The 72,089-nt window shown below is 40.3% G+C and overlaps 1 protein-coding gene and 3 long non-coding RNA genes across 7 annotated transcripts in view; all 4 read left to right on the top strand.

Annotated features, from left to right (window-relative positions):
• Positions 1-8,099: 8,099 nt before the first annotated feature.
• LOC121104011 lies at positions 8,100-17,294 on the top strand. Its single transcript, XR_005836384.1, has 4 exons — positions 8,100-8,131; positions 10,665-10,997; positions 13,942-14,002; positions 15,176-17,294. It is a non-coding gene; the product is annotated as an uncharacterized LOC121104011 (long non-coding RNA).
• Positions 17,295-19,111: 1,817 nt separating this feature from the next.
• On the top strand, positions 19,112-22,606 carry LOC121103692. Its single transcript, XR_005835880.1, has 3 exons — positions 19,112-20,044; positions 20,163-20,287; positions 20,787-22,606. It is a non-coding gene; the product is annotated as an uncharacterized LOC121103692 (long non-coding RNA).
• A 1,236-nt stretch (positions 22,607-23,842) lies between these two features.
• LOC103668689 lies at positions 23,843-52,402 on the top strand. Of its 4 annotated transcripts, none has more exons than XR_005836380.1 (8): positions 23,843-24,258; positions 28,180-28,284; positions 28,387-28,452; positions 28,929-29,276; positions 29,578-29,776; positions 31,020-31,111; positions 47,907-48,050; positions 51,697-52,402. It is a non-coding gene; the product is annotated as an uncharacterized LOC103668689 (long non-coding RNA). The 4 variants fall into 4 exon arrangements; XR_005836381.1 differs by lacking the exons at positions 47,907-48,050; positions 51,697-52,402 and adding exons at positions 38,219-38,256; positions 41,654-42,309; XR_005836382.1 differs by lacking the exon at positions 47,907-48,050.
• An 11,156-nt stretch (positions 52,403-63,558) lies between these two features.
• The window catches only part of HMCN1 (hemicentin 1), a 469,289-nt gene continuing 460,758 nt past the window's right edge, over positions 63,559-72,089 (top strand). The window contains exon 1 of the mRNA XM_008696988.2: positions 63,559-64,187. Within this exon, the coding sequence (XP_008695210.2) occupies positions 63,920-64,187 (268 nt within the window). The 5' untranslated portion in view covers positions 63,559-63,919. The remainder of the gene's footprint in view (positions 64,188-72,089) is intronic.

Raw genomic sequence — 72,089 nt, 5'->3', positions numbered from 1 at the left:
GGCTAGGTATTATGGAGGAAGATACAAAAGAAATAAAACTGCATCAACATCATCTGGCAACTGGTTAGAAATGCAGATTTTCAGGGTTCCCCTGAAGAATCAGACTCTGCATCTTAGCAGGTACCCCAGGCTGCAACAAAGATCAAACCCCATGCAGGGCAGGTTTTCTTAAACTCTTTGCATGTTAGAATCACCTGGGGGTCTTTGAGAAAATCCCAATGCTCAGGAAGCACCCCATGCAAATTAAACAGAAATTTCTGGGACTAGGATCTAGGCAACAGCATTAAAAACCCAAACAAGCAGATGGGATTCCAGTGTACGGCCATCACATTGCTTCTCAAACTTTCATGCACATACGAATCACCTGGAGCTCTTGCTAAAATGCAGTTTCTGATTCCTTAGGTCTGGGGTAGAGCCTGAGAATCTGCATTTCCAACAAATTCCCAGATGGTAGTGGTGCAATTTTATGTCTCTCATTTCCTGAGCGGTGCTTAGCTCCAGGTACAAATGTATGCTAATTAAATTAATTAAATCATTTTTAAAGGCAAAGCTATCTAATTACAGAATTAATAAATATTTCAGATATGAAGGAAGAAATAGTCTCTAGCAATGTTTAATTTGTAAGTACTTCAAAGAGATTTTTTTCCCCCTTCAGACTTGAAGAAGGCAAAAACACTTCAAACAAGATGTCTTTTGTTTTCTCAGGATTCTCTAGGAGAAAATAGACTCAATAAAAGATAACAGCCTAGGTTGTTTTCCTGTTCCTCGTACACAGTTGCTTTAAGTTTCTTTATTAGGTTCCCTGGGTACAACACTCGGGGATCGTTCCCAGAGTGTATTAAGTTCCTGTGGAGTGATTATTTCATTACGACCCATGTACACAGACCAATGGTTTGATAAACAATAGATCACCTCAAACTCATTATTAAGGTTCATGGCACTAATGCACTGTTTTCTGTTTCATTGGAAATGCACCCCAAATTTGTGTGAGAAATGCTATTTGGGGTAAGAGCTATATGATTTCTCAGTCCCTGATCAAAGTTTAAAGCATTTGCATTGATTAAAAACAATACTTCTTTAAAACAAAATCCATTGCAGACAATCACAGACTTTGGTGATGTATATTTGTTTTTAAGCATTCTAGAAGTGAGGGCACAAAACTATAAAACTCTCTGTGGCTGTGATTCATTCTTACTTCCCTCACTCTCACTGCTCCTAACCTTCATGTCTCTTCCTGTTTCTTTTTTCCCCCCGTTTTATTTTTTTTTTAATTTTAACTTTTAAAATTTTATTTATTTATTTGCCAGAGAAAGAGCACAAGCAGGGGGAGCGGCAGGCAGAGGAAGAAGGAGGCTCCCGGCTGGGCAGGGAACCCGATACAGAACTCAGTCCCAGGATCATGACCTGAGCTGAAGGCAGACACTTTACCGACTGAGCCACCCAGGCGCCCTTTTCCCCTCATTTTAAAGGTACTTCTGCCTTAAATCTGCCTTAAATCTAGGATTGTGTGATTCATATAGGTTTATAAAAGATCCAAACGTGATCTAATAATAATCTACTCAGCCCTGTATGTTCAAATACAGCCCATGCTTTGTACTCTGTTAGTTCTCCCCTTTCCTCTATTTCTCCCTCCATCCCTCAAGGCATTCCTCCACATTATTCTGTTTGTCCAGGTACTGACACCTAGTATTCTATCTGTTCTAGATACTGAGCACAGAGCTTAAGAACACTGTGATGAATAAAACACACCATTCCCTGACACCTTTCTGAGTTTTCTTTTTTACTGAACTCCACATGTACTTTTTAGTGAGTACAATGTCATTTAGGATTCAATTGCTCTTTAATTTTTTTCTGTGAGTTATTTTCGAATTGCTAAGTAGATCAAAGGCTTGTTGAAGATTTTGCATTGATGATATTCACACAGAAAATGCATCCCTGGACTGCTGAAGAGGCTCTGGAAAATGACAGGGGGGTACCTGTCCTAGCTTTTAGGGTCATGGAAGGCTCTTTGGAGAAGATAGCATCTAAGGGAGTAGGATGAGTGGGAGGTAGTCAGGTGAAGAATGGAAGGGGGGAAACATGGCAGAGTGTCAAGTCCTATTTCATGTTCAAGAAGAGGTATCTGCAAAGAGACGAGAACGTATGGCCTGTCCCCAAGGTTGCACAAATAGTTCAGAATCACCAGACATTAACTGTAAGAGGGTAGAAATGAAAAAGGAGGTATGTCATAAGGAACATACAGGGGAAAATGCAAACAGAGCTTGAATATCAAATTGCGCTATAAACACAAAATTCTATAGAAGTAAAAGTAAAAGTTTGCTGGGTTTTCCAGCAACTTTACCCAGCTAACAAAATGCCATGAGATAGACCAGAGACCAGGGCGAGTCAGGGTGGTGGTCACAGCCGAGGTTGAACTGTGGGCTGATTTAGGTAGCCAGAGAGGAGAGCGACAGCACTTTTGGCCAGGAAGACAGCCTGAACAAAGGCCAGGGTTTTGTAGTCATGTGGGCCTGCCTGGTACATGCATTTCTGCTCAAAGGTGAATGACATGCAGATTTGCCTAATGATACATTGTCATGGCTGAAGCAGGAACACCAAAGCAGTGGCTGTCCATTCAACTACCCATTTCCTAGAAGACAAAATTATTTGTTATGCCTGGACGTCCATTTTCTTGAGTCACTGAATACCTTTTCTTCGCCTTTTCATTATTTTTCATTAACAATCATATAGCGCTGACACCGTTTATATCCAGGTTTGCAGCTACGTAGACCAAATACATTTTACCGAGAACAGTGAGTTATCGACTGAAATAACAATGATCCTTCTTCGTCTATGTCATCATCTGTTTGGGTCTCAGAAATATCATTATGATCATTATTCTTTCTCCTATGATTTCTTTTAGATATTATTTTTAAAGTTCTTTTTACGTTCAAAGCCCTGTGGTAAGCGCTTTATAAGTTGTAAGAGACACAAAGCATTTCTGTATGTCTAACATCCCTTCCTTCTTCATCCGTCTCTTTTCTTGTGTTTATGTATGTGTGTGTGCGTGTGTGTGTTTGTGTGTTTGGGGGACCAGCCCTTCTTCATTTTAACTCCATGCAGTCCATGCTATACACCCACACCACTGCCCTTCTTTCCCCATAGGATTTGTGGTGATGGTAGCCATGACCTGGATGAATCCACAGGTGGGCCCATATCCCCAAATGAACTGAACCATGCCAGGGCCTAGACTCTTGCTGGAGTGTTTGGAAAAGATGTGCTCTCCTTTTGGTGGGGTCCTTGGGTGTGAGAGCCATTGAAATCTGAAGCCGACCGGACCAACTGGCTCCTATAAGAAGAAGACCTACCTAACAGTGAAGTCAACACGTAGGGAAGCAGAACCAAGAGAAGGAGAGGGAGCAACAGCATTCTCAAGACATTAAATTCTGAAGCCAGCCATTTCTGAAGGGAGCATTCTGCTGGGCCTTTAGTTACACGGCTCAAGAAATTCCTGTTGAGTTAGGCTTTTGTTCCTGGTAACGGAAATAGTCACGGACTTCTTTTCTTTTCTTTTCACTAAAAAGCTCCTGTTTTTAACCACCAATATTTCCAAGGATGTGTGCTGGTGAAATGATGTGAGTAAATTTAAAATAGAATCACTCTCCACCTGCCCCCTCCTTCTGCCAGAATTCTTCCAGGACTCACAGGGTTGATCAGGGGTTGAGGCACTCTCTCAATCCAAACCCCAACCAACACAGCATCCTGGCTCTTTTCATTTGAAACTGGTGAGCAAACACTTTCCACCACCAGGTGGGAAGCCTGCTGGTACCAAAAACAGTTTTGCTCAAGTCTATTCAGGGCTGAAATTGATGAAACGGCCCCCTCCGGTGGTGAGAGCAGCTGCTATGTTCTCCTTGAAGAAGCTTCTTTAGGTAGGAGACCTAAAATGAACCTAGTGGCCTCAGAGTCCACGGTCTCCTAATTCTTACTATGTTGATAAAAATTGTACAGTTAGAAGGCAGTGACAATGGTAGGACTCAGGGGGCACCATGCAAGAAATCCCCAGTTTGAATGACTTCCAAGTAGGAGGACGGAGTCCCTTATATCCTGGGAGTATTAGTTTCGTCCTGCTTCACAAGGGGAAGCTCATGAAGTAAGCTTTTCAGGAGTATACATGAAACAAAACAACCTCACACAGTAGACTAGCTAACTCTGGCCAGTCTCTGTCCTGCAGAAAGGCAAACTTAAAATGGAGGTACTATATCAGAAGAGCAAAAAAATGCAGGCTCCTTGAAGTCTCTACACATTTGGCCGAAATGCTTCCTGGCTTGTTTTTCAATCAGCTGATGTGAATGACAAGTTATAAATAATCGGGTGACCAGCGTGCCTTGCACTAGAGAGAGATGACCTTTATGTTCCCTGTACATCTATTCTAGTGGTCTCTAGGGAAGCTACCTGGAATTAGAAGAGAGTTTACCGTGGATGTTAAAAATAACTCTCCTTTTCCCTCTTAAAGGTAATGGCACTTAATGATGCTACAGTTCTTGAGAGTTTTTTAAAATATTTTCAGAAATAATATTAACTTTTTGTTTTGTTGTCAGATTGGCAGGGCCCAACTCCTAAAAAATTACTTATTTCGTTTGAAAACGTGACTTCGTAGATGTCACTGCAGTGTGAGTTCTTGATCTTTTAATCCCCATCGGGTTCTAAAATTTTGATGGACATGTATTGTTAATGGGAGAGATACAATTCACACCAAGTAAGTACCATTCATCCTTCTCTTTTGGAAACGGTCCTCTGGCTTTGAGGTATCTGATTTTCCTGATATTTCTGACTGCCCCCTGCTGGTCCTTCATCTTCAGCAAGCAGCTTAAACATCCCTCACCCCACTCCTCAATACACACCCTCCCCCTGGGTGATTCCATTCAACCTCACAGCTCTACTTAACCATTCATCCTGAGTCCTGACTTCCAGACCCACCCATAAAACTGACTTCCAAACGTCTACCTGAATGTCCCATGGAGACTCTAATATAGTAAAACTGAAATTAGTATATTTCTTCCTACAACCTAGTTCTAGTTCATTTCATGTTATCAAGACCTGGGAAACAGACCAGAATTCCCCCTTCTTCCTCAACTAGCCAGTCACTGTATGCTATGTTACCCACTCCTCCGATGTGTCTGGTATTTGTCTTCTTACCATCCTCACTGACGTTGCCCTCATTCAGGCATTTGTCATCTCTTACTTGAACTACTGCAAGAAATTCCACTTAGAACTCAACCTACGTGTTGTAGCCAGAGTGACTTTTCCAAAATGCAAATCAAATCATGTTCTCCTCTTAACACAAGGGGTTGTTCCATTTCATACACATACATTTAAATTCCTTGGTGTATTATACAAGACCCTTCCCATCTGGCTAACGACCATCTCTCTGGGTTAGTTGTCCGTTACCACAATAACACTGTGTAACAAACAACCACAAAATCTCAGAGACATACTTAGGAAACATTTATTGCTCTCTTGTCTGGAGTGGTCTGCTGGGTCAGCTTCTTTATCTTGGCTGGCCTTGGCTGGTCTAGGGCATACTTAGCTGGAATAACTGGCTATGCTCCCTGTGTCCCTTGTCCTCCAGCAGGCTAGCCTGGGCATGATTTATGGAGATGACAGAGGGGCAAGAGAGAGCACAAGCAGAAACATGCAAGGTTTCTGGAGGCCTAAGCTCAGATTTGGCACACGATCATGTCTGCTGAATTTTATTTGGCAATGAATGTTATGAGACTGGCCCAGATTCAGTGTTCAGAACACAGATTCTGCATATTTAATGGGAGGAACTGAGGGTGGGGGTAGGGAACTGGAGCCTTCATTCTACTCCTCATCTTTGTCTTCACTATTCTCTACCTCTATTCTGGCCGTACAGAATGGATAGGAGTCTCCTGAAAACATCCAGCTCTTTGTACTTCTCCATTATTTAGCTCCTGCTATATCATCTGCTCAGGACCCCCTCCTCCAGTCCCCAGGACTGGCCCCAGTGCACACCAGCTTGTCCCTCATGATCTGGCTCTTTCCTGATCTCACTCTGCCTCCTTTGTGAATTCTGTTTAGTCCTTACTAAGGTCTACATAAGACCTTAACAGCTTTTTTTGTCCTTAATTTTTTATATGCTTGTTTCCCCTAGAGACTACAAATCTATTCAAAGCAGAGACCTTTCTTAATTACTTTTTTACCCTTGTCAGATATTAAACACTTTATAACTCTTGGTTGATTAGAAGTTTGGAAGTGTAGCAAGGAGGTGAGTTACAGGGCGCCTGGGTGGCTCAGTTGGTTAAGCGTCCAACTCTTGATTTTGGCTCAGGTCATGATCTCAGGGTCCTGAGATAGAGCTCCGAGTAGGGCTCCACATGGGACATGGAGCCTGCTTAAGATTCTCTTTCTCTCTGTCCCTCTGTCCCTTCCTCCTGTGTGTATGCACTCTCTCTCTCTCCCAAAAAATAAATATGAGTTACAAAATCTATTCACTGTGTTTGGATCCACCGAATTGCTAAAACGAAGTAGCTCATGAAAGTGATTGGTTTGGGAAACAACTTCTGGGTAAACATTTAAGAGAAAACTTTTGGGGGGGAATAGTTTATTTTTTAAGCAGAGGGGTGAAAATGAGAGGGCCAAGACATTTCTAGCCCCTCTTCTCTAAAAATTCACCCCAAATAAGGAAAATAAGAAATTTTTGATGAAATGGGGTCATCTTTATGACCCCAGAGACAGATAGTGGCCATGACAACTCATCCAGGGGAGGAAGGTGAACCTAAGTGCCCAGTACATGTGCGTAAGTACCCAAGTCATTACAGGAATTACAGGCTCCAAGATAGCGTGGAAGGAAAGGGCTGGAAGATGAAAACAAGATTGTTGGAAACTCTGGACAAGGAATTGTAAGGACTCCCAGCTTCCCGTGCTCACCCATCGCAGTCTGATGACTATGGATCTCCCACTCCCTCAGGAGAGGTTTGTCATCTGGAGAAACTGAGCCAGAGAGGTTTAGGACTTAGGGCCCCGGAAGAAGAAGAGTGGAATGCCAAACTGAAAACAGGAGAGTGTTGAATGTCTGCATGAGGAATGGTGAGCCTCAACCCCTTTCCCCCCTATGTACAGTTCCAGAATGCCAGTCAGGCTCAGTCATCTTTAGACAGGCTGAGGATCCTTCACTGGAGAACCTAAACTTCCCCAGAGAAAATATCTTCAAATATTGACCTTTGGGGCCTTTGACACACGACTGAGTCCCCTACGACTCTCCCACACTCTGCACCTCTCCCAGCCCCCCTCACGCCCACGGAGCTTCCAACAAGGTGATGCTAGGGAAAGCCCAGAGTAGAAAACCTGAGGAAGCACTTCTTCTACTCATAATGAGCACAGCCCCTGCACTGCACATGTGCAATTCTGAGTATATGTGCGCCCCTTACATTTTGTGTCCCGGGCATCTTACTTGCCTTACTAACTCCTGGCTCTGGCTTCCAGTCAGCTTTATAATGCCCCAATGCTATACGTGCACAGACAACCAAGGATTGCCAGATATTTAAAGAAAGTTTCTAGTATCAAGAGAGACCCCACGATGAAGATTTTAAAAACTCAGGAAATGGAGATAATGTGAGGAGAATGAAAAAGCTTCATAGGAACTATAACTTTAACAACCTTGGAGAGAGAGGAAAAGTTGCATCGATTTAAAAGAAAAAGAAAGTGGCACAGTGAAAAAAGAAAAATGAAGAGAATATAAACACGATCTTGGAAATTAAAAATATGATAGCAAAATAAAAATTACCGCAAAAGCTGGAAGGTAAAATTGAAACCTATCCTGAAAAGGAGAACAAAAAGACAGAAAGAAAAAAAGGGACTATAGGGAAGAAACAATAAGAAAATCAGAGTCAACCCAGAATATTCGATATCTGATTAATAAGGGTTCCAAATAAGGAAAGGAAATGATCAAAAGTATAAGAAAATGTAGGTGCCCAGGGTTTATCAAGAGTTCTGATTCAGAAGGTCAGAAGGTTGAGTTAATGGATTAATTTTGTATCTTTCTTCCAGCATCTTTAGAGCGCAGAGTATGAAACACAGACGAAGCAGAATTCCAGAACCGATGAACCGATATTTGATTTGAAATGCAGAGGTTGGTTGTGGAAAGAGGGTATAAGGATGGGAATAGCTATGTTTTAAACTTATTTTGAAAGTGGAAAACAGCTCCACGTTAGTGTTCATGATTACAGGAAGTGGAGACAATGCAGCTGCTAAATGAGTCCCTTAAATATTGACATGACTGATTCTAGTGTGGCTTGTTTAGTAGGAAGTGGGAGAGAAAGCAAAAATAGACCAAAGCAAACATGTGCTCAAGATAAATGAAAAGAAATACATCCTCTCCGTGCTCCTCCCCTATGAAAACATGGCCAGAAGCTCCTGACAAGTTTGTTTTCCTCACATTTCTTTGTTATGGCCGCGGTTATAACTTAGCACGTTCTAACAATTTTTATTTGCGTTTATCTGTCTGACTAAATGCTAGGTAAATGTTTTACGCTGACATTGTCACAGCTTTTCACGGATGAAGGTTAGTGCCCTCCTTCATCAGGGACTGGAAAGAAGCGTTCAGCAGTAGAGTCTCATTAAGATTATTTTCAAAAGGCAGTCTCAAGCGAGAGCTTGCGTTCTAAAGGTTATGGAACTATATAGAGATTACTACAAAGCTCGTGGGAGAAATTGAGGCAACCATTTAGGTGATTAAAAAAGATGTCATTTTCCTGAAGTTTTAGATAATTGAGGCAAAAGTCAGTCAAGTCTGAGGTAGTTGGATGACTGCTTCCTTCTCTACTGTGCGTTATATGTGTAATGTGGGCAGCTGGGAGTTTAAAATCTCTGTGGAGAAATCTTGAAACAGAGGAATGGAGAGCACATGAAAGAAGTTTCTTTTGTCTCCCTTTTTATAAGTGAGCAAAATGTGCCATAACAATGAATTCACTCAAGATATATGGAATGTTAGGTAAAAGATTTTTCTCTGTCAAGTAACATAATTCATGATATCCCATCTCTACTGACTGAGAAAATATTTCTAGAGACACGTTAGGTAGAATTGTTGCAAGCACATTGAGAAAGGTCTACTCTTATGTATTTGTCTATTTGTCATTGTGGTGCATAGATATATTTAGAATTAGATTGAATTTTTTTAAAAAATCAAAATTATAGGCATTCACTCAGTGAAACGATAAAAATTCATATTCTCTATTTGACTTTCTATTTCATTTTTATTTAGACTACACTTTCCTTTAAGTTTATGTACCTAAACATGAATAATGTATTGGTGCTGTTGTTAATATTTCTATCGAAGTGCACAGTGGTAAGCAGAAATATTCTGTAACAAATACATTCAGTCATAAATTCTGAGAATACATTGGAAGTACTGTCCTAATATGAAATCATGAAACTTAAGCAAACTTTCAAGCGAGCAATAGCTGCAAGTAAAACAAAATATTACAGTTAGCCCTTAAACAGGGGGGTTAAGGGAGTAGTCGACCCCATGCAGTCAAAAATCCATGTATATCTTGTCTATAAATCCCCAAAACTTAACTACTGATAGCCTATTGTTGACCAGAAGGCTTACCTATAACAGAAGCAGTTGGTCAACACATATTTTGTATGTTGTATGTATTATATCCTACATTCTTACAATAAAGTAAGCTAGAGGATAATGTTATTAAGAAAATCTTAAGGAAGAGAAAATACATTTACAGTATTGTACTGTATTTCTCAAAATAAATCCACATGTAAATGGACCTGCACAGTTCAAGCAGGTGTTGTTCAGGGTTAACTGTAATTGCCCATGTCATAAAGTCCAGCTCTGGGGCGTCTGAAAACTTCCCGTAGGTTTATTCAGCCACATCCTACCACAGCTATTCAAATGTGAAAGAATTTGTTATGCTTTTCCGAAGATTCCCCTCATGTTTATTAACAATGACAGATGTGTGAATCAAGCCTGGACTAATAATACGCCAATTACAGAAGGAGACCATCAGTAGAATCCAGCAAGAACTCTGCTGCTCAAGAGTACTTTAATGCTTGTTTTATTTTTTTTAGAGCCTATTTAAAATTTTTTTTCAGTATGTGGTGAATACTGATTAACTTTGGCAAATTATAAGCCACCATTCCTTTCTAAATATATTTAATATGATACTATTAGGCAATAAACTGGAGCAAAGCAGAGAGGAATAATTCTCTGGAATAACCAGAGACTAGTATATATATATTCACTGGATCTTTTTGGAAATCATCAAAGATAGGGTAACATTTCTCCCTAATCCTTAACTTCTTTCTCTAGGATATCTGGCACAAAAAGTAAAATAAATGATTTTTTATTCTGTGTAGATTTTAAGAATTGTGGTGTTTTTTTTTAAGGGTCTATGTTCTTCCTATCATTGCTGTATTTCCTTGCCTTTTCCCTTTGCTTTACTATTGTCCAAAATTGCAATGAAAAAAACCCATCTCAATGAAAAATACCATCTCATGTATTGGAAGCCATGTGGCAAAAGCAGAGAGGGACTGAGGTTTATTAACATATTAACAAACATACTGTCTATATATAGTTAGGCACTTTAAAAACATTGATTTAATCTTCAAAATCAACCTGTGAAGTAACAATTAATTCCTCCATTTTACAGATGAGAAAACTGAGACTCGAAGAGTTTACATAAATTTCCCCAAGATACATAGCAAGTAAACAACAGAATTGTCACGGGGACCCCGGACTGCATGATTCCAAAGTCCACGTTCTTTCTATTTTATCACCTAGACCTCGGGATCGTGAGGAAAGAATGCCTGCCTGCGGGGATTGGAGCAGTGCTGCGCAAGGTCGTCCCTTTGCGAACTGTTTGTGACCATCCGCAGGGACAGAGAGTTTGCACGAGTGTAATTCTTCACACTACTTTCTTTATTGAGAGGCTCTTGCCTTAAAAACAAATGTCAGCTGCACTCAAAATAGCGTGCTTTGTGAGGTAATTGATTTCCCTTCTGGAACAAGCCCCCTATCACAGACTCATTACAATAGTTTGGGGAATGGCAGGGGTCCTCGGACCACACTTTGAGCAGCACTGGACTCAAAGCAGAGGCATAACTGCAGTGAACTAGGGGGGTCACCGTTAGCCAACGAACGGTGCTGAGCCTCTTTGGAACTAGAATGCGTCCATTGTATCCCTTGCCCCTGCCTCGTTTGTGGCATCGTTAGGCATTGCGGAAATCAAAGCGCCTACTCTAAGGAAGCTCCGTATTTCCCGCATCAGGCGAGAGGAATGGTTCTGAAATACAGACAGAATCCTGGCTTAACTCCTGGCACTTTGTGGAGCTGTGGCATGAAAGAAAAAGCAGGGTTTCTGGGAGAACTGTGAGAGCTTTGGTAATTAGGATGGGCTGTGGAAGGAGTGTCACGACGAGGTTAATAGAAGAGGCCTGAAACCTAGACCGCTCCGGTTTGAATGATAAAAGGCTCTACCTTGAGGGCTGTTGTGAATGACGCCCAGTGCTTAGCACAGCCTGGCACACGGAGCTCGGAGCTCGATCGATGGCACCTCTATTATTAGGATCAGCTTTACAAGGAAGCAGATCCGTATGTGAAGGCGCTGGATGTGAACTGGTAGAGCATCTATTCACAGTACATGAAATGCCACCTTACATGAGGATTTCTTCACATCTTACAGCCTTCACAATCTTTCAAAAGCCAATTTTAAAAATGCAGATCCTCTGGATATCTTCTTACCTTTGGCTAGTATAAATAGAGATCAGTTTCATTTTCTACTGTGTCATTTGCAAGTTTTCAAAGTAATCGCTTCATTCGTAATTATAAAAGAAGTATCCACATTTCTGGAAAAGACACATCTGAGCTCAGCTCATTAGGAATTAGCTTCTGTCACAGTGTTTCCCAAATTATGTTTCACATTATCGCAGTGCCTGTGACATATGCTCTGTTTAAAAAAAGGAAAGAAATCATATCAAATAAAGTTGGGATATACACATCCTAAGATTCATGAAGCACATCAACATATTAAAGACCCGAAACAATCTTACAGAAAAGAAACCGTTGTTTATCTTCGAATTTCCCAAACCAATTTGATCAGAGAGCACTTTTGTTAGGCAGCACTTTTGTTCATAGTGTGATTTAAGACCACCCTCTGCCTTAAGAGATTATTTTCCAGAGTTAATAGTTAGCTCTGTTGGGACGGCACATAGATTAGGCATTTGGAACAAGGGGATATGAAGAGAGGATCTTAAAAGGAGAGGCACGGGGATGATCCTGAACTCTGTCCTGCGTGAAAAGAACGGAGAAGAGAGACTCGTGACCTTCTGCCCATTTCCAGTTTATTCACATACTGGCCACAGACCTGCGTTTGCCGCTACATCACTTAACCTCGCTAGATCTCAGGTTTTCCCCTCTATCAAAGCGGGGGGGCAATGCAAGATACTTTTTAGGGTCTCATCTAGATCAGCTATCCTGGTCTTCAGTTTAATTTTGTTTTGGAAAAGAATGCATGCAAGATATTTTTTACATTGCTAGAAGTAGTGGTGGTATAAATTTGTTTTACCTCTTGAGAGGTTTTAATTTTCTTCCAAGGATTCTAGGCTGTCCCAAAGGTTATTAAAAATGTTTGATAGAAGGCATTTTAGTAATTTTTTGTAATTTAAAGATTGTTACTTGTTAGAGCTCAAAGTCTCTATCTAGATTGTGACTTTTTAAATAATATTAAGGTTTTTTTTTTAAAATAATAGGAGTTATTTTAGTGGCTAGATTAACTCATGATTTCATTGCCTCGTCTTTTATGTCTATTCAGCTTACTGACAAATTGAATGAATCTTTACACAATGGGAGAACTAGAAGATGCCTCATGCTCAGTGGCTAACTGGAATAACTCCATAAACTAGCAATTGTATTTCACTAATGTGTTCACTGTTGACTCAGGTTATCACGGTCTTAGGGTGGGATTAATGTATTTTCACAAAACCAGGCCTGCATGTCAGGTGGTCAACTTTTGTTATGAGATGAGCTGGAGAGGATTCAGAAGCTTTATGGACTTAATAGCCATGAAGTGAGTTGGCTGACAAAGGTAGAGAATAAAAAGAGAGATCTACAGGGCATTACTAGCCTCTGAATAATAGGTATGCGAATCCCTGGATTTTTTGAAGTAGCAGGTGGTCATGAGTCACTGTTTTTAAACTTGATCACTTTTCAGTTACATAAGGGAGGTATTTTGGCAAAATACATGATTATATTGCAAAATAATTATTCATCCATTATAGCAATGCCAATGACCTTGCTCTCTTTGGACATAAAGTATATATCAATATAGCCCATAGCTAAATTTAATACTGATATTACAACAACGGTTTTTGCCCTCAACAACTTAGATTCCCCCCCCCCTTTTAATTCCTGGGGGAGAAAAACACTTCCTGTCAAATCAAAGTGTTTTTTTTTTTTATTCTTATGACAGCGTGATTATATAGAACATGAAGTCTCTTCTTTTACCAAGTAGGAAGTACTTTGAACTTGTTGGATAATGACATGTCAGTGGTTATTTTTGATGAACTTCTCAAGAATACTAAATAGATTCGAATTAAAATTCTTTACTAATTTTCATTTAATATTCATTCTTTAGAACTGCAGTCAGCCTGGAGAAATAAAGTCTTCACTCTAATAATGTTTCATCTTTCTAATTTAACTGATGTATATCTGCTATCTTCAGATCTCTATGGGGATGACCATACCTGACCTTGGACAAAGGATACTGGGATTTGATACCTTGATGGTAGAGTTTAGAGAAGGTGGTGGTTATTATTCAGTGCTAACAGCTGTAGAGCTCACAGAGAATTCATTTCCCTACAATTTTCTAAGAAATACTGCTCAATTTAGCAAAATTGTCATTTTCTCAATTGTACCTCTTTTCTTGTTAGGTGTTCAATTGTATTTGGACTTTTATGGCTAAACAAGACAAGGATTTCTAGTGGCAAGGAGGTAAGTGGTGAACACACTTTTTTAGTTAAATGAAAATAAAGGAGTTCAAAAAGCGAAAATCAAACTAGCTAAGATAAAATAAGGTCTGAGGAAGCTCTATGGTCTAAGACACAAAGGAAATCTCCATCTTTAAAAAAATTCCAAAGACTTACTTTTATGCTAAGCTTTTGAGTTAAGAATAAAGTCTCAATGCAATGCTGAAAAAACTGAAAAAAAGGAACCCGTTTGGAAATGTTTAAGGAGATACGTGGAGACATAGCCCTCAATCTTAATAGTAGTTTGGAATTTTAATACGAAACGTGTATTCCTGAATGTGCACCTTGGGAAGGGAGAATGTGCAGTGGACTAGAATTTTCTGTAGCACAGCCTTGGACTTTGAGGAATAGAAGACCTGTACTGTGCCGTTTCTCCACCCATGAGTTTTGCCACCATGTACAAATCATGTCATGTGAGTGGCCTTAGTTTCCCTCATCTGCAAAGTGATGGGACTGTAGCGATTGTTTCCTTGATCTTTCAGGCCATTTTCACCCTATTATTTAAAAGCTTTATGATTTTTATGGCCGGTTTTTCTTTAGACACTATTTTTCTGATCATAGCTCATTTGAGATCTAATATTTTTGTGCTTAATATATGGCATCCTTTCAAGTGTCTGAAGAAATCCATAAAGGTTTACTGCAACTTTAGAAAGGCTCATTTTTAATATCCTCAAAATTTTCCTCCTCAAAAATTTGAGGAATTGAATATTACTAGACACAGGCTACATCATGAAGTCAGACAGTTTTATCTCGAAAGACTTTCTGTGAGGGTTTCAGACAACAGGGTTAAAATCCTTAGAGCATAAGGATTTTCAGAGAACTTCAAACCGCCGCCATCAATCCTGAGAAACACCTTACCCTTCCAGAAATTCTCACAAACTGTTTCGTAGAGACAGGCCTTGATCTCATCATCATTCCAGGAAAAAACAAACGAAACGTGCGTGTGTCTGAAATAGGTTCGCGACTTCACCACGACTCCTGAGATGGTGCTTACGTTAAGGAAGCTCGAGTGTGAAAGACAATGAGGATTTCCTTTTATTTGGCAGGACAAATCAGTTTATAGAGTAAATCCATTGATGAGGAAGAGAAAACAAGCCTCCTTGACCCTGACTGAACTTCCTCCTGCTCTTCCCCCCAGGGGTGGGCAGAATCTAGCCCACAGATTCCCAGCAGCACAGCCAAGGACGCGGAGCGACAGCTCCAGGAGCCGGGTGGCAGCAGCTCCGGGAAGGACCACGTGCGCGCACACACCCACGCCGGCGGCGCAATGAGTGGGAAGACAGTACGTGCGCCGAAGCATCCAGTGGCCTTGCTGTCCCCGTAGGCTTCTTCCTCTGTTACATAACATCCTAACCAGGCTTCAGCAAGAACCCGAATAGCATTTCTTTAGCTGTGAACTGTAAGCCACTTGGGCGCTTTCTCTACGGGTACAATGAAATGGGGGTTCGTGAATTTTTTGTCGTGCCCCCCGGAACCAGACTGAACGATTCCGTAGCCAAGGGAAAATCACCAACAGTGACAGTTTCTGCATCAAGTCTTTTGCTATCACTTCCCCGAAAGTATCTGACTTGATGGCTCAGTTTCCTCTCCTTTCTGTTCTTTGGTTTCTAAGATTCAAAAAGCTCTTTATGTTCAGGGAGAGTCAGGAGGAACAGGAGGGAAAATAAGGTAGTGGGAAGAAGAAAAGGCACTAGATTATCTATCAACTGGGCAATTGGGGCGGAAATTTACCAGAATGATTGGCATAAGAAAGCTCTTCATGGATCAGACTAATCAAATCAGTTTTAAAAGCAGGACAGTCGTATTAAGTTACTCCACAAATCTTTTTGACTGCTGCGTGCTTACTACAGCCTAAAGGGGAATCTGAGACCCCTTCCCTCATTTCTGAACAGGTTCAGCACCTCACCGGCCCTCCCCTTGGGTTCAGCTATCGCAACGAACCCCACCCCCAACTCCCATCCCATAGGCTGCTACGTCTGCTCATCTCCCCAGGCTGCTGTCCTGAACTCCCCTGGCAATTCTTATTACTTCACAGGCTCTTTGCTTCTGACCCTGGTTTGGGTCCCATTCTTGTCTTCTACCATTTCCTTAAACTTGATGACTAGATTACCAACCCCTGAAATATGTTCTCCTTTAAAACCCTGTTTTTCCCTTCTGTCACATTCTGTCACTTATACTTGGAAAGGATCTGCTCCACCATAAATGTCAAAGCACTATGGCTGCTATGGACCTTGTGTCCCCCAAAATTAATATGTTGAAGCCCTAACTCCCAATGGGTTGGTAGCTGGAGATGGCAGCTTTGGCAGATAAATGGGTTTAGATGAGATCATGAAGGTGGGGCCCTCAAGGTGGAATTAGTGCCCACATAGAAAGAGGTACCAGAGAGCTTGCTCTGGCTCTCTCCCCCTGCACACACTGAAGAGAGGCCCTGTGGAGGTCCAGTGAGAAGATGCACATCTGCAACCCAAAGGATGGAGCTCTGGCCAGACGCCACCCTGTTGGCACTTTAATCTTGCACTTCTGGTCTCCAGGACTGGAAGAAATAAAGACCTGACCGTCTGTGGTATTTTGCTAGGGCAGCTTGGGCTGACTAAGACACTGGCACAGCACTTGGCCCACGTTAGGGACTTAATACATATTTATTGAAAAAACGAATGAGAACTTGGGAGCCCATTTGGCTCCTTCCACCCTTTTCTTGGGTCTTGAGCCATAGATTCAGTTACCCTTTACTCTCACCCCACAGCAACCAGCTCACCTACAGACTCTCTCGTATCTTCCAGCTTTGGAATCCCAGCTGAACCAAAGCCCTAGTTTCTACTTACCTGGGAGAAGAGCTCAGGCTACTGCACTCCCAATAGCTTAATATTCATTTGGTGCATAAACAGAACATTCCCGATGATTGCCTTGTCTTGGTTCTGTTAAACAGCTTAATATTTCCCATGTACCATAACTCTCTCAGGTAAATGACCCACCCATATTTGTGGCAATCTTTCTGGACCCTCTTCCTTTTACTAACTTGCTCTCATTTCTATTCTCTCTTCCATTTCCTACATCTTAGCTTTGTCTTCTAGTACCATTTTAACCTAATCCCTTGATTCCCGGGCTGGTTTCTGATCTCTGATTCCTGATTTATGGCTCCCTCTTGTGGATGTTGGTTTGCCCCATCAGTCCTACCTAGGCTGAACTGGCTCTGATCCACCCCCCCTTTCCTTCTTTCTTCCCTCCCTTCCTTCTTTTTCCTTTTTCCTTTTTCTTTTTTCTTTTCCTTTTCTTTCTTTCTTTCTTTCTTTCTTTCTTTCTTTCTTTCTTTCTCTCTCTCTCTCTTTCTTTCTTTCTTTCTTTCTCTTTCTTTCCTTCTTTCAAGATTTTATTTATTTATTTAAGGGAGAGGGTGCAAGCTGGGGAGAGAGGCAGAGGGAGAGAGAGAAGCAGACTCCCTGCTGGTCAGGGATCCTGACTCAGGGCTTGATCCCAGGACACTTAACCAACTGAGCCACCCAGGTGCCCTCTTATCCACCCCATTCTTAAGGGAGGATGGGTTCAAATAATGAAAATATAAGAATATACTATACTAGAAATATGATTTAGTTATATCTGAGATGTTAGGAAGATCTAAGGCTGCTTGGCAGAGTCAGGTATGGCTACACAGAATCGTGAATTGTAAAGGAAGGTGGGAATTTCTCAGGCAGGCAAGAGGAAAGTTAGATCATAGAGAAAATGCATTTTGGTAATCAGGCAGATGAGGCTAGGGGAAAGGGAGAATCCAAAATAGAGTTCAAGCCAGGTTTCTGGTGTCAGCAACGGGGTGCTGTCCCCCATACTAGAAACATTGAAAGTCAGGAATAAGTAGTACTTCTCTTGATTTAATAAAATATTTCTTTGTAGATGAAACTTACTACTATAAATTAATATATGTAAATAATTTAAGCACATACTTGAATATTTAAAAATATTATTTATATTCAGATAATTGGTCAAAATAATATTTTGGTTATTATTAAAGGAATTTCTCTAAAATCTTTTATCAAGATATAATTTTTGGATTTAGTATATTCTTAGAATAATAACTCTATGTGTGTGTTCTTTTGTAACATAGATCTTTAATATTTGACCTTGCTTCTTTAGTCCAAACTTATGAAATTCGTTCACTTGTTCATTTACTTAAAATGTGGTCAGCTTCTTTGAGGTGCATGTCCTGTGTGATCCTAGGATGGTGTAGATCATGGTAAGTTGGCCCTACTTACTACAGGTATATTAGAGAATTTGCAACCGTGATCCTGGTTTCTGTTTTGTAACACTCTGTGCACCATTAATAGCTTTTGCAAAGTATATTTTATCTTAGAATTAATGGAATTAATTGTATTAAGAAAATCTCTGGGGGCACCTGGGTGGCTCAGTCAGTTAAGCCACTGACTCTTGACTTGGGCTGAGGTCATAATCTCAGGGTTGTGAAATTGAGTCCCCCACCCTGGCTCCATGCTAGGCATGGAGCCTGCTTAAGATTCTCTCTCTTCCTCTCCATTTGATCCTCCCTCCCCTCCCCTCCTCTCCTACTTTCTTTCTCTAAAAAAAAATAAATAAAATAAAAAAAAAATTTTTTTTAAACTTTTAAAAATTAAAAAAAAAAAGAATATCCCTGGCTGTCAGACCGTGCCATCATTGAGCAAGATTATCACAGGTTTTGAAATGTTGACACACCTCAGGCACTAACCAAGTTAAGTACAAAGATACGGTAAAAGAGTAAAGCGGGTTAGTTAAATGTATATTCTTTGAAAGTATTTGATGTGAATTTTTCTTGGCAGATAATGTAGTTTACTCAAATCGAGGCAAGTAGTCTCCCTAGAAGAGAGGAACATCTCAAAACTAGAGTGTATTATCCATCTTACCTTATCAGGACACTGATTTTATTATTTGTACTTAATTTGGAACTGGGAGAGGTTGGGTATCAGAGACTCTTAACCCTCCCTACATACTGAAACCTGTAGGACTTAGCAAGTTTCATATTATTAGTAGAATAAATAATTTGCATATATATTTTGTCTTTTAATTTTTTAGGAAGAAAATAAGTCTCAGAGGAAAAACTGAAGTTGTTTTTATTTTCAGCTTAGTTTTTAATTGAAGAGGGCTAGCACCATTTTAAATGACAAAGAATCATATGTTGCTTATCAGAACAGTACAGAAAACAATCAGAGATGCTGGATACTGCTACAGGGATGCTAACTTTTTTGTTTGTTTGTTTGTTTGCTTCAACTAGATCCTGAAGGGACCAACAATGAGAAAATAACTAATTGTGTGTGTGTGCACATGTGCCTGGGCATGCCTGCCTCTCCCTCCAGTCTTTCATGGATATTCCAAAGGAAAAAGACAGTTGTTAACAGGGAGTATATGGTCCCCAGCCGCAGTATCTTTCACACATTGGGGGGACGCTAAAAATATATGTTGAGTGAATGGAATCACATTTGCCAAATCATTTTCTGTAGTACGGAAGACAGCTACCACGTTTCTGTTCCCTTGAAACCAGTGTCACCTTCATTAAAATCTGATTATTACAATCTTTGCAAATTTTTCATTTGCAGAGATGATGCCCAGTGTCTTTTTCTGCCGGGCATTATAGCTAGAGCTGATGTAAGAATGATTAGAAAGACACAGACAGCCCCTGCCCTCAACTGGCTAACTGTCCCATGAAGTGACAGTCATGAAATAGTGTAATGATCAGGGAAGCCAAGTGGCTAGGAGAGCAAGAGGGGCCCTTGGCTTTCAGGAAATAGAACTGGGATTAGAGCTGCAGGGAAGGCTTGTAGGGGGGCAGGAAGTCCAATGCATCTTTATTTTTTTTCTTCCTTTTTAAAAACTTTGGAAATTTTCAAACATACACAAAAGTAGAGAGATGATTTAACAACTATTTACAAATGGCAATTTTGTTTCATCTGTACTCTCCCCCAGCCCCTCAATGGACTATTTTGAATCCAGTTCCAGACCTCATATCGTTGTCTCCATAAATATTTTGGTATGTATCCCTAAAAGACAAAGATCCTTGTTTTTTATTTAAGAAGTCATAACTACAACACTAGTATCTCACCTAAAAATCAATAATAATTTCTTAATATTTTCGAATATCCACTCAGATTCCAATTTCATCTGTCTCAAGATTTTTTTTCAAGATTCAGAAAGGTCCACACACTGCATTTCATCGATATTGGAATATATTTTGAATGGCATGAAGAGTCACCGAAGGGAATACGCAACCCAAGTGGGTAGCAGCTTTTTGTGTGTTTTCTTCACTGCTTTGTTATTGTTGTAGTTGTTGTTTACTGTTTTGGTAACTCAGTACCTAGACCAGTACTTAGCACATAGTAGATGCTCAACGGATGCTTGTTGTTTAGGTGGATAAATGGTGTAGGGATGCACTTCAAGCTGAGGGAGCAGAAGTGAGTGTGAAGGTCTGAAGAGCTATGACATCACAATGTGTGTGTGAGTGTATGTGTGTTTTCACACCACCAATTGGGTGTCCTACAATTGAACTCAGTTCTGATGCTATCTACCCAGAGACAGCATCAGCTCCCACAGGTGAAGGACTCGGCCCCGAAGACTGCCCCGTCTGTCCCTTTAGCCACCCGTCACAAAGTGAGGTTGTTCCCTGTGCTTCGGACCAACTGGCTAAAGATCAGAGGCTCCCACAAGTCCCTCCTGGGGTTTGATTCATTTGCTAAAGTGGCTCCCAGAACTCAGAGAAACATTTTACTTACTAGATCACCAGTTTCCTATAAAAGGATACAACTCAGGAACAGCCAGACGGAAGAGGTGCATGGGGCAAGGGATATGGGAAGGCTTGCAGACCTCCTCTGCTTTCTAAGCAAGAACTCTCCCCACATTTCCAAATGATCGCCAGCCCAGAAGCTCTCTGAAGCCTGTCCTTTTGGAATTTGCTTCATTACACAAGCAAGACTGATTAAATCGTTGGCCAGTGGTGAGTGACTCAACCTTCAGCTCCTCTTCTCTCCCCAGAGGTGGAATTGAAAATTCCAATCCTCTATTCACAGGTTGGCTCCCAGGCAGCCAGCCCCGCCCCCAAGCTTCAGTTAATAAAAGTCATCTGATTAACATAACAAAAGACATCTTTACCTCTGTCAACACTTAGGAAACTTAAAATGGTTTTAGGAGCTTTGTGCCAGCAACAAGGGAAAGACCAAATATGTATATCTTATTATAAGGCACAATGTTACAACAGTACATTTTGGGAACAATCCACTTTATTGGTGGCTGGAGCATAGATTTGGGGTGATGGAAGGAGACGTGACTGAACCAATGTCAGATCATGCAGTGCTAAGCAGTGTGATTAGGAACTTTCTGAGGACTTTCAGGAGTGAAGTGACGTGATCAGATCCTCATCTTGGAAAAGCTGACTTCTTACACCTGAGGGACTCACAGAACCCTTGCAGATGGTGTCACACGCGGAGCAATATCAACCAGACAATGAAAGTTAATTAAAGAGAAACTACATATTGATTGCAATGTCCCCCAAAAAGTTCTGGGAGAGATCACATCCTTAGCGTAGTGAAGCTCTGCAAATTTTCTCTGCTAAGTCTCTTGCCTGCTGAAATCTGACCCATGAACTCAGTTCGTACAGGGTCTCTTGAATCTTTCACCTTGTATCCTTCCCTCATCTGTTTTGTTTTGCTGTCCTCTGACGGGCTTCAGGCTCTGCCAGTTTCCCCGAGCCTAGCAGGCCACGTGGAAGGCAGCTTAGCTCTCTGGGAGGCAGTTCTATAGTAACATCTTATCTCTTTCCCCCTCGCGTGACACCAACATCTTCTTTTTTTTTTTCCGTTATGTTCAGTTAGCCGCCATGTAGTGCATCATTAGTTTTTGATGTAGTGTTCAACGATTCATTAGTTGCGTATAACACCCGGTGCTCACCCCAACACCTGCCCCCCTTAATACCCATCACCTGGCTTCTCTAGGTCCTGCAACGTCTGTTTGAGGGACGGTGAGATTCTGATGAATGTTTTTCCCCCAAGAGTGCAAATCCTAATTATTACACTTGAAATTAAGCCTCTTTCCTTTTCCACCGGAACGCTGCTCTGCCACATACTTGAAAATTCCATCATCGGTGCTTTGACGATGTGTACAGTTAATTGGAATGTCACTGCTCCAATCTCAGAATCTCGCCTGGGTGCCTCCACACGTGGTGAGCAGCACCCTGGGGCTCTTCTGTGAACACAGGGGGAAGGCGCTAGGCAGGAGGGGAGCCGGGCTGGGGAGATGTCAGGCAGAAAGCCACGAGGAGACTGGTTTCTGGCAGAATTTGGATTTTAGAAATGCATAAAAGTGTATCTACTCAGGATTATACTTGATTTCTGGGGACTGGATTGTTTTGGATGAGATTTAGAGCAGCTAGTGGTAAAATAGTGTTACATGTTTTGGGCCAGTCACTTCATAATTGTGTATTTTATAGCCTACTAATTTGTAATATTGTACTGAAACATTGATACTTATTTTAGAATTTTATTTAAGCACCATGGGCTTCTTATAAGAAATCTTTATAGGGGCGCCTGGGTGGCACAGTCGTTAAGCGTCTGCTTTCGTCTCAGGGCGTGATCCCACCGTTCCGGGATCGAGTCCCACATCGGGCTCCTCCGCTGGGAGCCTGCTTCTTCCTCTCCCACTCCCCCTGCTTGTGTTCCTTCTCTCGCTGGCTGTCTCTCTCTGTCAAATAAATAAATAAAATCTTAAAAAAAAAAAAGAAATCTTTATAGACCAATAATGAGGGTTTTTTTTTTTTTCCTTTTCTAAGCAGGCATCACCATACTATCCTTGCTTTTGTTAGATTTCTTTTAAAAGCCTATTTAGAAACATGCTTATTTTGAAAAACCATTGGGGAAACTTGCATACTAAAAAATTCTTAATATCACTGTGAAAGACACCAAAAATATCCTCTGATCAATGGCTATAAGGAAGGTTTTCTTAGATTTAGAATTGCTTTAGTGTGGTATATTACCAAAACAATCTTTTTGCAACCCACTTGAAAGTTAAAGGATCATTCTCAAAGGAATGTTAAGGGAAACAGATGGGTAAAGCACTAAATTTGGAGTTTAGAAAACTTGTACATTGCAATAAAATCAATAAACGCATGAGTTTCACCGCTTGCCTTCCAAGACCAGTAAGTCCTTTTAACACTTTAAAAAGATACCAGTATTCAAAGTGTTAGCAATTACTTCTTTAATTTATGTTAATCCATGACACAGTTCGGAAAGAAAGAATAAGAGGTGACACAGACCAGTCCTAAGCCTTGCGGACATGCTTAGCAATTCTAACGATAAAGAAGAAATTCAAGGGAATTGGTAAACTTCTAGACCACGACTGATTTCAGCTGCCCCTTTGCTGCTCTCCCAGTTTCACAGATGACAAAAAGTAGCTTGAACACAGTTGGCGGCAGACTGGACACTAGGACATCCCCTCTGCCATCTCTCAGAGCAGTGTTTTCTTTTTCTTTTTTATATTATGACTCCACATGTTTCTCTTTGCTTTGGAAATGACTACTCCAAGTATATACCGGTTTGTGAGTTTTCCAATGGTCAGATCGGGAAGGGACTTGCAGGACATATAAAGAAACTCAGATTGTATGGTAAAGGTGATGGGGAGTTATTGATGGCCTTGGTATTGTAGAAAACTCTCTCTTCCAAACCTCACTAGTCTTTGCTTAGGTACTTTATGTCATCTCTCAATCTCTACATCTCCTCATTTCAATATTATCTCATGGTATAAATGATAGAATTGCTAACTGTATCATGTGGAAGTTGGTTCAGAGGTTCCTACATTTAGATTTTAGACATACTTGTAGCATATGTATATACTTATGGCTTTGAAGTCCTTCCTTCCACTAAGAAGGAAATAAGTTGCAGAATGGTATATGGCTTCTGGCAAGAATACCATCTCAACTGTGTTTTTTCAGCAGCGCTCTTTTTTCCTGAGTCTGGTATGAATTATGATTTCTAACACTGGATTTATTTTTATAGAAAGCTCAATTTATCTTAGAAACTACTGTTAACAGCAGTGAACGCTAAGGCCAAATATTGATGCACACTGTTGTAATGGCAAGCATTCTATTTTCCCAACTTTCAGTACAATTCTGTAGCATCCATTGAATACTCTAATGTTGTTACTGAAGATGATGAGAAGATGATGGAGAAGTGTGGTCCAACAGGACTGGACTTTCTTGAGGTAACCAAAAAGGTTGACATAGACCTTGTAAATTAACCGTGGGTATATCAACCTTCTTCCATTGTGTTGTTGTTTTTTTTAATTTAAATTCAATTAGCCAACTTATAGTACATCATTAGTTTCAGATGGAGTGTTCAATAATTTATCAGTTTTGTATAACACCCAGTGCTCATCACATCATGTGCCCTCCTTAATGCCCATCACCCAGTTACCCCATCCTCCAACCCATCTCCCCTCCAGCAACCCTCAGTTTGTTTTCTTTTTTTTTCCAAAAATTTTATTTATTTATTTATTTGAGAGAAGAGAATGAAAGAGAGAGAGAGAGCATGAGAGGGGGGAGGTCAGAGGGAGAAGCAGACTCCCTGCTGAGCAGGGAGCCCAATGTGGGACTCGGTCCTGGGACTCCAGGATCATGACCTGAGCCGAAGGTATTGCTTAACCAACTGAGCCACCCAGGCACCCCCCTCAGTTTGTTTTCTATAGTTAAGAGTCTTCCATTGTTTTTTCACTCTGGATTGTGTTTGAATCAGCAAGCCCTAGGAAAAGGTAATTTTATTCATTAATCCTCAACCACTCATTTTCATTGATTAAATAAAAGTCTGAAACTCCTAGAGCTACCTATAATAAGGCAAGCACTGTGCTGAGCATTTTATGTACACTCTCTTCAATAACATGGAAATATATACACTCTATTCAATGTATATGACGAAGGATTCTATGGCAAATATCGAACATCTGCATTCAGCATGGTGGGGCATCAAAGGATTCTCAATCTGGGGTATTATTGGCATTTGGGCAGCTCAACTCTTCGTGGTGTGGGAGGCCCCCAAAAGTCAGGGTGTGTAACATCTCTGGCCTTTGACCACCAGGTGCGCATAGAATCCACCAGTCAACAATGTGACCTCCCCACCTACATTTTCAAATCCCTACTAGAGGGATGGTTCTAGCCATGTGGTGAGATGAGATGGTCACCATCCTCCCTTTACTCAAACCACTCTATAAAAAGAATTTCAGAGGAAAGATCTCAATGTTTTTGTCCAAGGCAAAATTCCTGACCAACCTACTTGCCTGACCTAGTGAATAAAGCTCTCCAGGCCACTGCATGGGTGTGAAAAGCTGAGGGTTATGAGTAATCTGCCCTCCTTTCACTGACTTGGGACCCAGTGGTGCGTCCATATAGGGCTGTACTGTAGCTGCCAGAGAGCTGTAGTTCCTAAACTTCAGTGTGCTAGGAATTGCTTAGAATGTTTCTGACAATGTAGATTTTGATTTAGCAGGTTTGAGCCAGGGCCCAGGACCTGCATTTTGCAAAATCACTCTGGATAAACGTGATTCAAGTTGCCACCTATTCATCCTTTCTATATATACTCCCTTAGAAGATTTCAACTCCAGGAAAACTCTTTTAGACCAACTGGCAATAAAACTCACTTTAATAGCAGTGTGCAGGAGACTGGGAAGATTCTAGTATAAGTTGAGAGCAATACTAGAGGAAGAGGCAGCAGTAGTCTTAAGTATGTCTTTTGACAGAGAGTCAGAGCTCAGACCTATCTGAAGGGAGAGGAGATAAACAGCCTGGCCCCTAGGAAAGGCCATGGTTTGTGAGCTTTCTACACCTTCCCCAGAAGATGGGAATATGGCACATGACCTCCGCACAAAAATGGATGGGAATGGAGGAGTAGTTTCCTGAGCTGTGATGGACAAAAGTCTATGTTCACAGACACATCTCTCTGGCTTTACTGGGTTCATTTTCAATAATGAAGGGTACAATAAGAAAACGTGTGCTGGAATTCATCCTCATGCCTGGTTGATACTCTATAGAGGGAGTGTATTGTGTAAAACCAATTTAAAATGGCAGCCTACTTTCTGTAGGCTTGCCATAGCTCCTCATTTACGGGGCTGGCCCCAGCACACATGAGGAAGGAGGTGAAGTTTGTTGTGTCCTGTTCCCTCTTTCTCCACTCTGCTTCAACTCTCCTTCCTCTTCCATCATCTCCTAAGACCTACTAAGGAAGCCCTTCAGCCCTGTTCTTCCAGAAGTTCATTCTCAGCTAGTGTGTATCTAATCCTTACTGGTGGGTTAATCAGAAAGCAAATTAAAATTTTCTTCTAGGAGGCATTGATTTCAAGGGGTTCCTGAAAAATTATAAGCTTTTACCACACAAAAGATGAAATGCAAATGGTGAGTTCAAGCAGCTAGGTGATGGGTATTGGGCAATCTGTCCAATAACTCTGAAATAAAAGGAAATGAAGTGTCACTATAAGGCTGGTCATGTGACAGTGTGAGTTAGAACCTCATCGAAGTCATGTCAGGGTATTGGAGGGGACTTGGAATGAGCAGGTGGTCCATCTGTAGGCTTGTAGGCATATCGATACTTGGACTCCCTGGGAAAAAAAATTTTTTTTATCTTCTTTGCACAAATCTCCACTAAAGAAAGTCACAAGGAATAACAACTATTCTATCACTACAAATTCCGATTTACCATCATTTCTCTCTCACGCGGACTCTAACGGTAGGGTCCCAAATTGCACTGACTCTGCCACTACTACCCCTTTGCCATTGACTCCCCCTCCTCAGCTCCATGACCTTGCATCTGGTAACCTATTTAGCACCCTGAACCCCAAGTGATCTTTCCACAAATGCTAATTAGATTATGCCAATTCCGTGATTAAAACCATTTTGTGGCTTCCCACTGGTCCTAGGATGAAGACCTCCTTGCCTGGCCTCCAAGGCCCTTCACGATCCTGACTTAGCCTCAGGTCTCCCCTCCAGCCTCCCTGGCCTCCTTTCATACTTTCACATGTGCCATCACGCTCCTGTTACTTGATGACTCTGCACAGGCCGTGCCAGCTCCTGCAGGCTCTCATCTGTGTGGCCCCAAACCCATCGTCACCGTATTGCTTAGACCATATTTTTGGTCCACTGCACCAATCACGTCACTGTTTCTCTTTTTTATGTAGTTGTGTGTTTATTTGATTAACATTTGTTTTCCCAACTAGACTATGGTCTCTATGAGGTGAGGACCTGGGTGTTCTTACTCATAAGTATATTCCCCATGTCACAGACAGACCACAGTAAGTTCACAATGAATATACGCCTAATAAATGCATGGACCATTCCTTTTATCTAACTTTGGGTGAAGCCCACTTTTAGTCATTGAAAGTGGTGGGGAGCTTCTGGCTCTCCCCTTGCTTTTGGATGTAATATACTATCACTTTGATCGAAGTGCACAGATGCCTCATTAACATGCAAACTGGGCAGTATAAATTAATTTTAATGTCACTAGATTAGTTTATTAACATATGTTGTTAATTTTCTTCAATTTCTTCAATTTGTTAATTATCCCCTTGTGCTCAGACTCTGATTCGGTAACTGGAATTTAGAGCCCCTAGAATTTTCCATATTAGAAAAAAGAATCTCTCTTCCTTCCTCCCTTCCTTCCTTCCTTCCTTCTTTCCTTCCTTCCTTCCTCCCTCTCTCCCTCCCTCCCTCCTTCCCTCCCTTTCTCTCACTCTTTCTTTCTATATAACAGCAGAGTAGAAAAATATATCAGCAAGAGACAGAATAAAGAAGTAAATGTTAGAATGAGCTTTAAGACAGCAATAAAGAAATGGGAATTAGTGATTGTTTTCAAGAAAGCACCAGAATCTTATGAGAGATTTTTATTTTAAAGGAACAAGATTGTTCTTTAAACTGTACCAACTTCTTTTTATTGAATCTCAATCCAATACAAACCCATATTGTATCCTGACCAAAGTTTCTCCTGTGCTTAGATCTCAGAGATTATTGCCTAAATCTGAATTTGTTTATTAAATCTGTTTGTTTATTTACTAAGAATGTCTATAATTTTTTAAATAAAAATAATCATTTATAGAGTACCATGTGCCAGACACCTTACATACAGTATCTCATTTGGTTCTCAGATACAGGTTGTGATTATTTCCCCCATTTTACAGAGAAGGAAAGTATGGTTCAGAGTTAGGCAATTTGCCAGGACTCACAGCTTTGGACAAGCCCAGATTCAAATTGTAAGTATGGCTGATTCTAAACCCTGTGCTCTTGTCTCACTTCCCCTTTAAAATGAAATCCCAACATTTGCCAAGGTTTAAGGATTTCCTCCATTTTCACAGACGAAATCACTTAAAGCAGTGGGTCTCCAAGCATGAGCCTCAGATCAGGAGAATCAGCATCACCAGGTAATGTGTTAGAAACTCAAATTCTCGGACCCTACCCCAGACTTAGTGAATCAGAAACCACGGTCAGGTGGGATGGGCCCAGTCATTTGCATTTTAACCAGCCCTCCATGCCAGTAAGCTGCGCACAGAATTTGAGAACCAGCGCCTGGAGGAACAGAGAACTGAGCAGCCTTTATTGCCGTCTGAGCTAGAACTGACCATCTGGCTCACACATCGTACTGGCTTTCCAGATGCCACTCCTGGAGAATGTTTCTCGCTCTTTTTCAAGATCCCCAGCGAAGCAACCAGTACATGGTGACCTGAAAGCCTTCCACGGATTTTGTTTTGGTTTGAAATGGTGGCCCATAAGCTTACACTGGTTAAGTAAACAGGCAACATCTGAACAAAATTTAACCTGGATGTTGTGGTGGATTGCAAAAGGTCACTGTATTTTGTGGTGCATGTTTGTATATGTGTCCTCTTCTTCTTTCGTCCAGAACAGGAAGCGGAAGTTCTAAACTACCACGAAGCCGGCTCTTGGTATTTCCGGCCTTACTGAGACCAGAACGTAGCGGAAGAGACAAATCTTTCTTGTTAGAGTTCCAATTTGATTTCCAAATCAAGGTGCACAGGATCAAAGGTCTCTTGAGTACAGATCAGCATCCCAAACTTTGATGCTTATCTAAATAAACAGCTTGGAACTCTGCTCTACTAGTTGTAACCATAGGCAGGTGACGGAGATAAAGAGAGAAATCTGCTGCTAAGGAATGAGGGGAAATTCCCACCTAAGAACTGAAAGCAACAATCTTGGAGCATGTGTTTGCCTTCCTTTTTAATTTTCTAAGGTATGGTGATCAACACCTTTAATAAATAGAAGATTGAAGTTCTTAGAACTTGAGTAAACTAGGAGGAAAAACAGTTTCCACGAATGGCTTCTTTCATTATGATAAAAAATAGCAGAGGAAATTTAAGGAGTTACCCTGCCAAGAATTTTGGCTGCAGCTGAACTAGTTAATATACTTCTGTTACATGATCTTTAAATAAGTTAAAACATATGGAAGTAGAAGAAACAGAAAAGCTCATACCATGTTTTCTATTTACTATTTAGCTTAGATTATCTCTTTCGACTGTTTTTTGTTTCTATAGGGAAAAATAATTATTCACACTACAAGAAATCCAAGGAAATTTAGATTATTTTTAAGATAGTGAAACTTCTAGATGAAGTGACCCTGGAGGATAATCTGTGAATCAAACGAGTGCATTTGGTGTGCCATTGGGCAAACTGATAAAACCCATTAATCTTAAAGGAGATGAGGAGTTTCTGCTGTCACCAGGGCTTCACTTGGTAAGTTAGTCCCACTACCGTGTACACATGAAATGAAACTGGAGGAGTATTTTAGTCATACTCATGGTTTAGAATCTTTAGAACCACTAGTCTGGTACTTGTGTCTGTGAGTTTTAAAGGGACTGAGTTTTCAGTACCAGCCTTCCAATATCTGGACTAAAATAATCACATTAGCCCTTGTTAAAATGTACTCACAATCAAGTAATAAAACAATAGCGTTCTCCTTACTTTATACCTAAAGCTTGAAAATCTAATCAATGTCTCCACTTTGCTGCACGCGTGAATGACATTGTGTTGCTTAGAGCTTCCTGAAATACTTGTGCGCCGTATACATTTCTAATCCGTATAAGAGAACACGGATACATAAGCGATGTCTTTTCCTTTAACTTAAAATAATGCAATTTCTGTACAGTCTGAGAACACAGACACCTCTAATCTTGGATGAGAAGCTCTGGATTCTAAGTTGAGCCCTGTTATGAAACTACTCTTTGCTTTAGATCTCCACCTTGTGGTTAGATGTTAAAAATGTAGATCCCGTTGGATTTTATGATCCTGGTTTATAGATTGTTTTAAAAAGGAAGTCAGGATGGACATTTTCGGAAAATACTGCAGTTGAGATGATGTCTGAAAATAACTGAGACTTACAATTGGGTATTTAAAACTGTATCTTTCAGATTTAGCTTATTTCCAGATAATTTTTCCCATTGAGGCACTTGTTTGCCACTTTTTGTTAAGAAATTAGTTTTGGGCTTCTTAAGGATTGAAGAGACTTTCAGGGACCAGCTGTTAAGTTAGTTCTGGAATGGAAGGAGCCGTTAAGGGGAACCTCGTTAGTAGTACCTTCCCACACCTTCTGTGGATTAGATTAGAGATTACAACCTCAGAACACCGGACAGAAACACAAGAAATACTCTAACACGTGGTTTAACTTGGTTCAAGAAAGCAGACAGGTGCCACCTGGAACATCCTGTGATTTCATTCTCTAAGTTGCCTCATCACAACCTAGAAAAGCTGTATGGCATCCGCTGTACGGCAGCTCTCTATGCCGCGTATAGCCCACGTCAGGCCAGCACGAAGTCCTGCTAAGGCTCAGCTGGATGTCCTGGGACCAAGACTAGAGCTCTTTGGATTTACATGAGGTGCAATTTACAGAATTTAGTGAACAAAATACAATATTTTATTATACTGACTTGTTTACATGTTATTCTTGACTCCTGTCTTTTCTTTTTTTCCCACTCCAAAGCAAATGGTGACTCTACCTGAAAATCACACCCAGAATCTTACAACTCCTCTTCATTCCATCGTTCCTAGCAATCAGACTGAGCCTATCAGAACGTAAGTCAGATTCCCATCACTCCCCTGCATAACAGCCTTCCATGACTCCCCTTTCACTTAGAGGAAAAGCCCAAGTCCTCACAGGGGTCTTCAAGGCCCCCCTGATGGGCATTACCTCTCCAACATCATGTCCTCTGACTCTCACCTGCTCTCCTTCTGCTGCAGCCATACAGTGGCCTCCTTGGTGGTCTTGGCATTGAAAAGCCTTTGGATTACTGCTCTGTCTGCCTGGAGTGCTCTCCTTTCTGACACTCACAAGGTGTGCTTTGGGGTTACTCAGAATTCATGCTTCTTTCCTGGCCCCCCTATTTAAAATTGCAACGCTCCCCCTACACTCCCAACCCCACTTCGCTGCCTTTTTTTTTTCCTTAGCCCTTATCCCACATACCATCCATTTTATCTCGTGTATTATCCGGTTCCTCCACTAGAATGTAAGCTCCACGAGTAGGGCGTTTGCTTATTTAGTCCACTCCTAGTGCTCACAACAGTGCCTGGATCGAAGAGGGTAACAGTGAATATTTGCTGAAGGGACAACTTTCTCACCCATTTGTCTTTTAGTCCCTTAGGTTCATGTCTTATTTGCTTGCATTCTGGTACTTAGCACAGCGCCCTGCATTTAGGTTTTTAATAAATGTTTGGTGGATAAATGCAGGATTGTTGAAGTGCCTTCCTGAGAACTCTCAACTTATGGAGCGTGTAAACATGGAACCATTACATTTTTTTCTTATTTCTGATTTCAGAAAAGCTCTCTGTTGAACTTGCCCTTCAGAACATCTTGGCCAAGGTCATTCCTGTCAATGTGATTATCAGGACAGTCTTATTTGAGTATTTAAGACTGTTCTTTTTTTTTTTTTAAGATTTTATTTATTCATTCGACAGGAGACAGCCAGCGAGAGAGGGAACACAGGCAGGGGGAGTGGGAGAGGAAGTAGCAGGCTCCCAGCGGAGGAGCCTGATGTGGGGCTCGATCCCAGAACGCCGGGATCACGCCCTGAGGCAGACGCTTAATGACTGAGCCACCCAGGCACCCCTAAGACTGTTCATTTTAAAACTTTTTCTTAAACTTCATCTAAAGCTTTTCTGCTCCCTTTTCCCTGACACTGTCTACCTGGTGACCTGAAAAGTGGGTGTATGTGAACTCTCTTGCACACTCTTTCTTCTTTCTTTTCCTTTTGGACCTTCCTTCTCATGTCTCATCAAACCCCAGACTCCCACACGTCCTCACAGCGCTTACTGCAGCCAACTCAGTGGGAAGGGAGAAGAAACTCTGCTCCCAGAACTGGTCACAGAGTCAGGGTTTACAGCACTGTTGCGGAGACTTTTATGCACATATGAATCTCCTATTGGTCTCGATAAAAAGCAGATTGTGATTCAGAAGATTGAGGGTGGGGCCTGAGACTCTGCGTTGCTAATTTTAACTCCCAGGTGATGCTGATAGTGCCTGTCAGAGGGTCACACCTGAGTGGCCAGGGATTGAGGAGTCCTCTGCTCATTCTGAGTTAGCCTATTTCTCTCTGATGCTGGTGGCCTCTGTTGATATGGTGGTCTCTGCATAGGAACTATTGGTGGCTTGTAGGGGTCTCAGTTTAGCTTCATTTTGGGCCCTTCATTGCTGCCAGGGGTAAAAATTCTAAACATTTTTCCAAGGTGGGCTGCCTGGGCAACTCCCAGGCCTCCTGCCCCTTGGCTAATCTCTGTGAACCTTCTTATGGAGCCAAGGAATGAGAGGGATGATAGTACATATCCTTTATGGGACATGGAGAACTGGGATTGGGGAGTGTTTGTCCCCTTCCTTCTCCTAGACGCATGGCAGAATGGTGTCATCAAACCTTCAGATGTTGCCTCCTATTTCTAGAATCTCCTAACACAGGAACAGATGTTATGCAACTCTTTATTCTCCCCCAGATTAGGGAAGAGACTGTAAAGGCAAATATGCCACAGGTCTCTTCTCTGATAATGGCCTCCACCCTGAGAATGGTCTCACCAAGCTTGGCCTCTATACTGGGATGAATGTAGACCTCTGGACTTTGCAGCCCAGGGTGGTTCTAGCTAGGAAGTGATGCCTGTTTCTGCGGGCACCCGGCTCTCCTTTAGGGCTATTCTCAGAGATTTACTCACTTGCCTTGTGGAAGGAAAACTTCCCTCTACCCCCCCCCAAGAAGGTGGGGGAATCGCCTTCTCACAGACACACTTGACCCTCAAATGATGAATGATGACCTCTTCTGTCATTATCTTCTTATAAGATCTGTTAGTGCTCACATTGCATGGACTTTGCCTCCATTTTTGGTTCCTCCTTTTCTCCCTGTATCCCTCAGGCTTCAACGTGGACTCCAAATTTAAAACTTTGTTGGAGGGTGGCGGTCTCAGGAAGCAAGGACCCAGAGATGGGTAGAGAATGATGGTCCATCCCCCTTGGTCCCTGCCCCAGGGATGAAACAAGAGCTGAGCACCTCTTCTCTCATATACCGGTCTTTTCCTCTTTTCTGTCCATATCAGAGAGTTGAGCTCTGCCCTTCTTTCTCTAACCCAGTCTCAGCTGACAAGTGCCAGCACCTGCCCTGGCTCAAATTCAAATCTCCACCACCACCACCTCTGTATATAATTGTTTCTGTATCATCTCCCACCTGACCCCCCATCTGTAGTCTCACCCTCAAGATTTTGCACAGGTTACGGCCAGTTATATTCTGCTCTGAAACTTTCAACAGCTTCTCCCCTTACCCAAATCTAAAATAAAGCCTAGACTTTACACCCGTTCCTAAGGCTATGCACATCCCTGCCCCAGCCTGCCCTCTCTCTCTTTAGGGCCTTCACGCCACTCCATCAAGGCTCTGCACAGGAGAACGTTGAAGAAATGGATGGATTTTTAAAAATTTTGATGACATGGGGCACCTGGAGGTTCAGTCAGTTGAATGTTGGGCTCCTGCTTTCGGCTCAGGTCACGATCTCAGGGAAGGGGGATTGAGGAGATGGCTGAAATAGGTGATGGGGGTTAAAGAGCCCACTTACCATGGTAAGCACTGGGTGATGTATGGAAGTGTTGAAATCACTATATTGTACCCCTGAAACTAATATAACACTGTATGTTAACTATATTGGAATTAAAACTAAAAAGAAATAAATGCTCATGTACTTAATAATTGCAGACCCATAGTAAGGGAGTGCTCCGTAAAAGGCAGATATTTAATAAGTTGTAGTAGTAGTATTCTCACTGCTGTTTTTATGACCTGTTAAATGGAAATAACTATATAGTAACTAAGGCTGAAATGTTACCAATGTTAAGCTTAGAATTATTTACCACTTTGGATGATAGTCACGACAAACTTGTAAATAAACCTGTAAAATTGGCAATTAGATGAATTTCATGTTTTTTTCCCAGATCTTAGCTATGATGCTTAAATTTAAAAAATTGAAACTCAAATTGACTTCTTAGAGTCCATACAACCCATAGTTTTTAGCACCTATAAGCAAAAATATACCATTTGAATTAATATTAATACTGCCATTATAAAAAATATTTTAGGGGCACCTGTGTGGCTCAGTCTGTCACTCTTGATTTCGGCTCAAGTCATGATCTTAGGGTTCTGGGATTGAGCCCCACAGGCTCTGGGCTCAGCGGGGAGTCTGCTTGAGGATTCTCTCTCTCCCTTGCCTTCTGCCCATCCGCCCACGCTCTCTGTCCCTCTCAAACAAATCAGTAAATCTTAAAAAATATGAAAACGTTTTAGAGGCTATTTCAGATGAAGAGAATTTACACTTTGTTCAGGAAACTTTTTTAACAACTGTAGTTCCTTCTTAATCTTCTCTGTCATCCTGTCTTAATGTCAATGCCAATATTTTAGCTTTTTAAAAAATGTAATAAAATGTCAGATAAGTATGTAGTGTTTTCTATCTGCAGGATAATAAAGGATTGAAAATATTATATTGTTAATCGTTATATGCTCGTGAGAAAATTACTGTGAAATGCAAAATTAATTTCAGTTCTAGACAGGATATCTTAAAGTGAGTTGCACTGGGTCAAAATGAGCATACATAGCTTTGAAGATAGATTTTAAAAAATTATTTTGCAAAATTTTTCCTTGAACTCAGAAGTCTTATCGTACCATGGTTCCAACAGTAAAAACCACTGATACTTATTGAGTAAAACTACATACTAGTTACTGTATCAGGCATTTTGAATACACTTAGCCATTTAACCTTTCAAATATATGCCATAAGTAGCATCCCTGTCCCCATTTTACAGATAAGGACACTGAGGCTTTATGAGTTTCAGTGACTTGCCCAAAGTCACACAGCTTGTGAGCAAAAAACCTAGGATTCATGCCCATTTGCAGTATCAGTAAATGGAAGAATATAGGCTTGATCTAGCTACCCTTCCAACTAGCTAAATATCTGAAAATTAAGTCAAAAATGAAAATTAGTGCTAGAAGAAAGATCTGATCTAAGTCCACTAGACTCACTCATTCGTTCTTGGATAAGAAAATTCTGTCCAAGTGAGATGAATAGTTTTCTCTAAGGTCACACACCACTAGCAGTACGAAAGCCTTGCTCATTCTACCTCGCTGCTTTAAACATTTGTATTGAGAAAGAGAGGAGAAGAAAAAGAAAAGTTTATAGGCCCCGGGGTTTCACTCCTAAAAGGTATTATGATGAATTTTTTAAATGATTATTTTATTTACTTACTTGTGAGAGAGTGAAAGAGAGAGAAAGCAGGGGAGAGGGACAGGTGGCAGAGGGAGAGGGAAAGCAGGCTTCCCACTGAGCAGGGAGCCCAATGCGGGGCTCAATCTCAGGACCCTAAGATCATGACTTGAGGTGAAGGCAGACGCTTAACTGACTGAGCCACCCAGGTGCCCCTGAATTATTTTTATAGTGCAGAATCCTTCTATGAAGAGAATAATTCACCCCCATTTGTATCTTTTTTTGTTTTCCTATTCTGAGCCTAATGGATTTATCATATACTTCAATATTTGTTCATGGAAACAAGGATCATTAGCCCTTGAATTATCCATAAAATTTTACATTCAGATCTGGGTTGTCCAAACTTTTCTTTCTTCAAAACCTTGAGCATATAAACCCATGATATTCACATGGCTTAAAGTAATCATGAATTAAGCAGAGATTTGGCTCCAAGTGTTGCCAAATGGCTTCTGTGTCAGTGAGCCTTACATATTAACAAGGTGCAAATCAGGTGAAACCAACAAGCCCGCTCTTTCAGAGTCCAGCTTTGTTTATTCTCCCCTTTTGGCAAGAAAACTGGAGTGGAACTATTTCATATGTGTGAAGTAGCCAGACATTGTGAGCCTGTGGTACCATGAGCCTTATCTCTCAGACCATTAATGCAGATTGGAATAAGTAAAGAAAGGGAAGCCAATAGCAACTGTGGCAGCGATTTTTAATTCATTGCAAATAGAGTTGAATAGGAGATCTTAGAACTTCTGCCAACGTATCTTGCCACAGCAGCTGGCAGCTGTCCTTGATCGTGCCGGCGGCCTGAACACAGGAATGCCCAGCTCTGAGAACACAGCAAAACTCTGAACTGATGTAACAGATAAATTAGAAAGTGATAATTCACATCGCCAAATAATTTTTCATTTTGTAAAAGATTATGGTAATTAAGTTCCTAATAAGCTTTCTCAGGGCTGCTAACATATAATTTTTAGAAAATTAAAATTATGACTCACATGCAAATATAACGTGAACACATGTCAAAGATTTTATTCACTCATTTATTAGTGAGGGAATTGGGAAGATGGTAAGACTGGGTCAAAGAGCATTTGAAGACTTCAGATATTTATAGGTAATTTAATGAAGGAATGTTAGGAGAAGATTACTGAACTAGATGCAAAAATACTAGTTAATACCCATAACCACAAGCCTTGGGATATTCTGTTCCACAAAACACATTATTTGCATCTCTACTAGAAAAAAATCTATACAGTTCATGGTAACATTATTAAATTTGGGACCTTTAGTCAGCAGTAAATAGTAAATTTTTCTTTGAAGATTTTATTTATTCATTTGTCAGAGAGAGTGACAGCACACAAGCAGGGAGAGTGGCAGAGGGAGAAGCAGGGTCTCTTCTCAGCAGGGAGCCCAGTGCAGGACTTGATCCCAGGACCCCGGGATCATGGCCTGAGCTGAAGGCAGATGTTTAACTGACTGAACCACCCAGGTGTCCCAATAAAGAGTAAATTAAACAATGACATCTCCCAGATAATCCTTGGATTGGCCTTCAACCATCTGATACTGATTTTTTTTTCCTTTTTTCGGTTTTGGATACTTTTCCTTCATAAGGCACTTAATTTTTAATAATTGTGTGATTTTTTTGTAATATAGGCACAACATATGTATGTAATGATATGGAAGTAGAACTCAAATTATTAGATAAAATAGAAGTTGTGTATAGAGGAATGGAAAGTACTTAGAGGAACCCTTTGAGATGAGTCAACATGGTCTGAAGACCCCCTTGGATTTACTACTACTATTTATCAAATGCTCCCTGTGTGCCAGGCATGACATTAGATGCTTTATAAGTGTTACAACTAATACTTATGTGATGACCCTGAAAATAACTCTTATGATAAGACAACTGATGATAAGGGAGCTAGACAACTTACCTGAGGTCATATAGCTCACTGGGTAGGAGAGCCATGGTCTAACCCCTCGATTGTTGGGCTTAAAACTGGTGCTTTATAGAGGTTACTCTATACTCTGCCATTGTCAGCATTTCATTATGGGGGTAAAGATCTTAACATTTTCCACATTTAATTTTTTTATCTTATTTTATTTAAATTCAATTAATTAACATATAGTGTTTCATTAGTTTCAGATGTAGAGTTCAGTGATTCACCAGTTGCATATAACACCCAGTGCTCATTCCATCATGTGCCCTCCTTAATGCCCATCAGTTACCCCATCCCCCCACCCACCTCCCCTCCATCAACCCTAAGTTTGTTTCCTATGGTTAAGAGTTCTTATGGTTTGTCTCCCTCTCTGATTTTGTCTTATTTTATTTTTCCCTCCCTTCCCCTATGATCCTCTGTTTCATTTCTTAAGTTGTGAAACCATATGATAATTGTCTTTCTCTGATTGATTTATTTCACTTAGCATAATACCCTCCTGTTCCATCCACATTGCTGCAAATGGTAAGATTTCATCCTTTTTGATGCCTAAGTAATATTCCTCTGTGTGTGTGTGTGTGTGTGTGTGTGTGTGTGTGTGTGTACAGACCACATCATCTTTATCCATTCATCTGTCAATGAACATCTGGGCTCTTTCCATAGTTTGGCTATTGTGGACATTGTTGCTATAAACATTGGGGTTTTAAGCACAAATATTGACTCTTAATATTTGTCTCCGTATGAAACCTGGAGATGATATTTAATGGAGATTTACTGATGGCCACTGTGCAATTGCCTTGTCCTTGTCTTATTTAATCAACACAACAATTCCATGTGGGGATTAAAAAGCACCTTTAGTTTACAGGCAAAACACAATGATATTTAACTAGATCACTATTTGTTCTAATTTAGGAATCTCCAAATGTCTGGTGGCATAGTATATCTGTAAAATAGAGTGTCTTCCCCATTCAGAGTTTATAATCCATGAGAGACTGTGTAAATGTAAGAACATATTGACATTTATAAAACTATGCAAATATTGAACAGAAACAGATTCAACAGAGATGTGAATCATGTACCATTAATAGCTTTCTTAAAGCACTGTGAACATCTCATTGAGATAAATGTATCATTGGTAACTTATAACTTTTGGAAAAACATTTACTTGCTTTATTATTAGGATGGTGCAGAGACTAGTTCAGTAATTTGGACTTTCTGACTCCTGGCCCTCTATTCAGGAAGTGGTGTTATATACCCTGATGTCTTTCCATCTGTCCTCCCTTTCTCCTTCCCTCCTGCCCTCCCTTCCTCACTTCTTTCTTCCTCTCTCTCTTCCTTCTTCCCTTCCTTCCTTCTTCTTCCCTCCCTCTCTCCTCTCCTTCCTCTCCTCTTCCCCCTCCTCCTCCCTCTTAATCTCTAGGTAAGATAAAATACTTGAGAAACACAAATTTTTCACATTTATATTTTATTTTCTACTTTTTTGTATCTAATAATCCCAAATAGTTATCATGGTGTTAATCTATTACTGTATCCTTCCTACATCTTGCCAGAAGAGAATGTTGGCATTCATGGGTAGAGATATATAGACACCTATGTTATTGTGGGAAGCTGAGCACATCTGATTTAAGATTTGTGAGGTTTAAATGAATACGTGTGTTAGACATCTTGTCTGGCCTTTCTAACCCATTAATTGCAATCTATATATCTATGCTATGTATCTATTGGTGCGAGAATCTTACTGGATCAGTGCGTTACAGAATCACGTAATCAAGAAGGACCTTTAGGGGTGATATGTCCAAATTCCCTTTCAGTGAAGTCATCTCTTTCACAACATCCCTGCTATACAATTGTGCAAGCATCAGTAATTGTCTATGCCTCCTTGGACTCTTAATGACTAACAGTGTGTTAGTTTTTCTAGGACTGCCATAACAAATTACCACAAACTCGGTGGCTTAAAACAATAGAAATTTCATCTCCCACCGTTCTGGAGACTAGAATACTGAAATTAAGGTGTTGGCAAAGCCATGCTTCCTGTGAAGCCTCTAGAAGAGGATTTTTCCTTCTTCTAGTTATATCTGGAGATATTCTTTAGTTGGTGGCAACAAAACTCTAGTCTATGCTTCTGTTGGTGTATCTCTTCCTATGGCTGTCTTCCCCTCTTACAAGGATACCAGTCATATTGGATTAAAGGCGGGGCGCCTGGGTGGCACAGCGGTTAAGCGTCTGCCTTCGGCTCAGGGCGTGATCCTGGCGTTGTGGGATCGAGCCCCACATCAGGCTCCTCTGCTGTGAGCCTGCTGCTTCCTCTCCCACTCCCCCTGCTTGTGTTCCCTCTCTCGCTGGCTGTCTCTCTGTCTGTCGAATAAATAAATAAAAATCTTTAAAAAAAAAATATTGGATTAAAGGCCAACACTAATGACCTCATCTTAATTTGGTTACATCTGCAAAGGCCCTGTTTCCAAATATGGTCACATTATAGATACCAGGAGTTAGGACCTCAGCATATCTTTGGTGGGGGGTGTCACGATTTAATCCATAACACACAGCATAACTGAAAGAGCTAAATGATTTGCCTGGGTATGTCCTGTTGCTCATACTTCTGTTCTTGGCTTCTTGGCTAAGAATCCTTCACATATATCCAGTCCTGAAGCCTAGCCCGTCATCCTTTCATTGTGATCCCTCCCACCCCACTTGCCTGACCTGGTATTGCAGGGAGATCCCAGACCCAGTCTTACCCCAGACGTACCCCAGACCCAGTCTTAACTCAACCATTCCAAGAAGCTTGTTTTATTGTTGAACGGGTTAAACTGTTAAAAGTTCTTTTTTATCTTTGGTACAATATCTGAGCCTGTGTAACTTCCAGGCTTTGGTCCTAATTTTTTTTTCTGTAGTAACACATAAAACCACTACATTTATTCTTACATACAATGCCATATTTTTATATCAATATAATTTACAAAGTTATTTCATATTATAAATTAAATCTCGATAAAAATGCTTGTAGATTAACAAAATGAATTGTCCATGGTCATAGAACTTTGAGCTGCAAAACTTAGATTCCTTGAAAGTCAGCTGAGTCTAGGGCCAGTTCTTTATATTATGCCTTAATTGTAGTCCTCTTCCTTACCACACTTATTTATTTATTTATTAATTTTTAAAATTTTTAATTAAAAAAAGTTATTTTTTTTGAGAGAGAGAGAGAGCATGAGTGGGGGGGGGCAGAGAGAGACAGAGAGAAAATCTCAAGCAGGTTCCACATTCAGCATGGAGCCTGGCGTGGAGCTTGATCTCACAACCCTGAGATCATGACTGAGCCAAAATCAAGAGTCAGTCGCTTAACTGACTGAGCCACCCAGGAGCCCCATTACCACATTCTTTTAAATATTTGACCCAACACATATCCTACCTTCTTGTAGTCTCCTTCTTAGTTTTATTCGTAAGATCAACTTTTGTACAAATACTCTAGGAGATGTATATGAGAATGTTCTTGACAGCACTATTCACAAGAGCAAAAACCTAGGAAAACTTAACAGCGCATTGACAGGAGAGTGGAAATGAGAGTATATTTATTCAATGGAATATTATTTAGCAGTCAACATTATTGAACAACAGCTTTTCGAATGGATAATACAAACGTAATGTTAAAAGAAAAAGTTCCAAAAGCATACATTAAATATGATATCCTTTTATAAAGTAAAAAACAATATTAAATTAAAACTATACTCTTAGGCTTACTTGAAGATGAGATCTAATAACAAAAGATGAAAAGAAGAGATAGATAAACACAAGATACAAGGTGGTGTTTTGAGTGCAACAGGGAAATGCATCGTAATGACCACATACTGGTATCCAGTTACTATTGCTGTGTGACAAACCACCCAAATCTTAGTGTCATAAAACAACCGTTTAATGATGTTCACAGATTCTATGCATCAGAGGTCGGGACAAGAAATAATGGGGATATCTTGTGTTTGCTTCATGATGTCCGAGCCTCAACTGAGAAGACTGGAAGGATGGGCTGAATTTGGGAGTTGGGAGCTGGAATCATCTGGGGATGTCTAGCTGTTGATGTTGGCTAATGGCTGGAACACCTATTTGTGGCCTCTCCGCAAGGATTCTCAGTGTGGGCTAATTTGAGTTTCTTCACAGCATGATGCCTGCATCCCACGAGCAAGCATCCAAAGGGGGAAAAGCAAAAGCGCATGTCATCTTTATGATCTAGTATAGTTGTATAGTGTCACTTTTGCCAAACATTATTGGTCAAGGCAGTTACAATGGTCCAGTTTCAAGAGGAGGATGCATAGACCTCACCACTCCACCGGTAGAATTTCAATATCATATTGTAAGAATGGGACCTATTTTTGTGGCCATCTGCTGGAGATACCTTGTGGCCACTGTCAGAAGTAGAAGTAAGTTATTGCCAAGTTCTTATTTTCTTTTAGGGTGGTGGGTTCATGGGATCTTGCTACATCATTAAAAACAGACAAGCAAACAATCAAGCATAAAAATAAATGATTAAGAACATTTGTGATCAGTGAAGAGAATGTGTCTTAAACCAAGTATTATGATTACTATACTTTTGTGTCCTTGAAGTCCAATAAATAAATAAAAACAAACCTGGTGATTAAATTCATCTCCCTTAACTTGGATGCTCCAAATTTCTTAAATATTCTTTATCTGATGTGCCTTTAATGCTTCTCACCATCTTGGTCATGCTCTTCTCAACATTCTCCAGTTAATCAGCATTTCTGTTAAAGTGTCAGAACAAGAGGGCAAAGATGGCTTCTATCTAATGCAGACTACAGAGGACTTTTTACTCTTATAATCTGTATAGAATATTTCTATTAATACTAAGACTTACATTAACTTTTTTAGTAGCCGTCTCACATCATCAGCTCGTACTGAGCTGAGGTCCGTTGAAACCTTTGCATTGTTTTTTTTTTCCATGCCATGCTATGCCATACCATGTTTTTCACATCACTGAATCCAGATTCTCTCATCTTGAATTTTTTTTAAGATTTTATTTATTTATTTGATGGAGAGAGAGAGACAGCAAGAGAGGGAACACAAGCAGGGGCAGAGGGAGAAGGAGAAGCAGGCTTTCCGCTGAGCAGGGAGCCCAATGCAGGGCTCGATCCCAGGCCCCTGGGATCACAACCTGAGCCAAAGGCAGACGCTTAACAAATGAGCCACCCAGTTGCCCCTCATCTTGAATTTTTAAGTTGTTTTCATAAATCTGAAACAGTCATTTACATTTCTCTTTGTTAAATTTTAAATAGATTGCTTTCAGTCCATTTTTCAGAACTTTGAAACAAAGGAGAATTTCTACTGTATTATCTAGTGTATTAACAATCCTCACCAATTTTGTAACCTTCACAAGTTAGTATGCTGATTATGTTTTGATCTAAGTTGATCAGAGCAGGGCAAAGAGTAAAATCCTAGTGGGTTTAGGATGATGTGATTTGTTTTTAGTGAATCCAGGATGTCAGGCTAGCTTCCTTCCTTCCTTCCTTCCTTCCTTCCTTCCTTCCTTCCTTCCTTCCTTCCTTCCTTCCTTCCCTCCTTCCTTCCTTCCTTCCTTCCTTCCTTCCTTCCTTCCTTCCTTCCTTCCTTCCTCCCTCCTTCCTTCCCTCCTTCCTTCCTTCCCTCCTTCCTTCCCTCCTTCCTTCCTTCCTTCCTTCCTTCCTTCCTTCTTCCTTCCCTTCCTTCCCTCCTTCCTTCCCTCCTTCCTTCCTTCCCTCCTTCCTTCCCTCCTTCCTTCCTTCCTTCCTTCCTTCCTTCCTTCCTTCCTTCCTTCCCTCCTTCTTTCAAGATTTTACTTATTTATTTGAGAGAGAGAGTGAGTATGAGCAGGGGGAGGGGTGGAGGGAGAGGGAGAAACAGGCTCCAGGGCTCCATCCCAGGACCCTGAGATCTTGGTCTGAGCTGAAAGCAGATGCTTAACTGCTTAACCAACTGAGCCACCCAGGTGCTCCCATGCTCTCTTTTTTAAAGGGTAAACAATTCATTGACATATTTCTCATTTCAAGAGAAGGTAGATGCTATATTTGCCAGTCTGTGGTTTTCAGAATCTATTTGAATTGATTTCTTCATTCATTCATTCATTCATTCATTCATTCATTTTACAGACACTATCCTAAGTACCGGCAATAAAAAAGTAATTAAGATGCAGCCTTTAACTTCAAAGACCTTGTATTTTGTTTCTCCTGCTCCCTACTCCTTTGGAATCAGGGCTTTGGGTATCTTAAATCTTCTGGCACAGTTCCATCATTTCCCTTAAACGGTTTAAAATGGGATCAGATTTATGAATGTTATATTGGAAGACAAAGGTAGGGTAAGAGGCAGGAAATTGCCACCTTACTGAGGCAAGCCTTTGTGGAGAAGATGGAATTTCAGGAAGTCTTAAAACATTTGATGAATTTTGTTTAAATCTTGACGGATTTTTGTTAGATTTGACATAATACAGAAATATAGTAGAATTTAGAACTAATTATTAACTTGGCCTGAACCACATAGTAAGTGTAAACATTTTTACCGCTGTTGGAATAAATCTTAGAATGCGAGGACTAGCACGCATCTCTCACTAAAACTAGTTTTCTTAAAAAAGAAATTAACCTGGTGCCTGGGTGGCTCAGTTGGTTAAGCAACTGCCTTCGGCTTAGGTCATGATCCTGGAGTCCCGGGATCGAGTTCCACATCGGGCTCCCTGCTTAGCAGGGAGTCCGCTTCTCCCTCTGACCCTCCCCCTTCTAGTGCTTTCTCTCTCTCTCTTTCAAATAAATAAATAAACAAAATCTTTTTAAAAAAGGAATTAACCTTATTAAATTTCCCACTGAAAGTTTTATTTTGATATTCTGTATGTGCACATGACACGAGGCTAAAAAAGCTTCTGGAAACAGTGCCTCAGGCATTGAAGAAGCAACGTTTACACATTTTATTGTAGAACCCACTTTTTTCTTCAAAGCAGTAACTTTTTACTGCCTGTTGTGCTCCATTATTGTGCTACTAAATCTATAGGGATAAGAAATTGAGAATTTTACTAGAAGTGAGCCAAGTGTTAACTCTTTCCCAAAACTTAAGTGTTTGCAATGCCATCTCACTACTCAGATGAACTTCATTTTACCACTCAGTTATTCTTGTCAACCCCAATTTTGCCCTTTACGCAAGGTATGTATGTGTGTGCATTTTGCTGCTGTTTTCTTACTTGTCTGCCCCTTTCCCATTATCTAACAGTTCATCCTTTCAGACTGGAAGAGGGAGAAAAATAGATTGCCACGGTCCCTTTTCCTTAGTTTTGTTGCTTCTCTTCTCAAAGACTAGTATTGGCCAAATTGAAGGTGGTGAGAAGCATTGAATTTGGGATGGCTCTAGTGACAAAGTGGTTTTTCTTGGGGCTTCTTGGAAGCAATCAGTCAATGAGAGATTCTTAAAGAGAAAGGAAACAGAAGTAATATAAAGAAGGTGGACATGGTGAGGCTGTAAAATTGGTCATACATTCAAGGATATTTCTTCAATTACTGTGCTATTGAATAAAGTCCTGGGCTGACTTCTCTGCCTCCAAAGAAAGACAACTCTTTTTTTTTTTTTTTAAGATTTTATTTATTGGAGAGAGATTGACAGAGCATGAGTGGGGGGAGAGGCAGAGGGAGAGGGAGAAGCAGACTCCCAGCTGAGCAGGGAGCCCAATGCAGGGCTTGATCCCAGGACCCTGGGATCATGACCTGAGCTGAAGGCACACACTTAACCAACTGAGCCACCCAGGTGCCCCAAATGTCTACTCTTAATATTATTTCTTTTCTCTTTTTTTTGTGGGGAAGAGGGTAAGGGGATATGGGGAGCAGAGGCAGGGCCAGGAGGGATGTTGGAGAAGGAAAGGATAGCATGGAAGTAGGGATAGGAAGGGGAAGTGGAGGTAGGAAGCCTTGTATATCTGTAGGAAGTGAAATGAGATTTCTTATTAAATTACAGACTTGGGGGTGTCTGGGTGGCTCAGTCATTAAGCGTCTGCCTTTGGCTCAGGTCATGATCCCAACGTCCTGGGATTGAGCCCCATATCAGGCTCCCTGCTCAGCGGGGAGGCTGCTTCTCCCTCTCCAGCTCCCCCCTGCTTGTGTTCCCTCTATCCCTGTATCTCTTTGTCAAATAAATAAATAAACAAACAAGCAATATCTTTAAAAAAAAATTCCAGGCTTGGGTTGCCAGGGTGGCTCAGATGGTTAAATGTCTGCCTTCGGCTCAGGTTGTGATCTCCAGGTCCTACGATCGAGCCCTAAGTTGGGCTCCCCACTCAGTGGGGACTCTGCTTCTCCCTCTGCCTCTTCCCCTTGTTCATGGGCACTCTCTCTCTCAAATAAATAAATAAGTAAGTAAATAAATCTTTAAAAAAAAATTCCAAACTTGAAGGCAATTTGGGGGAATATATTGATGGCCAATACCATGTCACACATTACGGTGTTGGGTGTTGTAAGGCAAATTTAGAACTTATGAAATTTTTTCTATTCTATGATAGAGAAGGAAGAGGACAATGGCTTTGAACTGGCTGCTTTACTTGGTCAATGGGAAGATGAGCAGGGCATATTGGCAAATTATGATTCATCGATTTATAAATTATTATTTACTAAGATTAAATATATACTTCTTTTTTGGACATAGCATGAGCCCATAAACTTGAAAGATGACATTTGCCTTTCAGAAAGCCTCTTACAGAAGTCGATACATACATTTATTGTTAGTATATTGACTATGGTAAAATTTTGGTAGTAAAACTTCTATTTTATAACCTACTCTTTTCAAGTGATTCATCATCTGTTGCCTGTCAGCAGATACACTGTTTATATTTAACTTTCCTATCCTGTGTTTTTATCCTTTATTTAGTCTCTAACTTACCCTCAGTAGTCCCCCATTGTTGACTGAGGTTTTTAAGACAAGAAACAATTATTTTTTTTCCAAAGAAAATTAGTATAAAGGGGTACCTATCATCAATCTTTTTTACCCTTTTTCCAAATAATGAATCCATTTGAAAATCTGTTGAAAGTATGAGTCTTCTCTTCCTAAAAAAAAAAGTATGAGTCTTCTCTTCATATATATATATATATACCCAATTTTGCATACAATTTCAGGGGGATAAAATTTCCTTAAAGGTGAGGGGTCCCAGCTTAATACACTTTATTTGGGATGTGGGGCAAAAAGAGTGAGCGTGAATTATATTGTTGGGGACTAGATATAGAGATAGATCCGGTACAGGGACAGCAGCAGACAGGTGTTGTACATCTTTGCACAGAATATTTCTTGATGGTGTGGGAGCTTCTTTAATTAAAATATCATGAGAACAGCTGGCCGCCAGCTAGCACTGGCAACACAACAAGAATGTCAATAAATGCATCACAGAAGAAAACTTCCAGCCACAGCTGTTTCTAATGGAGACTCTGAGTCTGTAGCCCTACAGACAAGAGCTTCAACTTTTCCATTCTGCTCACACTTGCTGTAGCATCTTTAATGTTGAAAATAAACCGAGAACTTCCCTAGAATTGTTAAAAATACCACCAAGGGCACTTAGGCTTTGTAAAACGCTGGAAAAGTAGTTAATTCCAAACAACTCATCACATGTCTCAGTGAGTCACTGTGCAAACAAAAAAATGAGCTCCAGGACTCATGACTTGGTTGTCTCCTTTAACTAGTAGACCGCAGTCCCATTGGCAGTGTGAGACGGCTTGGCTCCAGGATGCAATGCCCGAAGTGGAGGGCAGGGAGCGCTGGCGAGCACGTAATGGCAGCTCTGGAGGCAAACACAGGATGCTATGCATCCCAGATGGGTCAGGAATGATCCCGGCACAAGTCAGAACGGGGGTCTTCTGGTTTTATTCCCCACATTTGGCATTCACCCCTTTGTCCTCTCAGTTTCCTTAGCTTTAAAAATGGGACTAAAGTGAGAGTGAAGTAAGAGAGTAGAGATTGAAGTGTTTTGAAACCTGCAAATCATTAATCTAATGGGAGGCATTATAATTGCTCCACTTTCGCATAATTGGAAAATGGCGGTGAGTAAAATATATCCCTCTAGTGACTTTTCTAGTGTTGGTCACCCACTTTAAGGTCAGAGGAAGCTCTAAAGCCGGTACAGTGTGGAAACTTATATACAGCAGTCCCCTTACCCACGGATTTGCTTTCTGCGGTTTCAGTTAGGAGTGGTCCGCTGTGGTTTGGAATCAGGTAATCCTTCCGAGGAATCCTCAGGACAACAGCAACCACAACGCGCCTGCGTCATTCACCGCACTTCCTCTCATCCCGTAGGCGTTTTATCATTTCACATCATCGCATGAAGGGTGAGCACAGTATGATAAGATGTTTTGAGAGAGAGAGAGACACCACATTCACATAACTTTTATTACATATATTGTTGTTTGTTCTATTATTAGTGTTGTCGTTAATCTCTTATTGTGCCTGATCTGTAAATTAAACTTTATCATGGGTAGCTATGTACAGGAAAAAACAGTATATATTGGGCTCAATACTACCTCCGGTTTCAGGCATCAACTGGGGGTCATGGAACGTAGTCCCTGCGAATGAGGGACCACTGTATACGTATTATTCCTGATGGGGGAAGAAAGGGCTTCAAAATGTAAACAAATAGTATAACTACAACACATCCTCTGTATTCTTTTCTCAAAATGATCTGAGAAAAATTTGTTCTACAGTCTTGATTAAAAAGAAAGAAGTTAGCAATTCACCTGAACGGAAAGGGAAGAGAATGAAACTTTTGAAAGCTCATTATGTGCCAGACACTTTACATATTTATCTCATATAACCCCTACAACCACACAGGAAGAAAGTAGTATGTTTCTTATTTTACAGAGAAAGCTGCAGCTTGCCGAGGTCAGGTGGCTTTCTTACCACTCGGCTGGGTATCAGATCTAGGATTTAAACCCAAGCCTGTCCAACTCCAAAGCACGTGTTCTTTCTACGTACCATACCATGGTCCGCCCTAAGCATTTTATTGTGAAAGAAGGACAAATCTGATTCAACATAGTAAAAGGGATCGGCCAATTCCTTTACCAATTCAATAAGTCTTTCTTAAATATGTATTATATATGGGCCACTGTGCTAAGTACTAGCAATACAAAGATGCAATAACAGAGCACTTGTGCACAACAAATGCTTCTTGAATTCATCTACATTGATCAAACAAGAGAAATTCATTTAAAAAAAGATGGAAGCAACTCCAAAGCATGATTCAAATCTTTTTAACTAACAAGAAGCTTTTACTTCATGAAGCTTCTCAGTATATTAACGTAGGGTCAGTGAAAACTAAGACTTTCTTCAAATATCTTGAGATCTCCATCTCCAAACCTCACGCCGCATCTGAAGTTTTAACTGGAGTGATTTCATACACCCCCATTGTCAAAAGAGAGGCATAGTTGTCTATCCTGTGGGTTGACTACTCAAATTTCAGAGCCATCTGGCTGGCAGGAGCCAGGAGAGTCATGAATAATTAGATTCAGGTTCAATAAATTAAGATTAAGGTGTCCCTGAATTTTAGCCACTATGCTGTGAGACAATGTCTCATCGTGTTGGCAGAGCTGTATTTTAAAAAGTATTTCTTTTGATTGGTGCTGACGGTGATTATCTTCACTGCCTAGACGTTTTGGACTTTATTTCAGAAGGAATTCCAAATATTACCTATAAGAAGCAAACTCTAATCTCTTAATGACAAAATGTATCCCCAACCACTGAGAATAAGGTAAAATGGCAAAGCAAACACAATGCTTTTTACTTGAAGGATCTGCCAGCAGAGGGCAATATTAGTTTTCACACTTTTCCTAATACCTCTACTGATCCTAAACCACTAAGTATAAAATAGCTGTTTAGTAGAAACCTTAGGTTGTAATTTGTTGTTGTTGTTCTATGCAAATAAGACTAGTAATATAGCAGAAGCAAAGATAAGGCATAATGTTGATTACTAAAATTCCAACATCTCTGATAAGAATTAACAAAAAAGCTGGAAAACTCAGAAAAGGTCTAGATATTTATTGATTATAATGCAGGTGGGAGGTTACCATCTCTTTATGGTATTTTCCCAGTGTTTAACATATAGAAGGTACTCAGTGACTATTCATTGACTGACTTATGAGTAAATTAATGTTGATCAAATATATACATGTGTGGGTTGGGATGGAAGCTGAGGGTAGGATGAAAACTTCTCACACTTCCCTCTTACTTAGAATGCAATCAATTTTGAACATGGTTTCTCTGAATGCTTCCATTACCACCTTGGAAAGTAGTTTCTAGTCTTTCTCAAAATCTTAGGACAATCATAAATTGATGAGTTTAATCTTCATAGCTTTGCATTAATGGGAGACAAATGCTATTCCTGAATTTTCCATAGGAGAGTTCTGAGGCTTATTTAAGATTGGCAAATATTGGATTGCTGGTTGAATTAAATGAGCCACTTGATAGAAATAAAGTCACAAAAACCGAAACTATGATTTTTTTTTGGCTGCATTCAGTTGAGAGGTATAACACATATTGTGAGTCAGAGTGCATCTGGTTATCTATGAATCTTATTTTGTCAATTTTGGTGTGCAGTTATTTTACCATTGCTTATTTTGTTCCTTACACAGGATGATAGCAACAATATTGGGAGTTTGAATTTGTTGGCATAATGCCATTTTTTTCAACATCTGTTAAATATGGTTCTAATTTTATACTCTGTTTCAGCATATAGCTAAATATTTAGCATTTAAAAATGCCCTTTGGGGATGACTGAATGCGTTTTCATGCTTCCAATAATTCATTGTGCATTTGTGTTGAGAAAATCAATTTTAAGGCATAAACTACAAGCCCAGTGGGAGGAAACCTTTTTCTGTGCACTCTTGATGTTTAGTTTTTTGGCCAGCCTATAAGTCACAGCAAAAGAAATTTGTAGAGATGCTTTTGTCGTACAGAAAATCCTCTACTGAGAGACTTGGGATTAGCCGTAGTGTGAGTAGAAGGATTTTGCTGAAATTTTGTCCATCCCATCTCAGCAGAGTTTTCCCACTCGAGTCAGTTCCAGGTTAAGGCGGCTCAAGTGCCGTAAGAAAATAACACGCCTGATCTATCATCAGGAAGATGTTCTGTTTAAGCGGTTTTTCTAGAGAAGGTTTGAGGTTTACGCTATCTTGGCACACTCTTGTACCACATCGACTAATGGCTACAAGGCCGCAAGGTAGTATTGGGCTGGAGTTTGTCACCAATACTCGAGTCGAATGAAGTGAGACACGTGCTGATGACTCTGGTTTCATTAGCAGGCTGTTCTGATTGAGATAGCAGTTGCAAGTTATTATAGAGAGAGTTTTGTTTTGTTCTTTAAATCACGAATCTCTTCCACCCTCGTGTTTCAGTAATAACACTGTGCTTTCTAAGTTTGGCTTGAACAGCAATCATTTGCCATATGGCAGTGAGCAACAGTAGCATTATTGCTTTAGGGTACATTTCCAATGTTTATTTATGCTATATAATGCCTTTAGTCTGATTTCCAATAGGCCCAGTAGAATTTCTTTCAGATGTTCAGTCTTTGAAGTTTAAGACATTACTCTGCTGGTAAAACATACTCACGAATTACCATGAATTATTTAATTCACTTCATTGTACGCATGACAAATGACTAATAAAAATTAGTTGGATTTTCTTGATGTTATCATATTCATGACTCATTAAGAATGGTTTGAGGGCTACTTTTGCTATTTATTTGTTTTATTTTATAAATAACCTTTTTATTTTACAATAGTTTTATATTTATAGAAAAATAACACAGATAGAACAGAAAGTTCTTTTATACTCTATACCCAGTTTCCCCAAGTGTTAACATCTTTCATTGTTAGGGCGATTTGTTACACCTCGTGAACCAATTTTAACTAAATATTAACTAAACTCCACCATACTTTACTCATATTTGCTCCGTTTTTAGCTAGTATTCCTTTCCTGTTCCAGGATCCCATGCAGGATAGCATCTGCACACAAGGATTCTCTAGACTGTGACAGGAAGTCTTGGGGGGATTCTTTGATGGAAGACGACAGATGCTATTCTCATCACATCATATCAAGAGTATGTGCTATCAGCATGACTTTTCATTGTTAATGTTAATCTTGATCACCTGGTAGAGTTAGCGTTGGCCATATTTCTCCTTTGTAAGCTATTTCCCCCCTTTCTTTACTGTATTCTTGAAGGGTAAGTCACTATGTGCAGCCCACATTTATGGGGTGGGTATTTATCTTCCATATTTTTGACATGGAATGTATGGGGCTATGTATATATATTATTTGGAACTCTTCTACATGGGAAAACAGCCCTTTACTTATTTATTTATTCAATTATTTATTTGTATCCTAATGGACTCAAGGATATTTATTTCATACTGTGGGCTATAATCAATATTATGTTATGTTTTTGCTCAAATTGTTCCAACTTTGGCTGCTGGGAGTTCTTTCAGTTGGCTTCTGTATCTCTTTGACATATCTCACCATTGTATGTGTGTGTTTCTGTATCTTTGTTTTGTTTTGCATTTCCTTCATTTATGGCCTTATAAGATGCTCTAAGCTCATCTTGTGTATTTCCTGTCCCAGAGTTAGAATCAGCCATTTCTCCAAGGACCTCTGGTTTCTTTTATTGGAAATTGCCATTAGAAACCAAGATTTGGGGGCGCCTGGGTGGCACAGTGGTTGGGCGTCTGCCTTCGGCTCAGGGCGTGATCCCGGCGTTATGGGATCGAGAGCCCCACATCAGGCTCCTCCGCTGTGAGCCTGCTTCTTCTTCTCCCGCTCCCCCTGCTTGTGTTCCCTCTCTCGCTGGCTGTCTCTATCCTGTTGAATAAATAAATAAAATCTTTAAAAAAAAAAAAAAAGAAACCAAGATTTGAGCACTAAGTATACTCATTGCTATTGACATGTCATGTTACCTGTCATTGTTTCTAGGTTCTCTCAACTGACAGAGCAAGGAAATACATGTGTTGATATTAACCTGCATATATACACATCTCAGTAAATATTTTTACATATATCTATCAGTATATGTAATAAGTCAAACTTGAATTCAATCTTTTTTTTTTTTTTTGCATGTTCTTTTCTTTATTTCTCAAGGTAGTAAGAAGGATGTTGAGGTCCATGGGTTATGGATAGTAAAGTTGTATGCTCTGATGTGAGCTCTGCTCGGCTTGGCTCTTGTCATCTTCCCGCCCCAGTTTTCTTTCAGGGAGAATCCAGTCCTTCTGTCCTTCCGTGCATTCAGACACTCAACATTTGTCTGGTATTTCTGGATGCTGGGAAATCCAGATCAAGATGCTGGCTGGCGGACAGGGTATCTCCATGAGAACCACTTCCTGGTTGCTGGGTCCCAATATGGTGAAAGCACCACAAACTTTAGTTCACTCTGAATGTCCCAACTCTAACCTTTTATCACAGTATCACACTAGCCTCCTTTTTACTTAAATTAAAAAAAAAAGATTTTTTTGCAGAGTATAGGCTGAAAATAAAAAGGAAAGAAAGAAGGAAGCTTGGTTTTCACGATATATTCCCTTATTTCTTTAAAGGAACATGGAATGATTTATTATATTTTGATTAACGTATTTTGAATGTAACTAAGGTATTTAAATAAAAAATTAAAGGCAGAAAGCTGAATCCAGTTTATTATTATTGAAACTAGCACCTTTCCCCTTTCATTAATTGGTACAGAAAAAATATTAGGATGGTTGTGACCAGCTGTAGTTCTTCTGAAAACAGAAAAACAAGAAAGAAGCTTAAATTATATTAGAAGAAATATAAGGGGGAAATAGTCTGATAAAGAGAGTTGCTAAATGTTGGAATGTAAGATAAGAAGTTAGAATTTTTCCTCTGTTTTTTAAAATTAGGACAGATTCCCAGCTGTCTAGAATAGTAGGTGTTTTCTGATTTTCAAAGCTCTTTTCCCTCCCTGAATTCTGACACTCTTTACATCTGTAATCAAAACCTGAGCTGAGGAAAGCCCCTACTTTGAAGATGTGGGAGGAAGGTGTACAAAAAGAGAAGAAAGATTTCACCCTTAAAAAAGTCATACTTAGAATTAAAGGTGAATATAGAAAATGGGTTACATCTACCACCCGAGCTATACTTTCCAAGCTTTTCATATTTTTCAGTATCAAGTAAATCCATATTAGAACATCGATCTTCCTCGTTTTCCTTTTCTTTTTTTAACCTGATAGTTAATAGAAACTGGTTGCGGTACTGATGGATGTTTCCTTCTAATCCATAGGTAAATGGCTAGATATTCACAGCTTCATACCATTCCCTTTTTAAAGAACCATTTTTCTAAAGTTACTTCCTGCAAGGTGTCCTCACTTCTATAACTCTTTAATTATCTATCTGGAGGTAAGTAAAGATAAGTTTCCCATAAACAAGATGGTTTAAACAATTATTTTGACATTGTAATGATTAATTTTCTCTCCAGAATATTTATTTTCATAAAAATGTCATATTCAGGCTAGTAATAAAATTATTTTGCACGGTGACAATGGAAAGAGTCCTAAAAGACCTAGGTTTTACTCCTGGCTATACCACATACTACTGATGTGATCTGGGGCAAGTTGCTTGATGCTCCGAATTTAATTTGCGCATCTCGGAAATAGTTAAGAAATACTTATCTTACAAGGTTATTGTGACTATTCATGTATATGAGTTCATTCATGTGCTAAGAACAGGGTTAAAGTACTCATTAGATGGCAGTTACTATTATTATCATTATTATTAATCATTATACATTCAGCAGTCCAGTAAACATTATTGAATTCCTATGGTGTGTTGGGCATTATGTGCTTATGAAAATGAATCGAACATAGCCCTTATTCTCAAGGAATTCATAGCATTGTGGGAAAAATATAAAATTAGTTGGAATTGATAAATAATGAGGAAGAAAGCTCAGAAACAGGCTTGGGGCAAGAAGAGCTCATTCAAGGCCAAAGAATGCTTGATGCACAAAGCAAAAGAAACCAGGACTATAGTATCATTTCTTTGTTCCTGAAAGGGCGTATACAGTATGAGTATTATTTTATTAATGATGAGACTCTGAAATACACTATAAAGCAATTATATATCTCAAAGTTTTATTATTAAAATTTTCAATTTTATTGTAAAATAATAGGGAAAGTGCAGATAGGAAGCAAAAGGAGGAGAATCAAGATGAAGGGGAAGAAGATGTGAGAACCATGACAGATGATCTAATTTCTTTTTTTTTAAAGATTTTATTTACTTGACAGAGAGAGACAGTGAGAGAGGGAACACAAGCTGGAGGAGTGGGAGAGGAAGAAGCAAGCTTCCTGCGAGCAGGGAGCCCGATGCGGGACTTGATCCCAGGACTCCGGGCTCATGAACTGAGCCGAAGGCAGCCGCTTAACGACTGAGCCACCCAGGCGCCCCAGTGATCTAATTTCTTTATGCGAACTTCATCTTCAACTTCCTCTTCTGTGAAATGCAGATTATTCTTTTAGCAACCTCATAGTTTTGTAATAAGGATTAAAGGTCATACATGTAAAGTCCTTAAAATAGTGCATGGGACATAGGAAGTGCTCAATGATTGTTAGCTAATCCATCTGGTGTGGCAGAAGAAGAATGATTACAGGTCCAAAATAGATTGCCAGCATGATTTCAAAATTCTATGAGATCTTAGACAAGTCACTCTCTGAGCCTCAGCTTCTCTCTGCAAAATGAAGGCCCTAGGGTAGAAAAATGACCTCTAAAATTCTTTCCAGCTTTTGAATTGGGATAAAGTTGCAGAAAAGACTGGGTGGATATGGCCAAGGCCCTGACTTTATGGGGACAAAGGCTCCCTGTGAGAGGACATCTGGAGGGGGTGGTTAAGGATACATTTTCATTTTTTCAACATTTCTCTCAGAAAGTGTGGCGGGGGTATTCTGGGTTCAGGCTCCTCCCAGTAAGAGTTCAGTTGGGCTTTTAAAGGTTTTTCCCAAGTAGCATGAGGACAGCTTATAGGTCTCTTGGTTTTTATTTTGGGAGTGGGTGGATCCCTGAGGTCCTTATAGAGAAGATCACGACAGAAACACAAACCAGAATCATGAGTCCTCGAGAACTAGGACACTGGCTGAGCGGAAAGGGAGGCTCCCTTTGGACCAGCTACCAGACACATGTGGCTTGTGTCTTCTCCCACTTGCTGAGAGCGTTTTCTCTTCCTTAGGCATCTTACTTCCCATTCCATGATAGATGATGGGAATTTCAACTATGTAAGGAGTAGGAGACTAGGCCCCTGGTGCTTTTCCTCCTTTTGGGGCTATCCCCCTTGCTGACCACAGGCTTTGTGGCTTCACAGAAAGTAAAAGCAGAGTGTTATATTCCCCGGAGTTTGCCATGACATAGTTATTCTGTGCTTTCTTCTCTTGACATTAGTACCAAAAGAGAATAAGAATGTAAACATCTGTTTTATATAAACTAATTCTAGACTTTTAACTTGATTAGTATAAGAGAATATTTGATGTGATTAATTTTCCAGTTACAACACAACGGCTCTCCGTTCTTTTATTGCCTTCTTAAGGGAGACAAGAGAAGAAAAAATAACCTAACTTTCTTTCTTTCTTCTTTTTTTTTTTTTTGTTTCATAACAGTGCCAAGTATAACCATTATGGTTGGTGCAAAAGTCATCTACTTTTAATTCAGTTGTAATAACAAGTTACCTATCCTGTAGAAATGTGCTAAAATAAACATAAAATAATCCTGGACCTCATTACATAGAGAACCAGACATGCTGGGAAGGATCATTCATTGAGGGTAACATCAAACCATCTAGTGATTTGCAGGAGACAGTTTATGATAAAGCAGTGTGTGTACGTACCACTTTATAGCAATCTTCAGGACTCATTCTTCTAAGTCAGTGTTTTTCTGAGCTACGCTTTATCAGGCCTAGTGGGATGAATGCTTCCAATTAGGTGATCACTTGAAATACTCAACCAGCAAGCAGGATCTTATCTTCTCCAGGGAAGGAAGAAGAATTTCAAGAGAGAAAACTGAACCAGAGAGAGAATTTTAGTATTGACTTGCCATAAATGAGCCACACTACTTTTAAAAAGATGTTACTTTTTCATACTCCCCCACCCCCCAAATATAACCTTCATGACGAGAACCTGTGTGAGGAGATTTTTGAGAGCTAATTTGCTGACTGTTGGCATTGCACTAGAAATGTTCCGCAGTCTACTACATGTCTCCATGAAGCTGACCATTGTATATGCATCTGCAGGCCGAGCTCATCTCTTCTCCACTCCCATTCCTACCTCCTGGGATCTTCTAGGATTTCCTGGAGGAATTTGGGGGTGTGGGAGTGGTCTAGGATAAATCTATGATAGGGTAGGTAAACCAAGTCAGCTCTGAGGAAACCAAAAAATTCTTTCACTTTTTCCTCGTGTCCTGGTCTCTGATCCGGGGCCCGTGAAGAGTGTTTTAGACTTGTGCCTGTTTGGTGCTTCCTATGCAGATCTCTTCATAAAAAACAACTGAATACTAATAATTTCGATATTGTTCTCATAATCTCTCCTTGTCTGTCTTATCCATTGCTTTATTTTTAGTTCACATCCTCAAAGTCTCCAGCCTGAGGGCAGCACGGGAAAGCCGTGAGGAGCACTGGCTTGACAATCATCTGCCTGGGTTCAAGCCCTGGTTCTACTGCTCATTAACATTGACCTTTAGACAAATTGCTTAAACTCTCCGAGTTTCAGTTTCCTTAGGTGAAGAGTGTTGTTAATATTCCTGCGACCTACTACTATTTTTGTCCTTTTCCGCAATTTGCCTGCCTTATTCTACTTCTCACTCATTGAGTGATTTTGCTGAAATATAACTATTTTCTTTTTTTTCTTTTCTTTTTTTTTGCTCTTCAGCTTCAATTCCTTCAGTATCTTTATATACCCTCAGGATGTGATCTAAGCTCTAATCAGCTTTATGCAGGTACCACCTGACAGTGTCTTACCTCAGGCATCCCCTATGTGTTTCCCATCTCTGTCCTGGGCTTTTCTATGGATGTCTTAGAGTGGCTTGTCCAGGAAATCAAATCCACATCTGTGTATGTGGGACCCAAAAATGTGGGGTTGTTTGGGCCCCATGGGGTAGGTCATTGACCAATGAGAATGGGAGGTGATGAGTAAGTACTTCCCCCTTTTACCACACCGACTCCCCTTTCTCCTTCATAACAGTCTCGAGACACCTAACCTCAGGGCTTTCCGTCAGTTCCACGGGACCCGATAACCAGTAGCATATAGCAGAGGCCAACTTTGTAATGTACCCTTACCCAGGCTCTCCCTTCTTCCCTACTTTATTCCTCCTATCCCTCATGCCTCCAGCCTGGGAATCACACCCAGACCTTCATCCCAGACTCTGCTTTCTGGGGAACTTCTGTCAAGACAGTCAGATAATTTTACAGCTGAAATGAATTTTAGAAATTGTTTAGTATGATGGTTTGTGAGGGACAGAACTGAAGTAATTAGTGGCTAAAGCAAGACTAGATTCACAGACCAGTGCTCCTTCCAACCTCATAGAGACTGTTTTTAATAACAAAAGCAGGAAACAGGCTAGGATGTATTGTTATTTCTGGGCAATACTCTGACTTAAGCAGTACTGTCTTTTTTTGCCCAACCCTTCCTACTCCTACCGTGGGCCATGCCCTCTTCCTAACCCAGTCATTTCTCCCAATGTGTATTCTTGGTATTCTCGACTAACTGCCTGCCAAAGTCTACTTTCAGAGACTCATTTATTTTGAAGTGTAAATAAGATTTCTGTCCACAGGCTACCTGGTGTCTGGAGATCTGCATTTCAACAGAGATCAAACTTTATAGAAAGGGAGTGGAAGAGCCCAGGTGTGTCTCTACTGTGTCACAAATCATGTAGTCATCAATTATCTGAGGCTAAAGTGGAGACATGCATCTGGGATTATGGAAGATAAATGTATATTCTACATCCATACATATATAAGTACAAATGCTTTCTGAGACACTGAATATTCCTTTCCTTTCTTAACCCTCTTTTCTTACCACAGTGCCCAGTGGACCTTAAGCGCTACCACCCCTTAGATAACAGGATGTTAGTGAAGCTATAAAAGACCTTCTATAAACAAATAGATTAAAAAGTCCCCTCTAGTTATCTGTTTCTTCCAAAGCATCGTGTCTCCAGTGCATATATACATAGGTTCAAACTTTCAAAACTATATCCTCAAGTACATATAATAGAAGGCATAATACTTAAGTTTTATTGTGAGCTTGCTACATTGCTGGGCTAAATGAAATACAATCATTCTTTGGCACTGGGCTAAATGAGTATAGTCATTCTTTGATTTTATTCTCAGGCAAAGAAAGACAGTGATTCTAGAGAGATGGGAAACAAATGAGGCAAGTTGTCCCAGTTTACCACCTTCAGAGAGTTTCCAGGTCATGATGTATGGAGGTGGAACCAAGGTAGAACCTAGAAGGCTGCTTGGGTTGAGGAGATGGAGGTGATTGCCCAGGGAGACTAAGAAGCTTGAGTTTGCAGGAGAGAGAACCAGAAGAAGCTATGTAGCTAGAAAACTCCAGAGATCTGAATGGAGTCCCCCTTATATATTCAGCTGAGGACTGAATTGCCTAAGGCCAACTGAGGAAAGAACCACTTGAAATGAATAAAGGGAACTGTGTCTACACCCACATAGGGATGGAAATGGGTCTGTCCCCACCAGTCAGACTGGAAAACCTCATGATTCACAGAGTTTTGGTAGAGTGACAGATGGGTCTTTGCTCAGTAATGGGGAATAACTAGTTCTAGGCTGAAGACTGCTTTGGTCCGACCTAACAAATTTCAAAAGTAAGTCCCAAAAGGATCAAACTATTTCCAAATAACTTAACTCTGCCCCAGAAAAAAGTTCAAGAATATTTATAGGAATACATAATATCCCATACCTCAAAGTAAGATTCACAATGTATCACACCCAATCAAAGATTATGAGGCCCAAAAGGGAGCAAAACAATATAACCCATAACAAGCAGAAAAAAATCCATTAAAAGTAATGCAGAACTGACATGGATGTTAAAATTACCAATCAAGGACATTAAAAGTGTATTCTACATATTCACACACTTAAAATGAGACATGAAAGATATAAAAAAAATCCAAATCAAATTTCTAGAGAGGAAAAATACACTGGGTGGGACAGAATAGAATAGACAGTGGAGAAGAAAAGATGAGTGAACTTGAAGAAATAGCTATGGAAACTACCAAAAAATGAAACCCAATGAAAAAAGAAAATAATAACTTAAAAAATGAACGAAGCATCAGTGAACTGTGCAACAACTTCAGGTGGCCTCATATATGTGAATTGGGGTCCTCACAGGAAAGGAGGACCTCATCTGAAGAAATAAAGGCCGAAAATTTCCAGTTTTGATGAAAACCATGTACTTACAGATACGAGAAGTTTGATAATCCCTAAGTACAAGAAATATGAAGGGAACCACAAAAAGGCATAATCATAATCAAACTGATTAAAAAATGGTGATAATAAGAAAACTCTTAAATGCATCCAAGGAAATAAAAGATATAGTTTATATAAAGTAACAAATGTAAATATGATAGAGATTTCTTACTGAGAACAAGGCAAGCAAGAAGACAGTGAAGTAATATCTTTAAAGTACTGAAAGAAAAGTAAAGACCTGTCCACTTAGAATATTCTACCCCGCAGAAAAAAAAAGAAGAAAGAAACTTTCAAAAACAAAGGTGAAATAAAGACTTTCAAATGCACAAAAGTGAAAGATTTTTTCACCAGCAAAACCACACTACAAGGAATATTAAGGCAAGTCCTTCAGGGAGAAGGAAAATCATATCACATGTAAATCTGGATCTATACAAAGAATTGAACAGCACCAGAAATGGTGAGTATATCGGTAAATATATTAACTTTTTTTTATTATTTGGATCTCTTTAAAAGGTAGTCGTCTATTTAAACAACAACAAAAAGAACATCAATGTAGTGTGGGGTTTAAAATATAGTAATGCAAAAGAAAATGGATGACAATAACAAAAAGGTTGTGAGGGGAGTAATGGAAGTATACAATTCTGAAGTTATTTTACTATACATGAAGTGTGCTATTCTTTGAAGGAAGATTGTGATTGAGTTTATATACTATAAACCCTGAAGCAAGCACTGAAATAAAGAGTTATAGCCGATAAGCTAGCAATGGAGATACAATGAATCATAAAAAATATTCAATACATCCAAAAGAAAGTGTAAAACAGGTAGAAAAGAACAAAGAACAGAGGGAACAAATAGAAATCACAAGATGGCAGATTTAAATCTAACCATATACATAATCACATTGAATGTAAATGTTTTAAACAGCCCAATTAAAAGGCAGAGATTATTTGATTGCATAAAAAAAAAAAGCGAGACTGAATTGTATGGTGACTACAAGAAACACTTTCAGTATAAAGACACAAATAGGGTAAAAGCGACAGGATAGAAAAGGCTCTAGCACTATGGACTCTGAGAAACAAACTGAGGGCTTCAGAGGGGAGGGGGGTGGGGGAATGGGATAGGCTGGTGATGGGTAGTAAGGAGGGCACATATTGCATGGTGCACTGGGTGTTATCCGCAACTAATGAATCATCGAACTTTGCATCAGAAACCAGGGATGTACTCTATGGTGACTAACACAATATAATAAAAAAACATTTTAAAAAAAGGCTCTATCATGCTAAAACTAACTGAAAAAGCTAGAGTGGCTATAGTATTATCACCGGATATATTTCAGAGCAAATAATATTACGAAGGATAATGAAGATAACTTCATAGCGATAAAGGTGTCAATTAATTAAGAGAATATAACAACTCTAAATGTTAATGCATCTAATTATAGGGCTTCAAAATGCATGAAGCAAAAACTCCCAGAACTACAAGAAGATATAGATAAATCCACAATTATAGTCAGTGATTTCGACTGATGGAATAGGCAGAAACCAGCAAGGATATAAAAAATTGGAATAACACTATCAAACAACTTGACTTAATTGACATTTATAGAACATTCCACCCAACAACATACATTCTTTTTAAGTGCTCCTGGAACATTCACCAAGATGGATCACTTAATCCTTATTAGGTAGGTACTATCATTATTAGTATTTATAGTTAGGCAACTGTAACTGAGTATCTACAAGTTAAGTAACTTGCTGCAAATACAGTTATTAAGTGTCACTGCTGGGCTTTGACCCCAGGGTATCTGACCCAGAACTCTTAATCACTAGGCTCTGTGACCTTCCTTGAACACCTGGAACAGCTCAGCTCTGAGTGAAAACGTAGGACTTAGAATGCAATCCTTTTTAAATAAACAAGGAGTAGGCTACTCAAATAGCATTCTGTAAATACTGCTTGGAAAGGAAGTACTTTCCCCAACTCCTCTCATATTCCCACTCAGCCCAAATGGCCTGTCGCTTCCTTTAAGTGACATGACTTATAGGTATCATAAACTCAGGTCCCACCACTGCTGGGTCTAAAAAAGAAGGCAGTCACAGACAATAAAATGCAGATGGGAGCTGGCTCCTCCTCAGGCTGCGACTGTGTGTGAGAGTTGGGTGGTCTAATACACAAACCAACGTGGAGCAAGATGCACATTTGCTCCTCTTCAGAATGCCAGGATCCAGACAGCAGCTCCTTTTCCACGAAGGAAATACATTTTTATTAAAATGAAGCAAAGACTCTCTAGCTAATGGTTGATTTTCCTTGTCTACCTTCTTTGTTATTTGTTCTAAAATGTATATAATAATTACAACATGGAAAAACTTTGTAATGTTTTCCAGGGCGAGGTTCCCTCACTTATCAGCAAGAAACCACGGAGGAACACCTTTTTAATGGATCTTTGGCTGAGACTTGGCACATGGTTGTTCTATGGGAGGAAGTGTGAAATGGGGATATTATTCTGCCTCGCCGTGCTAGGAGGATTCAAGCTGCTCAGGAGCATGAATCTTGATGATGAAATTTTAAAAATCAGTTTTCTCTTCAATATGCACTCTTTGTCTCTCATCCACTCCACTGGACCTCCATCCTTTTTTTTTTTTTTAATAATTTTTATTATGTTATGTTCGTCACCGTACTCCACTGGACCTCCATCCTGTCTTCACATCCAGCTGCCTTCCCTTCTATCATCTTTCCTAACCACAATCAGTGGCTTCCCCGTTCCTCCTGTCTCTCGCATTTCCCTCAACAGCCCCTTTCCTTTTCCTCCCGCGTCTGGACCATCCAGATCTCTCCTCCCTCCCTCCTCAGTCCCTGAGGAGATCAAAGAGTGACAGTGAGGCTGCCGCCGGGAGAGACGTTTCCAGCTCCCCCTCCCGGCTGGGCTGAGTTGTGGGCTGCGAGACCGGAGGCTGGGCTGGGGCGTCTTGGCTTCTGGGGGAACTTAGGAAAGCGGTGTCTGCAGCAGCACTGCATACAGTGGAGAAGTCAAATTCCCTTTGTGCTGGTTAGTGTGGTGTCCCCTCAGTTTGGGACTTGGCCACACATTCTTGAAAGCCATTGTTCACACTGAGGTTCAGTAAGTCAGGAGCAGCGCCGGGGGGAGCGGAGCTGACCCTGGGAGCGCTTCCCTGGTACCGAACCGACCCTACTCGCGTCGGTGGAGAGAGAAGTCGCCCTCCAGGAGGGGGGCTCCAGCGCCAAGGAGGCGGAGGGGGGGGCGCGCCGCTGGCCAATCAGGAGGCGCGGCCTCGCCGGGCTTCCCCTCCGCGCTCCCGAGCGAGCGGCGCACAGTGGAAAGTTGGGAGCCTGAGTGGCTGGCCCCGGCGGGAGAGCGGCGGCGGCGAGGGCGGCGGGACTCGGTGCGGCGCCGCAGTGCTCGGAGCGGCCCCCGGGGCATGGGCCGGGCGCGCTGCCCGCTCTCCGCGACACGCCGCGCGCGGCCGGCGGGCACCTAGCCGTCCCGGAGGAAGCTGCGTCCAGACAAAAGCTGCCGCATCTCCGCCCGCTCAGCCCCTGCAGCGCTGCGGGGTTGGTGCCCGTCCCCATCGGATTGTCGCCTCCAAACTTTTCCTAGGTCAGAGAGCTTTCGAGAGCCTAATGAGTTGCTCTGAGAGGAACCCCCCTGCGTGTTGTTGAGGAGGGCTAAGCACGGTGCTAAGGCGCCCAGGGGGAAAAAGGAAGAAAGAAAAAAAGAAAAAAAAAAGGAAAGAAGAGACAATGATTTCCTGGGACATTGTCCACACCGTATTCCTGTTTGCTCTTCTTTATTCTTCCCTAGCTCAAGATGCAAGCCCCCAGGCAGAGACCGGGGCTGAGGAAATTCCCGAGGGGGCCTCCACCTTGGCTTTTGTGTTTGATGTGACTGGTTCCATGTATGATGATTTAGTTCAGGTAATCGAAGGGGCTTCCAAAATTTTGGAGACGTCTTTGAAAAGACCTAAGAGACCACTTTTCAACTTTGCTCTGGTGCCTTTCCATGATCCAGGTAAGGGAAATATTTATTCTTTGTGTTTGTTATTTCTTGTGATTACCTATGTCTTATGCTCCGAAATTATTTCAGGGTTAGGAAGTTTCAAAACTTTTTTTTTTTTATTTTCTTTTAATGTGTAGCTGAAAACCATTGTAACAAAGAGTTGCTCTTTGGCATCTGGCTTTGCTCCCCCATTCCTCCTCGGGTCTTGTAGGTGCTTGGGCAGTGGTCCCCAAACCTGGAAGTGGGGAATTACAGGAAAAGCCGGAACCCAGAGTCCTGAGCAAGGACGTGGAAACTGGAGTTCATTGACTTTTTGGTTTTGGAGCTAAAGAATGCTTAATTATGAAGGCAGATTTGGACCTGGGTATCCAGCAGCGCTGCCCTGAGAGCTCCCATCCCGGTTGAGAGCACACTCAGGATAACTCGCACATGAGAGGGGGAGGAAAAACCTGTTGTGTGAGACCCAGGGAAGCTTGTGAGTAATTACTAGTGGAACCGAAAAGGTGAAAATAAAGGAGAAGCCATTCATTTCTTAACTGAATCTTTTCATCTTCGCCCCAAGCCATCATTAGTTCGGTTCACAGATGGGTAGAAACATTATGTCCATGTCTCATCCAGTAGAAAAGCATGTAATTTAGGTGGCGGTGCTCTTTAAAGGTAGTTGAAGCAAAATAACTGTACTTTTCCCCCTAAAGCCATGGGTTTCAGCTGCTCCGCTGTAATATGATCCTATTTACTTTTTTCAGTTTCTATTTCAAGTGGCACCTTTCAGTGAGGCTCAGGGGAGCCCTCATTGTCATTGCCGAGGGCAGCATTGCAGGGGGAGCCCTGGGCTTGCTGTCTGACAGCCACCTGAGTTTCATTAGCGCAAGTCCCTGCCCAGTTGAAGAAATACAGCAGTGGTTTCTTAAAAGCCCTCCCCCACTGTTCTCCCACATTTTTCCTGCTTTGAAAGTCTCTCTCTTCACTTAGAAGACCTCGACGCCACTTCTTCGCTATGGGAGCCTGATATTGAGAATCTCAAATTCTTTCCTTGTGCATTTTGACAAACGTATGAGTTCACATTATTGCCAGGTCTTAAATGTGGCAAGTTCCAGCTTTGTAAAAAATATAGCATGGGGAGAAATTTAGAGGGAAATGGAACTTTCTGGGATTTTTTTGTTCTTCAAATGATGAAAATAAGAACCTATCCTACTTTTGTGGGACATAGAAGAGTAGGGTAGGTTTTTCTACATTTCTACATTGACTAAGCATGAAATGTTTTGTATTCTTGAATAAAGAATTTAATGGTCCTTTGCTGTTTTTACTGTCTTAGTAAGACACCTCATGTGTTATGTTTCGACTTATTAAATGTCAGGATGCCAGTTGTGATCAGTTCAAGCCTTTTGCTGTTTTGGAATCGCTTAAATATGTTTCTTCTATGGGGATATAGCTGTAGTTGGCTAAAAATAAAGTAAAAATTGTTTTCTCTAATTAACGTCACAATTTACTTATGTCCGAGAGACTCTTATGAAATGATGTTGCTGCAAACAACACAAAAATCGCCTCAAGTCATAAATGGAAACTGGATCATCATGATATTTTGATGTGATATGAAAAATTATTGGAATAAATTGTATTGTGGTGTACCGCTTTCCAATTGTTACCAAATGGGAAAGTATGCTGTAGTTGACTTTCCTGTAGTACTTGGCATGCTATAGCTTTTTGAAATAATATGAGAAAATGATTAAATTGGTTCCATAAAATTAATTGCATGTATAATTCAACAAAATTAACTTTATTGTGATTCAAAGTAGAGAGAAGTGGCCAAGTGTTTGTTATCTAAGACTATTTAAAGTATTTTTGAAGATAAAGAGGGAGATAGAAATTAAAACATACTAATAATCTTTAATTTAGTTTGCTAATTCACTTACTGGATTGTGATATTATCTTTGTGTGACATTTGTGCGTTTGTGTGTGTATGGTGTATGTAATCATTTAAGAGTTTTTGATTCTCTTGTTCTTTTGATTGGTGATCAGCCTGGAATGACAGAAAGGGCCCTGAATGGGTATTGGCTGTTTTATTGAGTGACATCAGAAAAGTCAATTTACCTGAGTCCTCAACTATAAAATGAGAGAATTGGATTTGAGCAATTATAAGTTCTCTTCTGACTATGACATTTTATGGCTGTCTGCTTTACTTGTGCTTGTTTTTCATAGCTCCTAACCCATATCCTGACAGTTGGGTGCTATAACAAACATGGAGAGAAATGATGTGTGGACTTTAATACAATAATTATAATCTTGACAACCTACAGCTTTTCAAAGCTGGATAAGATCCGAGATATGCTCCTAGGCATTTGACAACAATCTTTAGGCCTTTGCACATGATTGCTTTGGCCTTCTGCATTATAGTTTGGCTCAAGGTGTGTGTTTGTGGGTGCAGGTAAAAATTAAAATACATAGAAAACACAGGCCAGGCATACATGAGGCAGAAGTGTAACAGGTTAACAAGGAGGTGATAAAATCATTCAGAATATGCCCATATAAGGAGGGCGCCTGGGTGGCACAGCGGTTAAGCAGCTGCCTTCAGCTCAGGGCGTGATCCTGGCGTTCTGGGATCGAGCCCCACATCAGGCTCCTCTGCTATGAGCCTGCTTCTCCCTCTCCCACTCCCCCTGCTTGTGTTCCCTCTCTCGCTAGCTGTCTCTATCTCTGTCAAATAAATAAAATCTTAAAAAAAAAAAAAAAAGAATATGCCCATATAAGGAAGCCAGTGTGGAGGACCAAAAACACACCCAAGGTAGGAGGAAGTACCAGAGAGGACGAGGATCATGAAAAGTCATGCCAACCTTTTGATGCTGACTGGCCAAGATGGGTTTTTCACTTCCGTAATTACATTTAATATATTATTTTTTAGCAGCTTCATTGAGATATAATTCCCTTATTACATAATCATTCATTTAAAATGTATAATTCAGTGGGTTTTAGTTTATTCATAGGTACATGCAACCATCACCACAGTCTGGAACATCTTCGTCACCTCAGAGAGAAACCCTGTGCCTTTTACTTACCAGTCCCTTAGCTCGTCATCCTCCCAGCACTAAGCAAACACTAATTTACTTTCTGTTGCAGATTTTTCTGTTCTGGCCTTTCATCTGAATGCAGTCATATAATATGTAGTCCTTTTTGACTGTCTTCTTTCACTTTAGCATGATGTTTTCAAGTTTCATTCATGTTATAGCATGTGTCAGTGCTTTATTCCTTTTAGTGGCTAGATATTATTCCATCGTGTGGATATACCACATTTTATTTATCTGTTAATCCATAATGGCTATTTAGGGTTTTGGCTATTATGAATAATGCTTCTATCAACACTTATGTACTAGATTCTTTGTGGATATATGTGATGTTGTAATTTATTAATATATATTTGTTCTTCATTCACATTTCTTGCATAGAGCTCCTAAAACCCTTGTCATAGCCTAAGCGATGAGAGCCATAAAATTGCCTTTTATTATGTTAGTGGAGTGACTTTTGGATCCCACCTAAGGATGGAGGCTGGTTGCCAGGAGATTCAACCATGTGATTACAGGGTTGGAATTCTCAGTCCCACCCCAGACTTCTGGGGAGGGGAGAGGGGTTGGCGGTCAAATCACTTGCCAGGGGCCAGTGATTTAATTAGTCTTGACTATGTAATGAAGCCTCCATAAAAACCCAATAGGACAGGATTTGTATAGCTTCGGGGCAGTTCACATGTGGAGATCTGGGGAGAATGGCACTCTCAGAGAAGACATGGAAGCTTCATACCCCTTTCTGCATACCTTTCCTCATGCATCTCTTTCATCTGGCTGTTTCTGAGTTATATATCCTTTTATAAAAAACTGATAATCTAGTGAGTCTTTGGGTTTCCTGAGTTTTTTGAGGCACTCTAGGAAATTCATCAAATTAAGAAGGGGGTCATGGGAGCCTCTGATTTATAGCCAGTTGGTTGGAGGTACAGGTAACAACCTGAACTTGCAGCTGGCCTCTGAAGTGGATGGGGTTGGGGGTAGGCAGTCTTGTAGAACTGAACCCTTACCCTGTGGAATCTGGTGGCGTCTGAGAATAGCTTATTGTGATGTGAGGAACCCCCCCCCCACATCCCCACATTGAAATTGGGGGCTCACAACACAAAAGAACGTATGTTTTCATTTCTCTTGGGTACGTATCTAGGGGTGAAGTTGCTGGGTCATAGTAACTCTATGTTGAATTGTTTGAGGAACTGCCCGACCATTTTCCAAAGCATTTATACCATGTTCCATTCCCACCAGCAGTGTGTGAGGGTTCTGATTCCCACACATCCTCATCACCACTACTTTATTATTGAACTTGTTGATTCTTACATAAAAATTTTTGCTGTGCTTTTTACAACACTCAAAATGTATTGCTGTCTTTCTCAGCACACAGCTTTGAGGAGGGCTGATGGTCTTCCTCTTACGACAGCTCCTTTTATCATCAGTCTTCCAATTCTCCTCTCTGTAAAAGAGGTGCTAGAGACAGAGGAAAGAGAAAGGGGCAGTGTGTATAAATGAGTCACTTCATATAAAAAAATTTCTCTTCTTCTCTTTCATTATGTCTCTGGTTTTTCCCCAGGATATCTTTTATCTGTCTACATTCATTCACTCATTCACTCACCTATTATGTTTCAGGCATTGCTTCAGACATTGGGCATACGATTGTCTGAATAAAACAGACAAACGCTTCTGCACTCGCAGAGCTTATGTTCTACTGGGAGAGGCCACCGGCAATAAGGAAAATAATTAAAATATATATGATGTGTTTGTTGGTGGTAATTGGCCTGGAGAAAATAAAAAGCAGAAAAAGAGTATGAGGAGTTTGAAGTGAGTTGCGTGTGTTGGTACTTAAAATGTGGTGGTCAGGGAAGTTCCCAATTGAAAAGGTCACATTTGAACAAAGACTTGAAGGAGACAAGGGAGGGAGGGAGCAATGAGGATATCTGAGGAAAGACTTTTGCAGGCAGAGGAACAATAAATGAAATGTTCCGAATATGGCAAGAGCATCCTGCCATGTTCAAAGAACAGTGAAAAGACCATTGTATCCAGTGCAACAGTGGGGGATAGGGAGAAGTTAGGAGGTGAGATCAGAAAGTTGGTGGGGCACACCATGAAAGGGCTCATAGGCCACTGTGACTTTGGCTTTTCTGTGAGATGCAGAGCCATTTTAGGGTTTTGAACAGAGTAGTGACATGATCTGAATTATGCATCCACATAATCATTCTATTGTTTGAAAACACTCTAGAGTAGAGCAAGGGTAGAAACAGGGTGGCTAGGAGACTATTGTATCATTCAGGCACAAGAGGATGGTATGTCGTGGGTGAAGTTGGTAGCTGTGGAAGTTTGGAGAGAGAATTGTATTCTGTGTATATTTTGAAGATTAAACCAAAAGGATTTAATGATGTGTGAGGAAAAAGACAGAAGATAAGGCAGGTGCTCAGGATTTCTGTTGAGTGAATGGAAGCATAGCATAGCCGTTTACTGAGATGGAGAAGAATGGGCAAGAAGCAGGTTTGAGAAAATGATTGGAAGGATGAGGCTTTAATTTTTGGTGTGGTTAAGTTTGAGATGTTTTTTTGGTGCCTAAATGGAGATATTAAGAAGGCAGCTGGATATATGAAATTAAGGTTCAGGGGAAGAGGTCTGGGTCAGAGATACAAATTTGGGATCCAAAGGTGTACGTATAGATGATATTTAGGGCCGTGAGTTTAGATGAGCCACCAAGGGACTGATTACTTGAAAAACAGTAAAGGTCTAAGGAGCCAGCCCTGGGACAGCAATTGTGAGCAGTCAGAGAGATGAGAATAAACCAGCAAAGTAGCCTGAGAAATTGAAGTCAGAGATGGAGAAGAAGAGTACATTATCCTAAAAGCCAAGAGAGGAAAGTATTTTGAGGAAGAAGCACTAATTGGTTAATTAAGAGGAGGACTGAGAATTGGCTAGTCAGTTGAGCAATATGGAAGTCATTGGTGACTCAGGAACCATAGTGAAGTGTAGTGATGGGAGTGAAAGCCTGTTTGGAGAGAATTCAGAAGAGAATGGGAGAAAAATAATTGGAACTCTTTGGAATTATATTGTTGTTTCCAACTACTGGAATGGTTGCTTTGTTCGTGAAGCAAAAATTGAAAGTAGTTTTGATAAATGATTCAACCAGTATTTTACAAAGTGCAAATTCAACGTATTGGAAAGAACATCCAATTTGAAACAGAAGATTTGTGTTCTTTTCCTTATTCTGTCATTTGAGCAAATCATTCAACCTCGCTAGACTTCTGCTTCTCTATCTGTAAAATTTGTGCCTTGGTAGGTTATTAATAAGTTTGTGATTTTAATAACTGTAATATGGTGAAAGATAAGTGACTGCAAAGGGGTTCAAAGTAGCAAGGGCTTGATTCATTGGGAGAAATATCAGCTTACTTTCTCTGCACGTGAAGAGTTTCATTGTAATAAAACCTGTGAGCCCGGAGTGACTTTGTATGTTTCTTTCTGCAGGACCTTCAAGGTGTTAGGAAAACATTCTAGGGTTTTTGTGAGAAGATGCTCTTAGAATTTAATTCTGAGCAATAGCAAAATCACTGGAAGCCATAACGAATAGAAAGATTTTTATAAAGAAAATATTGCACATTTAAACTTTGAAAACCTATACAAATTTATATGAACTAAACTTCCAATTGAAATGTTTTGAGTTCCAATAGGTATAGGAAAAAGAGCCACAAAGCCGTTAGTCTCCTTTTGCTTCTAGCATATTCTACAAGAAGAAAGATTTTCATGAGGAAAAGGATTGGTCTCTAAAGTCCAGGAGAAATCCAACCAAAGGCAATGAACTAACATTTAAGAATGAGAGATTTTGGTTGGACAATGATAGCTTTGTTCCCTAGGATGATAGAATATTTTAACCTGAGAGAGTAGTAGATACTATGTCACTGGATGTTTTCTGAGGATCTGTAGAGGTGTTTTTCTATGTACAGTGAAAACTTTCTCCCAACATATAAGGACCAAATTTTGATAAATCAAATATGTTAAATGTGTTAGGGATGTTTCTATTTAACCAAATCTTATCTGACTCCCATAGAACAGTGTTTTTTTTTTTTGTTTTCTGTTTTTGTTGCTGTTAAGTTGAGGAACAGCCTTCTAATTGATTGTTGGTAAATCAGAATTTGGTTTTGCTTATGGTTTGTCTCTGGTCAAACAAACAATAACCATTCTCAGTGGTCTTTATAATTCTGCTTACCCACCTTTCTTTCTGACTAGACATTAACCTCCTTGGGCAGGGACTGCCCCATTTATCTCACAGACCTGGAACACAGTAGAAACACAAAGAAATGTTTCATGAATGAATAAATGAATGAATGCTGGAAACAAGAACCAGTGAGTTCTCTGGGTATTTTAATCTTGCCTTTCATTTCTGCGACTTTACTTTTTATTTTTTAAAGATTTTATTTATTTAACAGTATGGAGATTTCCTCAAAAAGTTAAAAATAGAGCTACCCTATGACCCAGCAATTGCGCTACTAGGTATTTATCCAAAGGAAATAAACAGTGATTCAAAGGGAAATATGTACCCCAATGTTTATAGCAACAATGTCCATGATTGCCAAAATACAGGAAGAGCCCAGATGTCCATTGACAGATGAATGGATAAAGAAGATAAGAAGGTGTGGTGTATGTTTATATATACACTTATATACATACATATGTGTGTGTGTGTGTGTGTGTGTATAAAAAAATATATATGTAATGGAATATTACCCAGCCATCAAAAAGAATGAAATCTTGCCATTTACAATGATGTGGATGGAACTAGAGGGTATTATGCTAAGCGAAATAAGTCAGCCAGAGAATGATAAATACCGTATGATTTCACTCATATGTGGAATTTAAG

This window comes from Ursus maritimus, unplaced genomic scaffold, assembly GCF_017311325.1.
Source record: "Ursus maritimus isolate PB19 unplaced genomic scaffold, ASM1731132v1 scaffold_2, whole genome shotgun sequence".
Classification (NCBI taxonomy): domain Eukaryota; kingdom Metazoa; phylum Chordata; class Mammalia; order Carnivora; family Ursidae; genus Ursus; species Ursus maritimus.
Note: the sequence above shows the minus strand (reverse complement) of the source record. Positions and strands in the feature narration are given on the sequence as shown.